The 72,089-nt window shown below is 33.1% G+C and overlaps 2 protein-coding genes across 3 annotated transcripts; both read right to left on the reverse strand.

The window, feature by feature from the left end:
* Positions 1–8,226: 8,226 nt before the first annotated feature.
* LOC105782435 (DEAD-box ATP-dependent RNA helicase 10) lies at positions 8,227–13,678 on the reverse strand. Of its 2 annotated transcripts, none has more exons than XM_012607174.2 (14): positions 13,573–13,678; positions 13,286–13,444; positions 13,047–13,194; positions 12,881–12,950; positions 12,613–12,675; positions 11,857–11,931; positions 11,317–11,436; positions 10,707–10,748; positions 10,540–10,614; positions 9,617–9,763; positions 9,312–9,449; positions 9,061–9,172; positions 8,878–8,966; positions 8,227–8,596 (listed from the first exon to the last, which is right to left on the reverse strand). In XM_012607174.2, the coding sequence occupies exons 2-14, from the start codon at positions 13,422–13,424 to the stop codon at positions 8,480–8,482; spliced, it is 1,335 nt and encodes a 444-aa protein (XP_012462628.1). In that variant the 5' UTR covers positions 13,425–13,444; positions 13,573–13,678; the 3' UTR covers positions 8,227–8,479. The 2 variants fall into 2 exon arrangements, with proteins under 2 accessions (XP_012462628.1, XP_052482757.1); XM_052626797.1 differs by lacking the exon at positions 13,573–13,678 and adding an exon at positions 13,542–13,558.
* Positions 13,679–14,576: 898 nt separating this feature from the next.
* LOC105782434 (putative pentatricopeptide repeat-containing protein At1g68930) lies at positions 14,577–24,841 on the reverse strand. Its single transcript, XM_052626472.1, is given in 7 exon segments — positions 14,577–15,017; positions 16,724–16,811; positions 18,428–21,654; positions 22,128–22,425; positions 23,377–23,432; positions 24,345–24,470; positions 24,679–24,841. Coding segments are annotated over 5 exon segments (3,633 nt in total). The 5' UTR covers positions 24,746–24,841; the 3' UTR covers positions 14,577–15,017; positions 16,724–16,811; positions 18,428–18,568.
* Between the last annotated feature and the right edge of the window lie 47,248 nt (positions 24,842–72,089).

Raw genomic sequence — 72,089 nt, forward strand, 5'->3', positions numbered from 1 at the left:
GACAAAAAAAAATATTTTAATTTATAAAAAATATTTTTAATTTAACTTAACCGAAAATAATGAAAATTAAATGCTTGTCATCAAAACGAATTAGAGATGTTGCCATTCATGAAAACTTAATCTGAACAAATCAAATACGAAATAATTAAAAAAAACTAATATTTTAACACAAGAATATAAAAAAATTGAACAAAAACTTGAAAATTTTGAGAGAGTTGAGAGAATTAGGATATTAGAAAGAATTGAGAGAATAAGATGTCAGTGAAAAAATAATAATTTTGGGGGTATTTATAGGTAAAAAAAATTTAACCGTTGGCCCTTTTAAAAATTTTCACCGTTGCAAGGGCAATGGTTGTATAAATGTTGAGGGAAAGTGCATCCAGTTGTGCACACCTTCTGTACAGGTGGCAGGAAAGCGCACTTAGCTGGACGAGCTTTTCTTCCACCTGTACAGAAAGCACGCCCAACTAGACGCGCTTTCTGTTCCTCTCTTCAAAACCGACATGTTCTCCTAAATTAAAAAATGGCTGAAAATCTAATTAAATAAAAAATCGAGTTTTAAGCCTAATTTAGTCAAAATCAAAGAGAGAATCAGTATTGGTCTATCTCTCCTCGCAAATTTTTTTTATATAATTTTATCTTATTCTTTGCTTTTCTACCCCTAGAATTCACACAATGTAGATTTGTAAGGCTCCTATATTTTATTTACATCAAGGAAAAGTTAATTAGGTCATCTAAATCCGCCAAATCTTGAACGTAATCTAATATATATTATAAGGTATAAGTTGATTGGGTAAATTCCTTTAAAAAATTGATTGGTTAAATGTTTTCTGGCATTGATGTAGAATAAGTCTAGGACTTCAAAGTTTAATTTCCATTATCATATATTTAAAAAAATTATATTATATATATATTCTAGATTATATATATTTGTGAATTTTGTATAAATATATTTCTATATTTATATTTTTAATGAGTATATACATTTAATAAAAAATATTTATTTTTTATATAAAGCCGCCATGTGGTGCTTTATGATTATCTATCAGATTTTTTTAATGTCTGTCAAAAATAAACTAAAAAATATAATGGAGGCATATTTTAGGTACCAAATTGAAAAGTGATTGATACTTTAGATATTAAATTAGAAAAAAATCAAAATGAGAAAATAAATATATTTTAAAGGTTAAATTGTAAATTAAACCAATTTATAATGGGAGTGATTAAGTTTTGGTATAACTCCCAACTCGCTATATAAATAGAGTTTATATTTTCACAACTCAGTAGTTCTTTTACCTGACCCAGTGCTTAGCAGTTTAAACAAAAAAAATTTAAATGAAGTTTTTAATATCGTTGAAATGTTGTTGTGTGCAGTCTTTTTCCTCCTACCACATTATTCAATAAATATAAATATAATTTAAATATAAGTAAGAATATAATTTGAAGTAATTAAAAATATAACCAAACCATTACATCATATAAATAAACAAAGAATTTGATATTGATTTGGACTAAAACCCACGCATAAGTAATTGTACATGAATATAAGACTAAAGATTCATATATGCATAATTGCACATAGTGACATCAATATTTTTTAAATCGGACCGATAATCGAACCAGTCAAGCCACCGAATTGTCGGTTTAACTTGTCCGATTAAAATTTTAAAAAATTAATTTTTTAAAGTTAGGTTCAACCACAGGTTCAACTAATTTTTTAGTCGATTTATGTCAGTTTGTGTCAGTATTTGGACCAAAACTCCAATTAATTTTTGGCCTGATTCAAACAACACTAAGTAAAACTCAAATATAGGTATTCGAAGTACATACCAACTTTTGCCAATAATGCCAAGGCTTTTATCTACAATTTTTTTTTTAAATAACAAATTAAAAGAAAATTTCATATCCATGATTAGAAGGTGCGAGTGGTTTCTATTTCAACTTATATTTTCTTTGAAGTGATGTCAAGAGCTTCACGTACTAAAAACAAATTAAAGTTGCAAATATAAAATATATTAGGGTATTTAGGGTTTTAAATTTTAATGATTATTATTTATTAAATATTTATTTTATAATTTCAATTTATTTTAAAATATAATAATTCTTTTAATAAGTTATTTTATCAACAAAGATGATTAAATTGAGTTCTTTAAAAAATTAAAAATTAAAATTAATATATAGGGTTGGATATCGAATTTTGCCCAAATACAAAAACTAACCCATATTTTAACCTTCTAGATATTCTCTTACCACTAAATTAAAATCTCATTGATGTTTAAATTTAAAATATTCTTTTTAAAAATCCTCTATATATCAATCATTCCAAAAAAAAAAACTCAAAATTTTATTGTTTGTTTCTTTTGAAATTAGAGATATGAACAAATCTTTGTTAAAGACTAAGAAGTGAAATTATTTTGAAAGGATATAATTAAAATATTTCTCAAAATATTTTATCAATCATTAATTCATTATTTTATATTGTTTTAATTGTCTTATGATAAATTCACCTTCCCAAGATAATTCAGGTATTCTCTTAAAATTGTAATTGCAAAATTCAAATAAGCTAATTTTAGGCAAAATTGAAGTAGTGCATGAAATATTTACTAGGAAACTGTTGCAAAGTGACCATTCTTGTAGTGGCGAACTCAACTTGCAGAGTCACGAGCTCACTTGAAGCTGCGAGTTCATCTAAGTCTACGAGCTCTACACTTGCGAGCTCATTGAAAGTTACGAGCTCACCCAAAAACACGAGCTCACCAAAGATGTGAGCTCAACCCAAGTTGTGAGCACATCAAAGTCTGAGCTACTAAATTTTTTGGTGAACCCCCAGTTGAAGCGCAAGCAGGGTTCACATATGTTGATATCAATATTTTGTTTAGCCTGCTTGTTTGAGATTACTTGTTAAAGCAAGCAGAGTTAGTATTGATTTAATGTTTTTAGGTACTGATTTACCTAATTAGTTTGTGTACAAGTTTTATCTTTGCATTTTTAAGGTGATTCAGCGGGATTTATTGATTATTCTGTAACCACTACACCTATATATTGTAATACGTGTGGAATGATGATGATGATGATGATTATAAGAATTTGATAGTAGTTCAAATCTATTAAATATTTCCTTTGGCTTTCTCTCTATTTTTCATTGTTACGTTATCTCAACTCACAAAACACCAACAATTGGTATCAAGAGCCTAAGTCTTTGAGGGTCTTGTGTGTGTTTTTCTTGTTGAAAAGAGTGTTGATTGTATCTTGTTTGTATTGCAATGTCATTTGGAAATTTTACATCACCTCCACCTCCTATCTTTGCTGGAGAGAACTACCAAATTTGGGTGGTGATGAAGACGTATCTTCAGGCATATGACTTGTGTGAAGTTGATCCAGACAGAGAACCACCACTTTTGCGAGCTAATCCAACTATAGCTCAAATTAGACAGCACAATGATGAGGCTACTAAGAAATACAAGGCTTTATCTTGCCTTCAAAATGGTGTGTTTGATGTTATTTTCACAAAAATCATGGCTTGTGAAACTCCCAAACAAGCCTAAGATAAGTTGAAGGAGGAGTTCCAAGGGACTGAGAAGACAAGGCAACAATAACTTTTGAATTTGATGAGAGACTTTGAAAACCTGAAGATGAAAGAGACTGAAATGATCAACCAGTATGTAGACAAGATCATGTCCATTGTCAACAACATAAGGCTGCTTGGCAATCAGTTTAATGACAGAAGAATTGTTGATAAAGTTATCAAAACATTACTAGAGAAGTACGCGTCCAATATCTCATCTTTGGAGGACTCGAGAGACTTGATAACAATCTCTCTGTCAAAGCTCATAAATGCTTTATATGCATAGGAGTAAAGAAGAGGGGCACACAGAAGGTGCTTACCAAGCAAGGAACAAGAAGAGTCCATGTTCTTTAAGCAACAAAAGCAATAAGAAATGGAATCAAAGAAAAGAAAGGCCAAAAAGAGATGATAGAAGAAAAAGTATCCATCATGCTCTAATTCCAAGAAGATGGGTCATTCAGAAAAGTTTTGTTAGACCATACCTGGTGTGCAGTGTAAAAACTGTAAGCAATTTGGCCATGATGTTAAAATTTGCAAAAACAAAGTGCAGCAGCAACAACATCAATCTAATCATGCTCAAGCTACTGATGAAAATCAAACTCAAGAGGAGCTCGCATTCACTACTTCATGTTTCACAATCAACAACCAAGACTAGAAAAATTGATTTGATTGACAGTGGTTGCACAAGCCATATAGTTTCAGATGAAATCATGTTCAAGGAGATTGGCAGATCCTTCAGTTCGAGAACTAGAGTTGGAAATGGCCAGATCATTGAAGCCAATGGAAAGGGAGATGTTCAAGTTAGCACTCCTGCAGGTACAAAAGTTAATTTTGATTTTCTTTTTGTACCTGATATAGATCAGAACTTGCTCAGTGTTGGTTAGATTTTTAAGAAGAATTGTTCTATTATATTTTAAAAGAATAAATGTGTTGTATCTGATTCAACTAGTCATGAGCTTATGTCAGTTAAAATGAGTGATAGGAGCTTTATTCTAAACTAGAACTTAGTTACCTTTAAAGCCTACTCTATTTCAATTGATGGTACTGACTTGTAGCAAAAGAGACTGGGGCATGTCAATTACAGATCACTTGATATGTTGTATAAGCATGGTTTGGTTGAGAACATGTCTGAAGTTGCTAAATGAACTGCAGTGTGTGAAGTACGTCAGTTTGGAAAGTAAGCAAGACTTCCATTTCCTGTCAACAATGCATGGAGAGCTACTGAGAAGCTACATCTAGTTCACATTGATGTATGTGGATTGATGAAGATTGCTTCACTTAGCAATAGCAGGTACTTCATTTTGTTTATTGATGGCTACACTAGATACTGTTGGGTGTATTTTTTGAAGGTCATGTTTGAAGTTGTTGAGGTCTTTTGGAAGTATAAAGTTGTTGTTGAGAATCAAGCTTGCTGTAAGCTAAGAATACTCAGGTCAGATAATGGGACCGAATACACTTCTAAGAAGTTTCAAAAGTTTTATGAAAATTCTGGGATCGAGCATCAGTTGACAAACATATACACTCCTTAACAAAATGGTGTATGTGAAAGAAAGAATAGAACATTATAGATATGTCAAGATGTTTGTTGTTTGAGAAGAAGCTACCAAACAAGCTACGGGCTGAAGCTGCGAACACCTCTATTTATTTGCTCAACAGATGCCAACAAAATCTGTGAAGGATATGACACCTTTTAAAGGATGATTCAGATTCAAGCCATCAGGGTCACACTTGAAGATCTTTGGTTACTTGTGCTATGCACTTATTCTTGCTATTAAGTTCAGTGAGGAAGCTTTGTGGAATTGGGAAGCTACAAAAGCAGAAATGGTTGAACAGAGTCATATTGAATTGAATGTGCGAACTGATGAAGTTCAAAACCAACATGCTGATTGTTTTGATGACATACCATTCAGAGGCACTAGGCTTATATCTAAAGTATATGAGAGATGTAATGTTTTCGTGCTAGAGCCTACGAGATATGAAGAGGCAACAAAAGAAAATGGCTAGATAGAAACTATGGAAGCTAAGATAGCCATGATCAAGAAGAATGAGACTTAAAAGTTGGTTAATAGACCAGTTCGCAAGAAGGTCATTAGTGTGAAATGGGTCTACAGAACCAAGTTAAATGTTGATGGTTTAGTAAATAGGCTCAAAGCCAGACTAGTTGCAAAAAGATTTAGTCAACAATATGGTGTTAAAAATGCTGAAACCTTTACACCAGTAGCCAAACTAGACACCATCAGGCTGTTACTGACTATGACAGCTCAGAAGGGGTGGAAAATACATTAGCTTGATGTAAATTCTGCATTCCTCAATGGTATTTTGAAGGAAGAAGTTTATGTTGAATAACCATAAGGATTTGTAGCTGGTGGTGAAAAGCATATGGTATGCAAGCTGAAGAAAGTTTTGTATGGCTTGAAACAAGCTCCGGAAGCTTGGCATGAGAGAGTTGACGAGCATCTAGCGAGCTTAGGATTTGAAAGGAACATCAGTGAACCCACTTTGTATGTGAAGAAAGAAGGGAATGAGACTTTGCTAATAGTGTCATTGTATGTTGATGATATGCTGATAACTGGAAATGGTGGAAATCTGTCAGAGTTCAAGAAACAGATGCGAGTTGAATTTGAAATATCTAATCTTAAATACATGACTTATTTTCTTAGTCTAGAAGTGTTTCAGTCAGATCAAGGTATCTTAATTAGTCAAAAAAGCTTTGCCTTGAATATCTTGAACAAATTTTGTATGGAAAATTGAAAGCTAGCAGGACACCCATTGCTCAAGGTGAAAAACTCTCAAGCCATGATGAATTTGAAAGAGTTGATAAAAGCAGTTACAGGAGCCTTATAAGATATTTGCTTTATTTGACAACATCGAGGCCAAATATTATGTTTTATGTTAGTCTACTTTCGATGTTTATGCACTTTGGCAATGTGGTTCATTTTAAAGCCGCGACGAGAGTTCTCAAGTATGTTAAAGGAACCCTGAGTTACAGAGTTGAATATGTGAAGGAAAAAGAGCTGAGTTGACTGGTTTCACAGACAATAATTGGGCTGGTTCTGTTGAAGATATGAAGAGCACTTCAAGGTACCTCTTCAATTTGATTTATTTCATTTTTAGATTCTGTATAGTTTCTGAGTCTTTTTTAGACCAAATAGAATGATTATCATTTTTTAATTTTTCATATAACTTACGTATTTTTTTAGATAAGTTAGGAAAGAAGTTTCTTCCGTAATTAATAATTTCTAAAAATTGTTGAAGTCGCTTTTTATCTTCAATGTTTTCAGGAAATTCTTTTATTTTTACTATAATATGATCTTGTAGTTTAAGACCATCAAGATAATTTTAATCCTAAGAATTCTATTTCTGTTTTTTCTAGTTCTATTTTCTTAGGACTTAGAATAATTCCATGTTTTATGGATTCTTGAGAAATGATATTTAAATGTTTTCTATGTTTTTCTCTCAACGAAGCAAGAAACTGTTGCACAATCAACCACTAAAGCTGAGTACATCATAGCAGCTGCAGCTGTAAGCCAAGCACTTAGGCTAAAAAAGTTTATGTTTGATTTAAATCTTAAGCAAGTGATAGCAACAAAGATATATCGTGACAATCAATCTACTGTTGCAATTGTAAAGAATCCTGTCTTCCATGGCTAAACAAAACACTTCAAGATCAAATATCATATTGTTAGAGAGGTTAAGCAATCAAATGAAGTAAAGCCGGTTTATTATAGTTTAGATGTTCAACTTGCTAAAATTCTCATAAAACCTCTTGAAAAGTTGAGGTTCGAGAGGCTAAGACATGATATTGGAGTTCGCAGCATTATAGCCAAAGAAGATTATTGCGAAGTGGCCATTCCTACAATGACGAACTTAACTTGCAGAGCCACGAGCTCACTTGAAGCTGCGAGCTCATATAAGTCTGAGCTCTACACTTGCGAGCTCATTCAAAAGATATGAGCTCAACCAAAGACACGAGCTCATCAAAGATGCGAACTCAACCCAAGTTGCGAGCACATCAAAGTGTGAGCTATTAAGTTTTTTAGTGAACCCCAAGTTGAAGTGCAAGTGGGGTTTATATATGCTGATATCGATGTTTTGGGGTTTATATATGCTGATATCGATGTTTTGTTTAGCCTGCTTGTTTGAAATTACTTGTTAAAGCAAGCAAAGTTGATATTGATTTGATGTATGTTTTTAGTCACTAATTTACCTAATCAATGTGTACAAATTTTATTTTTGCATTTTCAATGTGATTCAGTGGGATTTATTGATTATTTTGCAAGCACTACACATATATATTGTAATAGGTGTGGAATGAGGATGATGATAACAATTTGATAGCAGGTCAAATCTGCTAAGTATTTCCTTTGCTTTTCTCTCTATTTTTTATTGTTCTGTTCCCTCAACTCACAAAACACCAACAGAAACTGCAACTTCAAATTGCTCATCAGGCTTGATCGAAATACAAACAAAATAAGATATAAGCTCAGGCAACCAAATGAAGGACAATTCCAAACCAGCCTTACATTATTACAATTCCAAACAAGACTAATGCCCGTGCCCACATCATCATGCATCTCATTTTGATATCCCTCTATGTTAGAGATGTTATATATTGCAAGTAAAACAGGTTTCTTTTTTTATTATTAACTGAGGATAGGGAATGAGACGGCTAAAAATTAAATTTTATAACAATAACAAATACAAATGTATTTCTTTTCCTTCATCCGAGTTTTGTACAATCACTTCCCCATAAGAAGACTTCTTCCCTCATTCTCTTTCCAGTTTTCATTTTCCTTAATAAAGCTAAATTACTCAGATCAAAATTTAAGCTACCCTGAACCTAACAAATTAGTTAGAAAATGTGGAACAAGTAGGTAGATGGAGACAAAAAGATAACATAACAAGCAGGTAATCTCATTTTCTCTTAACTTTCTTGGAGGACTTGCCTTTGACGCCTAGATATCTCTCTATATCCTCATCATCATCATCTCCGCCCCTCCTCTTTTTTGTGCCTCCAATTTCTTTAAGTTTCTGCAGTGTTGGAAAAAAAGAAAATTGTCAACCAAGAAAGAGTTCACAAAAATGCTCTGAAATTTCAAATAAACAGCAAAATGAAAATACTATAGAACAAGAAATACAAGCGATTAGATGAATCCATTACAAGGAAGACATTCTACATGCAATTTAAGTAACTCTTCGGGATGAAATAAAATTAAGTATGGAACATTATCAAACATGGAATATAATATAAATCACATTTTACTTTCAAATCAAATATGAAAATATAGACAGCTAAAAGAAACTTGGGTTACCATCTGTGATAGCCTCTTGGCTTCTGTGACACTTTCTAAGTATTGCAAGACTTCCTCTTCTTGAGCAGGATACTCGGGTAACTTTTTGCCTGGAATAGAGAGAAAAAAACAAAAAGGCTACTCTGTTGGACAAGCTACTCATCAACTAACATCCTAGCAACAAGTTTAGCAACTGTGGCATACCAATAAGCTTTTCTATCTGAAGATACCACTCCAGCTCATACTGGTTGACTAGTGAGATAGCAACACCAGATCTTCCAGCACGAGCTGTTCTACCCACACGATGGATGTAATCCTGTACCCACAAAAAATGAGCCAAAAAAGGCAGCAAAGAATACCACAATTGTTGTGCACTTTATCCTTTTAAAACCCAGATCATTTGTAGGATAACAGAATGCATGCTTTTTCAAGGTCTAGAATATGCAAAAACTGACCTTAGAGTTTGTAGGGATATCATAATTAATAACCATATCGACAGATGGAATGTCAAGTCCTCTACTAGCAACGTCAGTGCAGACAAGAACATTACACTCCCCAGACTTGAACTTATTCAAGGCTCCTAGCCTCTTTGCCTGTAAATACAATATGTTGGCAAAGTCCACAAGTTATGATTAAAAAAACAAAACTGTTATTTTTTTTTTTTTGGGTGGGGGGGTTGTGGGTGGGATGGGTTGCAATCTGCAATTGTAGAGCAAAAGCATAAATTATGAACTAGTATATCATTGAAATAAAAAGATACCTGAGTCATTTGACCGCTAATGGGAATGGCCCTTATATTAAGATTCCGAAGAATAAAAGCCAAAAGGCGAGTTGCATCACAAGTTCGAGTGAAAACCATAGATGTACATCCAGACATCTCAGTCAAAATATTAACAAGATAGCAATCCTACAAGCAAAGCAAAAATATATATATAAAAATAAATGCATTTAGATATCTAGGAACAAAAAAGCAACAATGTAGAGATCTTTCGTGCTTCATCCATTTATAGAACTAACAGAAAAGAATTATCACGAATAGATTACTATCTAGTTCCAACTACAAAAAGAATAAATTCCTTATTCAACCTCAAAGCATGCGGAACGGAACACTCATAACTACTAGCACTATTTGAGACTTCATCCTTTTAAGTCTGCCAAAGATTCTCAGGCCGAGCTTATATGATGACCTATGTTTGCTCAAACTGGGGTCTGGTGCTAATATTAATATTTAACATGTCAGTTTCCAGGAACTGATGACAGCTGAATACAGCTATCAAGAGTCCAAAAAGGAAAAGGATGTGAAATTTAGTTCAAGCTATGGCACTAAGATGTAAAAGTTTTAAGATACGAGAATTGAATCACACAAATCATGGGTCCTTTAGCTGCAGGATAAGTTTAGAAGGTTCCAGAAAGATTTCTTGCACACCACTCTGGGGTGACAAGGTGTGCTAGACCTATGACACATTCACTACCAACTCAAGTTATTATATATTATTTTCATATTACTTAAACAAACTCAACGAAATTTATGACTAAAATCAAGTGCATCTAGTATAACATGGACTAAAAAGTTCACTCAATCTTTTTCAGTAAGTTTATCTCTCTCAAAGATAGAATTTCAGCACAAAACCATTATAGTTCTTATCTTTGAAGAAGAATTTTAATCTAAGAAGATTAAGCAACCTTGTACTTCGCAGGTATAAACCGGTATTGCTGCTTCAATGTGTCAACAGTAGAATATTTTGAGGCAGCTTCAATCTAAAAAGGAAAAGAACAAACTGAAAGTCTTGAGAAAATTAAAATTAGATAGGGAGATCGCAGAAAATTTTTGCTTGAATAGCATTACCAACCTTCACAGGATTTCTCAGACATGCCCTTTGCAGCTTCTTCACCTATAAAATCAACATTGTAGTATAAAATCAACATTGTAGTCAAACTTCCATTAATAAATAAAGAATATCCATAATGTAAAGATCAGATCAAATTGTGAAAATACTGTTCCCTAATGGCAGACTAAATAAGGCAACACGAGGAGAGAAAAACAAAAACATCCATAGCCACATGGTATAATATATTAGATAATTTTTAGGTCCTAATAAGAAATCATATGCATACAAGTACTGCAGCAGTAAAGAGCAGCCAATGCACTAATTCCTTCCTTTTGCAAAGGTATTAACTAACAATAACCGAGATCAAACTAAGCCATTGATTACAAGATTCAGCTACAAAGATCTTAAAATTCTCTTTTTTTGTAGTTTTAATCCACTTCCAATGTGAAACAGAAAATAGCATATGGACATGTTTCTTACAGAATACATAAAATATTTGTTTCCCAGTTATACCTTTTCTGGTCATGGTCACAGAAAACAAACATGTGCCTACCACGAGGAACAACGTTCAAGATAGTATATGGACATATTTCTTATATAATATGTAAAATGTTTGTTTTCCCCCACATACCTTTTTGGTCATGGTTGCTGAAAACAAATACGTGTGCCTATCCCGAGGAATAACATTCAAAATATCGTCAAGTGCTTTCTCAAAATCCTCATTCAGCAACCTATCTGCCTCGTCTAGGACCTATCAAATACATGCAGATATTATTTCAACAATATATACATAACAATCGGTCAACAAGAAATGCAAGTTACAAGGTAGGTGGTTAAATACTCATTCACTCCAATTATATCAAGCAACAACTCTAACATGGATGTCAAGAGACATTGGCATTCATATCATGAAGGCAAAATTTAACAAGTAAAATTTGGCAGTTCAACAATGGAAAATTTATTTAACAGAACGAGCAAGACACATAATACAATAGATTTATTTAAGCTAAAAGACAAAAGACAAAGGGATGCCTCAAGAAAAAGGGTGGAAAAAGAATAACAAAACTTTCATAAAATAAGAATGAGTCATTTTAAAAACAAAATCCTCTTTCAAACTAAAATGTGACCATGAATATTAAATAAAAAAGGCAGAGATAGAAGAATTTCTTACCAAATATTTTAGCATACGAAGAGAAAAACCTTTAGTATTGGTTAGGTGATCCACAAGGCGTCCAGGTGTTCCAACCTACAGTGCAAATTTCAATCATTTATAAAAAAGAGATTCAGATGTATTCTGTGTTCTTAGATACCTATTTCCACATCAATTGTCTGTGTGTGTCCTAAAAATTGATAGCAACTTAAAAACCAGCTGCATACTGACACTTTTCTCTTAATGTTTTACCTTTAAGGAAGGTTACTATCATTAAAAAATATCTTATTATCTCTAAACAGGTTCTTTCCATCAAAGTAAACACCAAGACACATGTGGTCTAAATAAATTCAGAGAAATACCAAAACCTAAGGTACATAGCCCTTGCCCTAATTCTTTAGAAGTGTATCATAAAGAAACTAGGCATCCTTGCTAACCTAGATGACATCAGTATCATACAAGGGAAATTCATTCATATAGTGCAGTCAACCAATATATCACGATTAAAGAAGAGGACTATGATGGCCATAGATCAAGCATAAGTATACTAGATACAATGTAGTGTAATCTCTGTTACTGCATCTTAGAAAATAAACAACTTAGAGAAGGCATCAACAACTCAACACTCATATATTGCAATCAATTTATCTAACTGTTATCTGCTGCTTTCTAATAGCAATCAAGTTTTATACCACAGGTCAACCAACCTAGATCCTTTACCCAAAAGTTACTTAAAAGTTCTAGATAATATGTCAGGGGAAGAACAAATGAACTTACAATAATGTGTGGCCGCTTCCCAAGGGCAATTTGTTGTTGCATTATGTCCACCCCTCCAACAAGCTTTCAAAATTAAGAAAGTTCATTTATGATGAGAAAAAATTAAGACAAAATTTTTGAAGCCAGCAAACAACCGCCATACTTTAGAATGTAAAGCATAAACTAAAAACCAGTCAAATGAAATCTCAATCCTATTAGACAGCAAACAAAAATCATTTAAAAGTAACCATCTTGTTAACAATCGGATATAGTTTAACGGGAAACCTACCACAGCACATTTTAAACTAATCCCAGATCCTAAAGCTTCAAACTGTTCAGCAATTTGGATTGCAAGCTCCCTGCAACAAAATAATAATAATGATTAAACCAAACAATATTCAACAAGACAAAAATACTTTTAAGAACGATATTAAGTAACTTGTTTAATATCAGACCGTGTTGGGGAAAGCACCAAAGCAAAAAACACAGGCGCGGATTTATATCCTTGTTTCGAATGGCTTTCCAAAAGCGCATGAAGTATGGGAAGAGCAAACGCCCCCGTTTTACCGGAACCCGTTTGGGCAAGCCCAATCAAATCCTTCCCTTCAATACGAAAATACACACGAATTCTATTTAGAAAAAGAACAAAAAGAATTTAATCAAACAAAAAAATTAAAAGAAAAGGCGGCGAAACCTTCGAGAGCATGTGGAATGGCTTCTACTTGGATTTTGGTAGGATTTTTCCAACCTAAACTGTCGCAGGCTTCCACTAATTCCTCGCATAAACCTAAATCTTTGAACGACTTCATCTCTTCCTTCTCTTCCTCAGCCATGTTTGTTTCAAACAGCAGTGCTGTAATTTAAAAAAAAATCTTCTCAATAAAGAAAACAGAGAGGGAGAGGGAGTATGAATATGACAAAGTAAGAAGCAGTAGGATAGAAAGCACAACAAAATCAAAAAAAGCCGACAACGATGCTTACTGCGGAGGCAGAGCGAGCAACATAAGTTTAGGGTTTCAGAAAAATTAAAATAGGAGTAAATATGCCAGAGCTCCCTGTATTTTAACAAAATTTAAAATTTAAAATTTAATCCTATACTTTTAAGTTACATGTCCATGTTAAAATTATAAAACTATTATTTTATACTTGATTATTTTCTATAACTTAACTTTAATTAAATTACTTCAAAGATTTAAAATTTTTAATACATAAATAAACATATTTTTATCTTTTATAATTTTCAAATTAATTTTTTTAATTTAATCATCTTTTATTTTTAAGTAACTAATTTTTTTATAGTTTCTAGGCAACCAATTTTTTAAGCTTAATATATTTAAGAATATTATAAGCTTAAATTTAGAGCACCAAGTTTTTAATCGTCTTTAATTTGATATTTTAGTATTTGTACTTTTTATTTAATAAACATATTTTTATGTAATCATTATCCAAGGCACCAACTAGAGGTGCTCATGGGCCGGGCCAGGCCAGGTTCAGGCCGGGCCCATAAAAAAATTTCGGCCCAACCCGGCTCATTTTTATTTTAAAAATTTTAAAAAATTAAAAAATATATTTTGAAAATATTTTAAAAATATTTTAAAATTAAAAAAAATTAAAAAAGTATGTAAAAAATATTTTAAAATTAAAAAAATAAATATATTTATTATATCAGGCCGGGCCGGGTCGGGCCCAGGTCAAAAAAGTGGTGTCCGAGGCCCGGCCCATTTTCTAAACGGGCCTCGTTTTTTTGCCCAAGCCCATATCTCGGGCCTATATTGTTACCCAAACCCTCTCATATTTCGGGCAAACCGTCGGGCCGGGCCATGAGCACCTCTAGCACCAACCGTGGCTCGTTGTTATCATGTCTTGCTCGTTGTAACAGTGGCCAATGCCCATAGCGATCTTGGGTTATGGTGCATGCGTCTAATTCGTTGCTAACTCATGAATATTAACATTAACATCGATAAATTTACCTCAATGCCATGAGATAAGCAGATTATCTTCTTTTTATCAGCTAGATTTCCAACCAAAGAAGAATTTCCTATAAAGAAGACGTATTTAACGGAGATGGTATTGATAGAATTATTTTGGTTCAACACCATGTAAAAGGAGAGAAAAAAAGGTACTAAGACTTGTTTTTGCCTAGAGTGCAAGCTAAAAACAGGGTCTAACCATTTACTTCTACACTCATCTAAGGGGAAGAACATTCCTTTCTGCTACAACTTTTGATATTCCAAACATCTCTTGGATAGTCTTCTTAAAGCAAAAGTTTTGTGTTCATCCGTCGATGCGTTAATGAACCCATCAATGTCATCCTTCAAGTCTTCGAGGAAAGTGGCTTTCCTAGATGAAGAAGCCACTACATGGGCTGGAACAGAACAGCAGCTGATGCTTGTTTCTCAGCTTCACTCTTCTGTGTATCTTGTAGTCTAGGAACATAACACCAATCACTAAGCATCCATCCAATAAAAAAAAATGTTTTAAAGTACAAGCGAAGAAGAAAGAAAGTCTTCACAACTCATGATTTGACAATTTTTCATACAAACAATTCATAAAGCACCATATAAAAAGTGACCCACAGAAAATCAGAAATTGTTCCAACCGTCCATGAACATACAAAGAGAGGATGACAGAATCACATGAAGTAAAGCTTAGTCATTGTGTTCAATCATGGACTATTTTCATACTACGAACAAAAATTATTTCCTACCAGATGCCAACCCTAAATCTCATATCCTACACTAAAACCCATTCATCTAAATTTTGATTTCTAAAAAACACTAAATTCACCTAAAAACCTACCATAGAAAACAAAGTCCACCAGAACCCTAAGCATATGGATCCCGCAAGCCTTCTAACTCTTTTTTCTCATTACGTTCATGTTTCTAAAAGAATACAAATGATAAAAATCTAAAAGTCATCTGTTTCTCCTAAAGCAGAAAATTTTACAGTTACCAAAAAAATCTGAAGACAAGGAATTAAAATCAGTTAAAAAATCAACATCAAGTAAACCAAATCAAGTTTCTGCTATGAGAAAAAGATTACGGGAACCTTGAGAGAGCTGATAAAAAAAATATATGATCGTTTATGATTGGTTGGGAGAAGTAGGTAGACGAAAAGAGCACAAGATTCAGAACGATGATGCAATGGTGAAGAGAGGGCAATAAGAAGGAAAAAAGAAAGAAGCAGAGAGAGAGCTGGTGGTATGAAATTAATATTTGAATACTTTAAGCTTATAATGTTCTTAAATATGGTGCTCTAAATTTAAATCATGATAGCATGGCTGATCGATTATTAGCTCATGGAGGTTGGTACCATTGCTATTACAACTTGAAGGTAGTAAAGTTTGAACACATTTAAAAGGCATAATATCCTTCAATTTAATTAGTTTGGGAGGTGTATGAATAGTTTAGGAAATATATGAGAAAATTACTATTTGAATTAATAATAGTTAACTGGTAGCTTAGCTGGTATTATTGTTATTACTTCAACTTAAAGCTTGTTGGCTCAAACCGAAGATTTATTTAGATTTTTACAAAATATATCAAATCTCACTGTTTAATGTATATTATTTTATATATATATATATAAGAGGTAAAAATAATTAAAATATTTGTTAGTATTTTATTTGCAGTGAAATGATTTTCTCATAAATTCATTTTTCAAAATAATAAAAGAAATTCTAGTCTTCAACTAAGTCTAGAATAATTCTTGTTTGGACCCGAAGAAACATAAGAGAGAAACTCTTCTGTCAGCCAGGTCTCGGAATACATGCTTTTAAGGAAATGAAATAAAAAACATCAAGCTTCTTTTTAAAAACATCAAGCTTCACTTTCATGCAAAAAGTCGAAAACAAGTAGGCAAGCAATTGATTCACAGGTGCAATGACTGAGTAGTCTGTTGGTAGAGCGTCTACCACTGGTGCATGCAAAATGGTCTACAGCCATACTACGCATTTGAGTATTCATAATATTTGTGTTATTCAGATTCTCAAGAATGAAATATGATCCTAAGTCCAGATGTTCATCAGAATCCTTACTTTACCAAAAAACAAAACAAAAAATCTGGGCAGTAATATGACTTAGAACTAAAATTTGATATACACAAAGGTTTAATTCTGTAATGCTGTACTCACCAAGATGATCACCTTTCTGATGTTTGCCTTTTGTGCTTCTGATTTGACTTCTTATCTGAGTCAACCAAAGGGCATCAATGTGATATATCTATTTTGCAAAACGCAGGAGAGAAGCAATTCAGACCAACTGCAATTCTCAAGCATTTAGAAAAGAACATTGCTAAAGTTTACCAAATATTCAATGCATATCCTCCAATTATTGGTGCATGATAAAGTAAATAAGGCATTCAACAAACAGAATATACTGAGTCATGGACCAAATGCAATGCAAAGCCAGGTTGGATAATCATAACAGTTCTCCCACAAAATAATTCTATCATAAACATTTAACCATACAATTCACAGGAATAAATCAACAAAATAATCCTTCATATGGAAGATAATGTGCTGCTGTGAGTGTCTCACCATAGACTTACATTTGAATTCCTAAACCAACAAATATTTAAAATTGATAAATAGCTTATTTATATTTTAGTTTCAACTGATCAATTCATAATCTCAACTGATAACTTGAAATAATCATATATTCTCCATTTTTCAAATAGAGAAAGAATCTGAGTGTATTCAAACCCCAAAATCACCAATACCAATTAATACGTAGTACAGTTAAATTAATACATCAACATTTCCGGAAGCCAAGATTCAATGAAACAAATTTGTGAGGGAACTTATTGTAGTATATGTGTGTATAACTATCTAAACTGAATAGAATCTTCTATAAATACTAAAAAGGAAGTAACTACCAGGCAGATGCTTCCCCCTCCCCACCTTTGAAATTGAAAATTGCAGTCAGTGCCGCATAAGATCCAAAAAATAATTTATTACTTTCAGCCTACTCACTATTCTAATTTATATATATATATATATAACCTGCAGAGAAAAAATATTTTGAGGACGAGATGCTTTTCAAATGCATAATTGGATTGACTACAATTCTCAAATAATTAATCAAACAATGGCCAAAATGAATTCATCATAATTCAATTTGTAATAGCTTCACCCACAGGATTGCAAGTATTCTAATCCCTCAATTATTTGTAGCATATTCCTATACTGATCTCCCATGACAGACTTAATATTGAAGTCAAGATCTTTTCTTGTTTTTCGGGGGGTAAAATTTATGGACAATGTACTTCTTTAATTTCAATAATTCTACAATGCTCTCTTAACTGGTGTCTTCCTTCCAACACGCATGTGTTCTCCAACTTTAAACAGAGTAATGAACCAAATGAATTACATAAACACCTTCCTAGACCAGTTCTCTTCTGACTGTACCTACTAAATGCGAGAGTGTGTGCATGCACTTGCCTACAAGTGCAGATACATATATCATTTATGTACATGATGATCTAAATCATGTAGGGTGAGATAGTGATCATGCATAGAAAGAGTAGCTTAACACCCTAACCATCAACCTCTCTTTTCTTTGGCTTCAAAATCCCACCTTTACAAAATGGCAATGTACTTAAAACTACATGATATATTAGGAAACCACAATCACTTGAATCTCATAAAATGACCAACAGAAGCTTACAATTCAATATTGAAAATTTATTGTTCTTTTATTAATAATATCCTTTCAACCAAGTAACAAAAAAAAAAAAAAATTCAACATCAAGAAATAGAAACTCATTAAACAAGAAAGCATGAAGAAGCTTCACATCAAGATCTCATTGCACTGAATAATTGAGATTTTATCAGTACCTTCAAGTTGGATAGATTAGGTTGTTAGGCTTTCGGTTGTCCAAAATCAATGACAGATCTATACCTATATCCTATACACCAACAGCGCCTTACTTGCTATTCCTGTCGTAAGATCCTGCTTCAGCTCACAAATATCCATTTTCACCAGTAGTCACAACAAGAACATTGGCCACCACTAAAATGGTGGAACCGGTACGGATCCCTTAAAATAATTTTTCTCCTTATTATTCCACTGACAAACTTGTAAACAGAATGGCAATCACCACAAACACGAAGGTTCTTGAAAACTTTAATAGTTGAACCATTTGGAGTATTAATTAATCCAAATGCAAGGGCAAGTCTCTCACTGTGGTTCCAAAGATTATGCTCCTTTTGTTCTTCATCCGTATCTTGCAAAGCAAAGCTAGTGTCAGGAACATAACCTGCTTCTTTAATCAACTTTCTAAGCTCTCCCAACTTTGCATATATTTCACTGGTCTGAGGATGCGTTTGGTCCCCCATTCCAAACAAAACCACCTGGTCCCTCAACTTCACCCAACTGCACGCAGGTTTCTTCTTTATGTTATATGACCCCATTTGTCTCCTTACATCCTCTACGGCACCCCATTTTCCAGTAGAGGCACAAATATTAGAATATAGAACATAAGCTGATTCATCTGATGGATCTAATTTAAAAAGATGTTCTGCAGCTTTCTTCCCAAGTTCCAAATTGCCATGGATTTTACATGAAGCCAACAAGGTTCGCCAGACAAGGGCATCGGGTGGGACAGGCATTTCATTGATAAAAGTTTCAGCCTCAATAAGCCTTCCTGATCGTCCAAGAAGATCAATTATACATACACAATGCTTTATTCCTGGTGGGACATTAAACTCTTTGCTCATTGCAGCATAATACGTAAGACCTTCATCCACCAGGCCCCGGTGACTGCAAGCAGAAAGAAGAGAGACAAAGGTAACATGGTCAGGCTTCAGCCCCATTTCTAGCATTTCATTGAAAGTTTCTCTCGCCTTCTGGAAATAGCCATGTCTGGCAAAAGCTGATATCAGTATGTTCCATGATAATCGTGATCTATTGAGTGGTTGGGGAAGTATTCTTAGCATGTCATCCATTTCTGCACATTTTCCGTACATATCCATTGCAGCATTCGTAACAAAAGGATCCAAGTCCAGTCCATGTTTGACTGCCAAACAGTGGAGTTGTTGGCCCTCCTCCAAAACAGCCAACTTAGCTGCAGCAGCAAGACCTTCAGAGAAGCTAAATTGATCTAAATCTATACCAGCATTTTTCATCTTTCCAATACATTTTAGGACCTCTTCCTCAAGACCATGATGAGCATTTGCAGCAATAATTGCATTCCATGAGATTGTGTTCTTATTGAGCAATCCATCAAAGATGCATTCGCTTGATTGGAGATCACCACACTTGGCATACATTGTGATAAGAGAATTCTGCACATAACTATTTGATTCAAATCCTGTTAAGACAATATGTGCATGAATGGGCAACCCATGTTTCAATAAGTCATCAGGGGTCAAGCAAGCACCCAGAACATTTGACAATGTAATGTAGTCTGCTTTTATACCTTCTTCTCTCATCAACTGAAAGGCTTTTACTGCTTCATCAGGTTCTTCATTCTCTGCAAGGCCACCAATGAGAGCATTCCAAGTTACTTGATTTCGCTTTGGCATCATCTGGAAAACCTTTTTTGCTTCAACCATTGGACCAGACTTTGCATACATTGTAATAGATGCATTTCCAACAGCCAAGTTCTCATGCAGACCTGAAAGAATTACAAGAGCATGCACAATCTTTCCTTCAGCAATAAACTCAGAGTTTGAGCAAGCTGCCAATGCACTCATAAAAGTCACATAGTTAATTGCTTTTTTCATTTGAAGCATTTCGTTCAATAATTTTAAGACATCCAGGTTCCTCCCACCTCTAACATAGCAGGTCATCATGGAATTCCAAGAAATTAAATCCCTCTCTGGCATTTCTTTAAAGACAAATTCTGCATCATCCAACCTTCCACCCTCAGAATACATACCTAACAGTGAATTGCATGTACAAACATTTGAATCCAGTCCCAACTTAATGACTAGACTGTGAATTCCTTTTCCCCATTTTAAATTATCCACAGAGCTGCAGACCGAAAGCAGAGTTGCAAGAGTAGTAGAATTTATTTTCTTATGAACATGACGCATAAAATGAAAGAACCTCATTGATTCTCCAAAAAGTCCATTCTGAACATGTGCAGAAATTATTGAGTTCCAAGAGATTGTGTCACGTTCATCCATGTGACTAAAAACATAATAGGCCTCTTTTAGACTCCCTAAACTACCAAGCATATTTATAAGAGAGTTAGCAACAGATACTTTAGTTTCAAAACCAGATTTTACAACATGAGCAAGAACTTTAAGACCCAATAATTCATCTTCAAGCGAAGAACAAGCAGCTATCACAGTCGCAAATGTGTTCTCATTACAACTAATCTCCTCTTTCCTCATTTCCTGATATAAATACATAACATTCTCGAAATCTCCATTATCTAAATATCCAAACATCAATGAAGTCCAAGAAACTACATTCCTCTCAGGCATCTCCTCAAAGATCCTTTGAGCATCAAAAACTCTCTTGTAAGCTCCATAAAAATGCAATAAACAGCTTCCCACAAACACATCATATAACAAACCAACTTTAATAGCAAAACCATGAACTTGAATTCCTTCACCGAACATACAACCCGACCTATCACAAGCAGCTATCAAGCTCGAAACAAGAAACCCAGAAGGCCTAACACTAAAATTCTGCGTTTCACGAAACAAAAGCATTACGTCCCCATATAAACCAACGCGAACAAGCCCCGACATCATAGTGTTCCAAGAAGCAGCATTTCTAACAGACAATTGATCGAACAGGTAACGAGCGCAATCAACAAGAGCAAACCTTGAGTACATGTAAATCAAAGTATTTGTCAGAAATAAGCTTAAAGGGATTAAGCCCTTGATGCAAAGTGCATGTAAGGCTTTGCCAGTGGTTTCATGGGTGATTTGAGAGAAACCCTTTCGGTAGAAACAAGAGATATCGGGGTTAGGGTGGTTTGAGAGGGAAATGGTGGAATAGTTTCCCGGTTTTTCGTCGTCGTCTTCTTTTTCTGGGCATCGAATAGAGGAGATAGAATGAAATTGGTTCAGGGTTCGGGAAGGAGGGTTATGTAAAGCAGTGTGGAGTAATGGGAGTTTAGATTTGAGAAGGTTTCTGCGGTAAATAGCCAGCTCTGGTTATTGGTATTCGTTATGGAACAAAAGCGGAGAAACAAAGGTCAAGTTCGCTGGATTGGACTTGGAGGCTAAAGGTTTTGAACTTCAGTTTATTAATACATTTGACTAAATGGGAATATTATTATAGTAAGTATTTAGGAATGTAATATTGATTTAATTTCATTGAAGTTGAGCTCAGTCCAATCCAAGAACTGGGTTTGAAATTGCAGCAAGTCAATTTGAACATCGCCCAAGTATATTTTAGAGCAAAGCCCGAAGATTGATAAAAGAGCTAAGCAATGTGGCTTAAAATAATTTCTTTGCCATACTCAGTTTCCATGGAAGAACAATGAGCAAAACAACAAATATATTTCTATTGCTGCAAATGCACACCGCAAGTTACAACATTTATCCCATACTAATACTGCAAATCAGTACATATAAAAGGAGTGCAAACAAGAAAAAAGAAAGTAGGGATCAAGCTGCAGAAGGTTCTCTCTCCCTTCCTACAGTTTGATTTTCCAGTTATGTGCAGTCCGTGGTCCACTTGCAATGCCTTCATAGTATTGAGATCCGAGTTTCTGGTTATTCCAGTCTTTAACAAAGTCTGCAAATAAATCCCGAGCAGACTCGGATGAAAGATCAGAGAAAAACACACGTTTCTCTTCTTTCAGCCATGTAGCAAACTCATTATTCTTTGAAAAATAGTCATCATTGGATAGCTCTTGGAACCCATGTTTCTGCGGAATAGAGATAAGAACATCAGAAAATTATAAATTTCATGGAAAACCTCATTTTAAATGTTATTCCCACACAACTACCACCAACTTCGTAGGCAGGCAAATGATATATAAGCAAAAGTGTGTCCGGTTGTCATTCTAAGATTTCGGAAAGTTGAACTTAACACTGTATGGTTTCATATTTAATAGCCTTTCCCCATGCATTCAATTTATAAGAGTGGAAAAGTTAGATGAAAATCTTAACCACAAGTTGATAATTTATTGCTTTTGTGAATAATTAAAGGTATGTGTTGGATAATTATACCATTCTTGTACAACAAGTTAAACTATATAAACACTTAAGACCAATGTAATGAAGATGCAAAGTGTGTTAAATGAAACATAACAAAGCAAAATACAGACTGCATTACAGAGCTATCTCAATAAATAAAATACTGTAGACAGGACTGCAATTCATCTCTGCCTCCCTTAGGAAAATATGCTTTTCTATTTACTGGGGAAAGTATGAACTTAAAACATACATGACAAAACAGTAGTAATAAGACATCTAGTGTCTGAGCTGATTTTGAAGTATCCACCATTCCAACACAAAAGAAGGTATACGTATTAAGTCATATAGCAGCCCAACCTGAATTCCTTCTACTTACAGTTCCTAGAAACTGTGTTTTTAGTATTCCTCAAGAGTGGTTCATCAGAGTTCTCAATGCTTTAAAAGAGAATTATAGCCCTTGTTTCGGAAAACCGAACAAAAGAATGGCCCCCTCCCCCAAATTAACTATGAACTATTACACCAATATGGCCAAATTATACAGATTGCATTCTGCTTCCAATTTCACATCATGTGCCTTAAGAAGTAACTTAATTCTTTGGTGCAACAGTTAAAGGAAACTATGACTTACAATCTTATAAATATCAAGGTTGACTTCTACAAAGCAGAACAAGAGGACTCACCGAGTGGCGGTCACCTTTATGATGTTTACTTTTGTGCTTTTCCTTTGACTTTTTCTCTGAGTCAAGCAAATAAATCAACGTGTCATAACTAATTTGCAAAATGCAGAACACAAGCAATGCTGAAATTGAAGTTTTTAGTATGATCCCAAAAAATTGGTATTAAGAAATTCAACAAACAGAACATATCAGCCTTTAGATGTTAATAAAGAGATGTAGTTGGATATTCAATACAATTCTCAGACAATAAATTTATCAGAATTTTATAACTTAATATGCAACTATAATATTTATTCAAGTAAAACTCTCCTTCAAATTCAGTCACTGGAATAATATTACCATGGTGGTCTCTCATAGTCAACTTACACTTCAAGTCATGAATCTAACAAAAAATTAACATCTAGTTCACTAATCATATGTTATTCAACATTTAGCATGAGCATAGACCAAAAAGCATGTAAAGATCAGGTGAGAAGATCAACCTAAGCCATATAAAGTGTTAATATAGTTATTACATTAACGACTTCCAGAATGAAGTTTTAAGAAGCGATTTTGGTGACCGACTGTAGCGTGTACTTGCAAGTGTATCACTATTTCAATCGGATTAGAAATTTTACAAATGCCATAGGATAACTACCACTCTCATTACAAATAGTCCCCATAAATCCTACGATCATAAAGGCATAAAATTGAACCAAACGACATATCAAATAAAAACAGCTGCTAGAGCTAATTAAAACAGACATATAAACATCTCCATTCACAATTGAATACATATTGTCCGTTCAACTTCCCCCTCCTAAGGAGGCCTTCACTGTTCTTAAAATTGTAAAATTTTAAGTTAACAAATGCATATAACCCAATTCTTCCAACTTTTGACTCCTAAACACAATGCCCAACAAAGATTCAATAAATTAAAAACAAAATAGAAAGGAGAAATAATATTTAACTTATAAACTTAAAATTAAAACCTTTATGAGAAGAGTGCTTGTGAGATTTCTTGTCTTTCCTTTTCTCTTTCTTATCATTCTTCTTCCTGATTTTCCTCTCCTCTTCCTCTTCTTCGCCTCTCCTTTGCCTTTTATCCCTTCCTTCATCTGTATTTTTACAGCAAACCAAGTATAACCAGACTAAAAAGTTTAAAAAAAAAAAGAAAACTTTCATCAAGCTAATTTAATTTTGAATCAATCTTACTTGAAACTCTAAGCAGTTCTAATTAGGGTTCTAACGTTTTTGTCCAATTTTTTAAATCAAAAATAGAAAAAAAAATGAATTATTGTTGAGAATTAGAAAATTGAAGGCGACCTTCAGAACCAGAAGAAGAATAATTTGATCGTTTCTTGCTTCTCTTTTCCTTCCTATCGCTTCCCATTTCTCTTCAGATTTTTTTCCCCTTCTTTCTTTCTGTTCTACACAAGCCAGTAGAAAATTTAAAATTTTCATAATGACTAAAATACCCTTATGCTATAATGGTATTTTCATAATAAATCTTTGTACCACCAAATCATATATCTCTCCTAATAGACTTTTGATTGGGATGTGCCACACGTCAATTAGTTCTCGACTCAATTGAAAATTATTAAAAATTTATTTTTATAAATCAATAAAAATCTACATATAAGAGATTTGAACCAAAAAAAAAAAATTAACAACATCTAACCATCAATTTTAACATTTTAATCAAAATTAATATATGTATAAACATTTTAATAAGTATTTGTCATTATTTGTCACATAGACCTTTTTTGCACATCATTTGAACTTGAGACCATGATGTTAGATTGCGCTAATTAAAGACTATGATTGTGTGATTGATTATAATCAAGAGAAGGCTAACAATGTTGTCAATGCTTTTAGTAGGAAGTATTTGATTGATTTGAGCGTTATGTTTGCACGTTTGGAGTTGGGTAATAATGATAGTATTTTAGCTAAACTCCAAGTGAAGCTGACTTGGATTGAGATGTTTCGAGATAAGCAATTGATTAATAAAAAGATGTTAGTGTTATACTTGATGTTGATAATGGCAATAAGAATGATCGCAAAGCAATAAGAAATAAAAATAAGAACACATAGATTTTACATGGATAACCCTTATTGGGAAAAACCATGGGCAGAGGAGGATAAATTCACTAATGTTGAAAAATCAATAATACAAGAGGAGTTCGACTACTCCTATTTTAAGGGTTAAAAAAAACCATGTTATAATTAATGTCTAATAGAAGAAGTATAGTCCTATACGGATTCAATTTGTGCGGCATGGTTTGGCCTTTGGTTTTTCTCCCCTACAGATCCCCCTATTTTGTCTCTCTATTTTTTTTCTTTAACAAGTAACGAGATTCAGGTCACATAACTCTAACAGTTAGCAAGAAATAAACAGATTGAGCAAGATGGTCCAAGTGATATTGATATTGATATTGAAAAATGTTTGCATTTCCATGGTAGGATTTGTGTCTGAAAGATGAGAAGTTGAAGCATATGATTATCCGTGAAGCTCATAGTGGTTTCTTTCCGCTACATATGATTGATAACAAGATGTGACAAGATTTTAGGAGTTTGTATTGGTAGCCCAGTATGAAGAAGGATGTTATTGAGTTTGTTGTCAAATGTTTGACTTGTTAACAAGTCGAAGCAAAACATCTGGTTTTAATCTAGTCTACTTAGTTGATTTATATTCTTAAATGGAAGTGGGAGCATGTTACTATGGATCTTGTTGTCAAATTATCACTTTCTCCGAGGAAGAGAGATGTTATATGGGTAATCATGGATCGTTTGATGAAATATACTCATTTCTTGATATGTTGTTGATATCGTTACATTGCATGGTGTGCCTATTTTGATGATTTTTTATCTAGATCCCCGCTTTACTTCATGATTTTGAAAGAAGCTACATGAAACGTTCGGGACACGATTGAATTTCACTACAGTTTTTTATCCTCAATTGGATAGCCAATGCGAGAGAGTTATTCAAGTGTTGAAGGACATGTTGTGAGCTTACTTTACGAATTTCGAGGATAGTTGGGAGAAGGATTTTTCATTTGTGGAGTTTGTGTGTAAAGACAGTTTCAAGTCGAGAATTTAGATGGCTTCTTATGAAGCTCTATATGGATGGTAAATGTTGTACGTCTTTGTGTTGGTTTGAGCTTAATGAGAAGATAATGAGATTTGATTAGAGAATTTGAAAAGGTGTGTTTGGTTCATTAGAGATTGAAGGTAGTGTTGGATAATAAAAGGTGTATGTAGAATTTAAGCAGAAGGATATCAAGTATTAAATGTGTGACAAAGTGTTTTTGAAGATTTCACCATGAAAGGTGTTGTAATTCAGTTGTAAAGGGAAGTTGAGTTTGAGGTCTATTAGTCTATATGAAGTTTTGAAGAGAGTTGGTCCTTTTGCATACTCGATTGGCTTTACCACCGGAGTTAGACCGTATTCAAAATGTGTTGCTTGGGGAAAAATTAGGCCCATTATAGGTTGAGCTTAGGGTTCTGGGCGCAACCCAACCAATTGGGTCATTATTTAATATTAAATTTAATTAATATTTATCTTGAATTAATATTAAAGTGATTAAGTTTTAATCATAGTTGAACTCTCTAAACTCTACCTATATAAAGAGAGTATTAGATCATTATTTACACAAACTTGAATTTAAGAGAAAGTCATAAAGAGAAAATTATTTGAAGAAATTATTTCAAAAATTTCTAAATATATTATTCTTATTTACAAATTGACCCAAAAATTTAGAAAAATTGCGAAATTACACCACTGGTAATTTTTGTGAAAAATTTCTAATTCGAAGCGAGCCAACACTCGACAGACGTAAGCTTGAAGATAGCGGAGAAGACTACTTGGTCGAAGTGTTCATCCTAGACGAATCAAAATGTACAATTTTGAGTAAGTGTTTATTACTTTAAATATCACAACCAAGTTCTTATTTTGGAATTTTTTTTAAAACTATGGTTTTTCCCTAAATTTATTTTCCATTGAGTTTTCCAAACTCAATTTTCCAACAAGGTTACGAGTTGACAATAAACACAAATGTGACCATCTTGTAGATACATCTATTAATACCACAAAATATCTAAATGGTCGACATGGTGGATGAATGGGCTGGCATATATCACCTTGAATACGTTCCAAAAATGTAAGGGATTCTATCCCAATCTTAGATGGTGATTCTCTCATAATAATTTTCCTTGAGAACAAGCAGCACATTAGAATTCCTTAAATTGAAGAAACTTCTGGTTTTTCAATAGATGACAATGTGAACTTTCAATTATTTTTCATATTGTAGATGACCTAAGATGGCCTAACTAATTATGCCAAATAATAAATGCATTTGAATCTGTAAACTTCTGGTTTACTACAACATGTGTTTCAATTATACTAATCGTTGTATATTACAAGCCTAAAGATAAGACATGTAAATTCTCAAAACACATTTCTTTCCATATATTAATGTTATAATTTTCAAATACTGATATTTTTTTTCATTTTAGTCTCAATATAATATCTATTTCGTGGATGTCTTTGCAACTTAACAAATTTCTCTAAGACTTTGATGCAAATAGTGCATCATTTATAATAAACATTATCTCTTGGGGGTAATAATATCATAATTCTTCCACCTTTGATTAAATTTGCACTCTTGGATATAGTGTTGACCTTTTCATTACTTTCAATTAAATGTGAAAAATATTTTATATCTTTTAGTATGTGTTGTAGCACTTTCTACAAGACATGTGTCTTCATTCTTGATACTTGGTTTCAACCAAAAGATCCATATTTTTTTATTAAAACAAAGCATATCATAAGAGATAATATAACACACAAAATTATAACAAAACATACTAAAGTCAAACAAACATGATCAATAAGATAATAAAATAAATATATAATAAAATTATATAATATAATTTTTTATTTCTAGCCTTAAAGAAATCCTTTACATTAAGATAGGTCATATCAACAAAGTTTTTAAAACCATCGTCCTTGTGAGCAAAATTAGTCTCTACATTATCATTTTGATAAGCCAAATTTGTTTCAATATTCTTTCTTTTGGTTTGGATGGAGGTTTGGTAAAGCTTTACAAGATGTTTAGGCATACAACAGGTATGCGACCAATGCCCATTCATACTACATCAATGGAGCAAATTTTCAGTTCCTTTCGAAGGATTGCTTGGACCATCATCTTTCTCTTTTATTTTTATTTTAGTGGTCATAATAATTGTTAGCACCTTGATAATGATGATTATAGCATTCTCGGCATCGTCTATGGCCACAGCCACAATCACGACTATAACCATGACCACAATTTTTTTTTATAATTATTGTGTATTGTTGCATTCACTTGTGGGAATGGAGTAGAACCAGTAGAACGACTTTCATGATTTTTCATTAATAGCTTGCTATTTTGCTTAGCCACCAAAATGCATGTGATTAACTCAGAGTATTTCTTAAAATCCTTTTCGCAGTATTGCTGCTGCAAGAGCACATTAGATGCGTGAAAAGTTGATAAAATTTTCTCTAATAAGTCCTCATCAATTGTTTTCTCTCCACATTATTTTAATTGATAACATATCTTAAATATTGCATAATTATACTCACTCACTATTTTATAATATTGCAACCTCAAAGTGCATCCAATCATAACAAGCTTTTGGTAAAATTACTATTTTTTTATAGTCATATCTTTCTTTTAAACTATTCCACAATTCGAATGAATCTTTTTATAGTAAAATATTTATGAATTATGGCCAATACCAGCTATATAAGCAGTGATTTCAAACCCAAAAGTTAATCGTATTGGCAACTTTATGCCAGACAGTTTGGTTTTATCTTAAATATTGCAGAATTATACTCACTTACTATTTTATAGTCTTGCAACCTCAAATGCATCCAATTATAACAAGCTTTTGATAAAATTATTATTTTCAAATAGTCATATCTTTCTTTTAAATTATTCCACAATTCAAATGGATCTGTTATAGTCAAATATTCTATTGTCAATCCTTCATGAAGATGATGGCAGAGGAAAATCATAGCTTGAACTTTATCCTGTTAGATGCCTCAGTACCTTGGATAATTTATTCTCAAGACCTTTAGCATCTAAGTGAATTTCAACATTTAACACCCATGACAAATAATTCTTGCATGATATATCAAGAGCCACAAATTCGAGTTTTTCAAGATTTGACATCAGTCAAGCTAGTATAAAATAATGATAATTAGAATGTAAAATATCAATAAACAGAGAACATTAATTAAATGATTGGTTTGATAATATTAGTTGCATGCAAGTTTAAAGAATTATGCCTTATTAAAGTAAATAGATTTTTAGTTAGTGAATTTATAATTCACAATAAAAGATGTATATAAAATTTCATGAATAATCACATATAAGAGGAATTAAAAGAGATGATATATAGTTTTTATAAAAATTGACATTTAAAACATAATCCTAATAGTCATAATTATCAAGATGATCAAATATAATATTGCAATTTAATGATAAAGAAAAACCAAAAGTATAAGAGATTGGAGTGAGAAGGGATATCAAGAAATTTTGTCGCTTTTTTTTTCTATCATTTAGTACTTAAAACCCAATGGTGGCTTTTAAGTGCTAAAAGTTGAAAGGATAGATTCTAAATTTGTAGGTAATTATCGTGAGGATAAAGCTTTACTTTCTATAAAATACCAATCAAAGAAGATAATCATGTTGATAACTTGTTGTAGAAAAATAAAGAGAACAATAGTAACAAGTAAAATATAGATGAAAAATACAAGGAAATTTTCTCGTATTCAAATTTCACCTACAAAGAGCTTTATTTATAAGCTCTTTTACATTCAATGAAGTTTAAGTAAATAAGTCTTCTTAATTGCTTCATTGAAACATCTAAGGTACTCTCATGCTTATAAATAAACTAGAGAGTTTTATCTTAAAACTTTAATGAGAGTTTAATGGGATTATAGGCATCCATATTTAATGAGGGTTCAATGGGATTGAGTTAAATTTGACTTTTCTAATTTTCTAATAGAATCAAATGTTTAAATCATTATTTCAAATTAACTTTTCACATCTCACACCCTATAAATAAAATTGTAAACTCAAGCTATTGTTAGTGTTTTAAATAACCAATCCTTGTTAGAACTGTAAAAAAAGAAGATCTAATATAAACTTAAAACTATAAACCGGGATCTATAATGTTAAATCATTAAGAATAAATCAAGAACAACATTAGATGCAGAAGCGTACCTAAATCTATGGATTTCTTGCAATCTTCTGATCTTATGGTTTTGATATTCCAAATTAGCACACAAGTATTTAAATTTGAGAAGGTGATTCTCTCTTTTCTAAAGATGTGATATTAGAAAAGTTACCTTATGTGTAATTTAGGGACCATAACCCTAATATATAACTTTTGCACATTAACCCTAATTTCTAATCAGCCCATCATCAATCAGAAATTAGTTACTAGAGTATCTACACATATTTGACCCATACTTTATTAATAACTAAATCCTAATACAGCTTCACCAAATTAGATCACTTTTAATTTGGGCTAACCTTTATAATAATAAATAATAACATGTATTTACTCTTATTATATATGTGATGTCCATATTTCCCAACAAACCTTACTATATTCATAGCGTGTCGTTTATAGCGGTGATAAGAACTATTCTTCTTTAAAAAACCTTTCGTACTACCTTATGATACCATAATATTGTAGTTTTCAAATATAATTGACATGTTTTAATTCTTTTCTCGCAAGTTCTCGATTCAAAACTAGAATGGAAAAGAATAGCCAATCAAATAGGATAAATCTAAAATTACACATGAACTTAGATTCAATGTGCAATTAGATACATGAACTTTGATTTGGTACAATTATACACATAAAACTTTGATTTGGTACAATTATACACATAAAACTTTGATTTTAATTTAAAGAAATAAATGTATCACTTTCTTTTCATATGTAATATTATACATTTAATTGAAGTTTATGTATAATTTTGAAATTTATCCCTAAAAATACTAACCTTCTTGTTTTGAAATTCTTTTTCGTTTCCTACTTTTATTTTACATTTATCTTTTTTAAATTCCATTTAAGATAGTGGTTTTATGACAAAATCAAAGTGAACATATTTATTTAGATAAAGAAATTAATATTTTTAAACTAATATGAATGTTATTAAGTGGATGTTCATTATGATCAACCTTTCACCTTTCATCTTCCTCAAATTTTACCTTTCATTTTCTTGTAACCCTTTCTTATTCTTGTATTAGAAAATGAGAAGTCTAATCGCCCTATATATATAGGAGTATACTACTTGTAATGATGATGAAAAGAAGAGAAATGCAATAGAAATCTTCATTTATTCTCATATATTATTATTGTGTTCTTTACATTATTATTTTATAACACATTATCAACACGAGATTGCCCGGTAGTATTCAATATTCTATTAGAAAATAAGTAATTTAGATGTACAATGTCCTTGTTGAAGCAACAATCCTAAGGTATGTGATTTTCTATGCGTGCTTGAAAGATTTTGAGATTTCAATATTCTTAATGAAAAAAAAGTTAAAAAATGTATGCTTGTTTATGATCTAAGACTTTGAATAAGATTGAAGTATCAACAACTTCAATATTTTTGCTTAAATATGTATATATTTCATAACATATGTCATTGATATGATAACTACGTTGCCTATTAGATTATTTCTAATAAAGCCACACATGATTTGTGAATATAAACGAATTTGAATTTTTATATAGACAATGTAACACCCCAAAATTGGGGTTAGAAGTTTTTAAGTTTGTAGGGTGAGTCATGTGGATTTGGTTAGACATTTATGTTTTTTTTCCTGAGTTTGAAAGACAAGAATGGGTTTACTAGTCTAGTGGTAAGGAGTCAATTTACCTTTGGTCATGTGTTTGAATCCTTATGTATGCAAAATGAGGATTTTTTGTTTTAATTTTTAGATCCAATTTTTAAAAAAATCTGAATGAGTCAAATTTGTCACATTTATTTTAATTAGATTTTATTTGCTTTAACGTAGAATTTTGAAAAACAAAAGGGGAAAATAATCCCAAAATTGTTTCCACGTTTTCCCCCCACTCACTTTCTTTCTTTCACATTTCCATCTCTCTCACGTTTGTCCTATTCTCCAAAATTTTCATTTTGATTTTTTTAAGTGGTTTTCCTTCTTTCTTAGTTCTATTTTGGATCGTCAATCATTTTTCTTGAGATTTTTATATTTTGGTTGATTGTTGTTGTCGAAACTATTTTTTTGAAAAATAAAAATTTATGGCTCGACGTTAAAAACAAAAATTGGAGTCGCCACCGATCCTTGATTGAGGTGTGATCGGCCCACCTTAAAAAACAAATTTGGCCTGCGAAATTTGAGAAAACGGGTTCGGGAGTCAGTTACGCACGAGGAAGGATTAGCACCCTCGTAACGCCCAAAAATCGGTACCAAATTGATTGTTTAATGTCTTGGTGTCAAAAATTAAAAAGATTTTGTTAAACTCAAATTTTGAAATCTGAAAAGGATAATCAATTATTCAAGTCATGTGAAGAAATTGAGACCCAATACGTTAGGGTACAATTTCTCAAAATCCTCGAATTTTGAATATCGCTTTTTAATTATTTTTTTAAAAGAAAAATTTTTATTTCGAAAAAAATAATATGTCATACCCAATGCGCTAGGACATAACATATCGAATTCCCGAAAATGATTTTTGTTTATATTTTAAATAACGAATATTCTCGGTTATTTGGAATTAACAAAGAAAATAGGAACCCAATACGTTAGGCTCAATTTTCCTTGAAAATCCCTAACTTTGAATATCGTTTTATTTTGAAAACCTTTGAATCATAAAATGATTTTAGTATTTTGACAAAATTAAAATGTTATTTTTGAGAGTATGAAATGCATATATACATGTATACGAAAAAAAGAAAAAATAATCAAAATAACATAATCAAAAATATATATAAACAAAAGACTTATATAAAAAGATAAAATATAAAAATATAAGCATAATATATTACTAATTATATAAAAAAATGGACACATATGTATATATAAAAGAGATTTGAAAGATATATTGATAAAGGTGTCAAATAATATAGGTATATATTTATACATATTATAATAAAAAATATTTGGATTATAAGATATTGAAAATATATAAATGTTATAAAATACGAATATATAAATGCATATATATGTATATAAAGCTAAGAAAAATAAAGGAAGAATAAAACATAGGATACGTATATAATATATGTAAACTATAAAAATAAAATAATATGATAATAAAATATATACGTACTACATATATATTTAAAACATTTATAATATATATATTAACTTATATATATATACACGCACATATACACATACAATAATAATAACATAGTAATAATTATACTAATAAATAATAGTAACAATATATATAAAAAAAACTAAAAAAACCAATTAAGGACTAAATTTAAAAACCAAACAGAATTTATGAGCCAAATTTGAAAATAAAAACCAGAAAGGGAGTAATTTAAAACACGCGTAGCAGGGGAAGGATCGGAGGAGTAAATTTACCCAAACCTCCTACAATATTGCGCAACATAGGACTAATTTGAAACAATTTAAAAAAATGTGGTAAAATTTAAAAGAAATAAACAAACTAATTTAAAAGCACTGTAAAAATAAAAGGGATCAATTGCGCAAATTATCCATTTTTAAGAATGCCCTATAAAAGCCCCCACAAATGTGCCGCAGCTCTCCATCGACTCCACCATTCCAGTCCTCTCCTATTTCCGACCATGAAACGACGAAGCGAGGTTGCCTTTCGACGAATCTCACGATGGTAAGCCTTCCTTCCTTCTTCTCTTTATTTTTTGTTTTAAGAAATAAAAAGAAAAACAAAAATGAAATAGAAACAGTAAAAAACAATAGAAAAAGACAACTAAAATCTGTCACCTTAAAAAAAATGCTTTTCTGTTTTTCTCTTTTATTTTCTTTAACTTTTCATACCAAATTTTTGCTCCCCTGTTACATATTTCTATTTGGCTTTAATAGCCGAAATAAGGGAATCAAAAACTCCCAAAAAAAAACTCTCTTTTTTCCCTTTTTTCCTTTGTATTTTTCTGCTATTATCTCTGTTCGTGGTCGTGATTTGTTGCAGGTGTGGGCGTTGGAGAACGTGGGTTGTGCGAGGCAACATGTTATAATAGGCGATAATCATTGGAGGAAGAACGTGCAAAGACCGGGAGGGTACTTGCTGTTTGTAGAATGATGAAGAGGGTTCCTTGATGGGTTTATTGGGCCAGGTTAAATTTGGTTTTAGGCTAATGTAATTGGGTTACAATTTGGGCTTTAGGCTTAGTTGGGCCCGGGTCAAAAATTGGGTATTACAGTTGTCTTTTAGGAGGTTTGTGATACGGCCACGCCTCAAGTCCTACCTAGCTCGAACAAGGAGCCGTTGGAGTTGCCCCAAGGTCCCATCACCCGATCACGAGCTAAACAATTCAAGGAGGCTGTTTTGGCTTTAGTTGACAAAGTTTGGGGCGAGATCTTGGTTGGTCACATCGAGGAAGCTTGGACCAACTCGAAAAACAATCCGTGCACTTTAATACGAGCTGAATTAACTTCCATTTCAGCTCAATGAGCTCGAATTAGCTCAACTTCACTCAAACCTTTTCAATTCACAATATCAACTAGACATTAATTTAATAGTGAATATTTATTTAAGTCGATTTAATTAGTTTATTACTGACTTATTAATATGTTTGTTGCATGTTTTAATATGTCAAGTTTTATTACATGATTTTAAGTTGCTTTAAAGTCTGCCGAATTTAATGAGTGATTTTAGTGATATAGTTGACCGAATTAATGTTTCATGGTTTTAATATTAATTTTGTTCACTAAATATCATATTAATTTTAGTTCTTCTTATTTATATAGGTTGGCGAATGTGGGATCATTTAACAAGGTTAGCGAATTTGAAGATTCATTTTAGCAAGGTGCATGCATGTTAGATACATTGCACCGGAGATACATGCATCAAATTGGTGAGTGAATTCAACATTCCGGTGACTATTCGCCAAGGGAGCTAATGTTTCCAACTCCAAAGTCGCCTATTAATTCCTTTCACATTCTTTGGATGCATCTTGGCTTTTCGGTTCCATGTGTTCACACTCCATGACTCTTCAACGTTGAGCTTTCACACTTGAATTGGTGCTCATTATCCTCTTAATTGCTGGTCACCTTTCACCAAAAGTTACAACATAAATGAGCTAATTTATGCCCATTGGCGAACCTAGCTATCCATGCATCATCCAAGTTTTTCTAAGTCCAATGCTTCATCTAGAAGGTGTCTAATGGAGCTCCATGTTCAAAGAATCTAGCTAGTTCATTTAAGTGATTCATTTGCTTAATTTTAAGGAATGTAAGTGACCATTCGGCTAGCTTAGGTGTTGCTTATAAATAGCTGAAATTTTACTTTGTAAAGGACTTTTGACATTTTAATTAGCGAATTGTCGCCAAAATTGTGAGGCATTTTCTCTCAAATTTCGTTCGAGACCCGTAAGACTTATCTAAGCTTTTAGTGGCGTCTTTCCGAGTCTTTTCCGAACTTATCACTCCTTAAACCCGAGTGTGGCGTTCACCTTTGATACCTTTGGTTCATACTTTCCTAAGTATCGGGTCAAGGTCCTTTTCAACCATTTCCAATTTATTTAGGTCCTATAAGTTTCGGGTCGACACTTTTCTTTAGTGTTGGTTCATTCTTGACCTCTTTGAACCATTACCAATTCGTACCAAATACCATACCATTTCATACCAATTCCATACCATTTCGTACCAATTCCCAAATACCAAAACGTACCAAAACGTACCAAAACCAAATACCATTTCTTAATTATCTTAAACCGAACTCTTCCATTCTATTCATACCATTTCGACTTAAACCAAATCCACATCCAACTTTGCACAAACTTATCTTACTTCTTTGTACACAAATATATTCTAACTCCTTCTTGTCTAATCTACTTCTTCGTTTACGATCGGGAACCAAACGACTCAGACTCAACTACTAAACCGAGATCGTATCAGTTTGATTGCCTTGCATTTTTCGTTCAATTAGGTGTTGAATCAGGTAAGTTTGGTTGTTTGAGTTTTGATCATTTGCCTTCGAAGATTTCCACGCTATTGCGATCATAAACTTTTTTAGTTTTTGGTGTATTTGTGTAATTGAGTTTCAGATCAGCATAACAGTGGGTATTGATTGTTTGTGGGTTCTTGGAATCACGTAATCAGGTGTGTTTCTGAAACTAATGTAGTTAAGGATCGAATTGTTGATGAATTTCACGAACTTCAGTCGATTTTGGTGTGGTTTCGGGGCCACACGGGCGGTCACATGGGTGTGTGCCACACATGGGTGATCCACACAGCCATTTGCCACTATAGAAACTAGGTTATTCTTGAGTCACACTATCAGGGGTGAGCTACACAGCCGTGTGACCCTTGTTTGGGGATTTTTTTGATTACACACTGGCGTGTGTTTCAGCGACACGATTGTGTATCTCCATCAAACTGGCGTGTGTTTTAGCCACACGAGTGTGTATCTCAGCTACACGAGCGTATGTTTTGGTAACACAGTCGTGTCTTTCTTGCTTCCTGAATGTGTTAATTTTGTCACATGACATAGTGAGTTACACGGTCTGGCCATATGGCCATGTAACTCAACCACACGGTCGCTATAGAAACTAGGTTATTCTCGAGCCACTGTCTGGGGTAAGCCACATGGCTGTGTGACCCCTGTTTGGGGATTTTTTCGATCGCATACGGGTGTGTGTTTTATTCACTTGGTCGTGTATCTCCGTTACATGGGCGTGTGTTTTAGCCACATAGTCGTGTATCTCAGCCACACGACCGTGTCTTCCCTGCTTCCCAAATGTGTTAATTTTGTCACATAGCACGGTGAGTTACACGACCATATAACTTAGTCACACAAGCGTCTGTTTCAATCACATGACCGTGTATCCCTGTCACATGGTCTGGGCCTTTCCACACAGTCGTGTGACCCTATTTTTGCAGTTTTTATTCTTTGTTCGTAACTAACTTGTTTTGGTTTCTATGTAATCCAACGCTTGTTTAAGCCTTTGTAAATGTGTTTGAGACACCGTTACTGTTTGAGGGAGGTCTAGTAAGAGAGTATTACTATATGATTTTAGTTTTGTATGTGAGTTTGTTTGATTTAATTATGTTAATTACATAAATGCTTAAATGTGGTGTTTGTTAATTAGATCTGTAGAATGTGGTTCAAGATGTTGTAACTATTTACAAACATGTTTGATTTGATTCAGTTAGTTTGAGCTGTTTGTCATTAAGGATGATGGTTAAGGAAATTAGCAAATAAGCTTACACGTTTCTGTAAATTGTTTGCGTCTACATTTGGGTTTGGGATATGTTTTAAGATAAGGAAGTCTAATTCGGCAGTTTAACTGCAATATTTTATTATACCGGTATTACCACAATATATTTATATATGTCAGCTTAGTTGCATATTCCTATTATTTGAGTGGCTTAGATCCACTATCGTAGTGTGTAGTGTGGATGGGCCTACTATAGCCTTTGTGGTGTGCAGGGTGGATGGGCCTACCATAGCCCAATTGTAGTGTGCAGGGTGGTCGGAGTGGTCTTTTTGTTGGTTAGGTGGGAATATTTTTACTTATTGCATTCATTTCGCATTTAAGTATATATTTCTTTGTACGAACGTTGGAACATATGTGAAATAATTTGAATAATTTAATGTGTTAAGTAACATGTGTGTTTGGTTTATTGTGTTTGTGTTTTGTATGTTAATAAAAATTCTTCATATATTCGGCTGTCAGTTCAAGATTCTTATGTGTTGTCTATAAATACATTTTTGTATTTTCTTTTAAGTAGTTTTTCGTCATTTACCATTGGCTTTTGTTTCGGACTCACACTGAGCTTATGTAGCTCACCCCTTTAGTTTGCCTTTTCAGGTAGTTCGTGTAGCTCAGTCTCGGACACGACACATCAGAGGTCTCAGAATGTTTCACGTTGGCTTGATATAAATAAGTTTTTCATAAGTTCAGTATGGTGATTTTAATCAATTTGTAAGGCGATTATATAAACTGTGGTATGGGTTATGGTTATTTGGTTTTGGTTTAAAAATTTTGGATACCATGCATGGGTTTAATTTCACCAAATCATAATTATTCATTTTATAAGCATAAGATTTTTAAGGTAATAATCTATGGGTTTTCCGACTAAAAGAAGACATCAAACTTTCTGCTGTAATTTTGTTTTGGGGTTTCAGTTTTTTTCTCAAATTATAACTCTGATTTGATTACAAAATTTAATAAATAATTAGTAACTTTATTTTAAACTAGTTTTATGTGATAAAAAGGTTTAATGTTTGTAAATTGCTAAGGAAAAAGATTTTTGAAAAAAATTTTCATAAGTAGATTGTCGTTCTGCTTTGGGCCATTTCGGTGGCCAATGAGACCTTCGGAATCCGATCAAAAATTCTAATATGAGTTTTGGGGTGTTACAGACAAAGTAAAAATAAATACCATTTTGGGGTGTTACAGACACATTTAACCATGAGAAATCATTAATTTGCTATTTATAGAACCATGCATGGCTAGCCGAATGGGCAACTTAATGGCTAAGAATTCAGCCATGAGAAATCATTAATTTGCTGTAGCTAAATTCAGCTGAATGGGCATGAATGAAGCATTAAAAATTTGATTCATGCTTGGAGAGGATGCATGGATTGGCCGAATCATCATGTTGCTTCACTTGATGCATTCATGCATCTTTAACCTTCAAGAAAGCTTAATTCCATGGATGTGCAGCCCCTTAATTGTTCCAACATCTTCCTTGGCTGAATGGAGCTTTAAAGTGCCTTAAAAACTTGAATGGCCATCTTGAAAATACATGGAACATGCCTGAAACTTCCCAAGGTATGTTTTTCCATAAATTCAGTCCATGAATGTGCAAATGCATGAACATTCAGCAGCCCCCTCTTGCATGAACGTCCCAAGTACTTATGCTTCCTTAAATGCCTTCCATTGCACCTCAATTGTGTATGCACACTCCCACACGTTGCACCAAGCCGTTCATGAACCTTGAATTAAACACATCTTCACATTCGGCTCACCTACATAAACACATGAGCAACATTAAATCACACAAAATTCAGCTGAACATGCATTAATATAATTTAGACACACTAATTAACATAATAATTAACTTATGACAAATTTAATATTATCTTAACAAGACAAATTAAATTCGACATTGACTAAGACAAAATAAAAACTTGTAATAGCTAAGAAAATATTAATGACCTGTAATAATACTTTCTAAATTATTTTAGATAATTAGTTTATTCCAGCAAGTCGATTTAGTGAGCTAAAAGAGCTAATAAGGAGCTCAATGAGCTGAATTGAGCTCGAGTGAGCTGAAATAACTAATTAAACTAACTTAATTAATCAACTAACTTTATTCCAGCAAAATAAAATGCCATCTAAAGTAAGCTAAAAATGATCTTGTGAGCTAGGAACGAGCTCATTGAGCTAGAATTGAGCTAAATTGAGCTCGATTGAGCTGGATCGAGCTTGCAAGGATGGCGAGCCTCGCAATGTGAGCTGAACCATGGGCATTCCTGGCCGGGTTCGCATCATTCCCCCTTCTTCAGAACGACTTGTCCTCAAGTCGAGCCCTTGGTTCACTCGAATGTAGCTCTTCTTACTCGACTTACCTCGATTGAACGGGGCGAATGGAAATTGAGTCAACTGAAAAGAATAGCCATGAGTTAGCAAATAGCAATGCAAACAAACTTGTAGTCCAATCATAAGCATAACAAAACAAGTATAACACATACGAATGGATAGGTTCAAAACGACATGTTGAGAATCATGCAAAAAAATTAATTTACTCGCCAATGCCTCGTCAAATATTCGAAACAAAAATGGACATGTTTTAAGGCATTCAAATGTCTCAAATTGTTTCCATAAGTCATGATTAAATCATGAGTAGTAAATCAAATGGTAGACGTAATCGTCACAAGCAGGTATTTGAATGGATTCACACGGTTCACGGAGTTGCAAAATCATACCGTGCATTAGATGATTGACTATAGATTCACTCACACATGCATCATAAAAATGATCAGAAATAAGAATCTTTTTATCAACAACCAAAGTAGATAGTTCATCAATGAACAAGATAGAACAGTCAAGCAAGTCGCAATCTAAGTGATTTATAAGAACTAAAGCAATAACATGATTTTTGTCACCACCCAAAGAGAACAAGGATGTTTCAAAAAGTTCAGGGGTCTTACCTTTTAAAGTAGGAAAACAAAGATCAATTTTACCTTGTTCGGTCAATACAAACCTTCGCTCGTCGGGAGTGTAGTGTAGTCGAAGCTTCGTGGTTGAGTTAACCTTTGTCAAATTGAACGCAAACTTCATGTACAACCACAAAAATTGTTTAAGGCAGGAATATAAATTGAAAAAAAATTTGGCAAAATTCGTTACCTTATCTAAAAACCAAGTAGCAAAATAATAGAAATTATTCGCACAAAATTTAAGATGCTCGATTTTTTCACAAATCGAACCCAAACAAATTCCCGGTTTAAACATGTGAGTTTGATTACTTATGCCAAAATGTAGCAAAGGTTTCATTAAAGTCAAACACACTAAACCAATAGGATTCTTGCGTCCACAGAAACAAACATTCAAAACTCTTTACTTCCATCAAATTAGATTTGCAAAAACTCGAGGATTTCAAACAAGGTAGTAAATAGTTCACATAATCACCACAATTAATTAAATTGAAATGTTTGTATGAAAATTAATTGTTACGCAGAATCAAGTTTCGCATTTGCCGATTAAACACGAATTCACCGTTAAACTTTTCAATGCAAGGATTTATTTTGGAAAAGCTCGCCACACCACCATTTTTAGATTTCAACAATAATCGATGAAGGAAAATCAACCATTTTGTGGCACGGAGCTTTTACAGGAATGAAGTCATCAACATTATGTTTACTTACATTCAAAGAAGATAGTGGAAGTTCAAGTGCTAGGTGTTCCTTACCTTTCTTACCTTCGGGCTCGTGTGGTTCGACAACCTTACCTTTTTCGGTCATGAAAAAACATCGCTCGTCAAGTAAGTATTGAAGTCAAATTTTCTTTCGGTCTTTCAGAAACCTGAAACGAAGGAACAGAACAAAAGCAAACATCATGGGGGTTTGTAAAAATTTCTTTCTTTTTTTCTGGTTCTCGCTCACTATCTTCATTATCTTTCGTTTCTTTTTCAACATCTTTTTCTCTTTCAATTTTTTCTCAATCTCAATTTCTTTTTCAATTTTGTTTTCTTTGTTTTCTTTTTCTCTCACTTTTTCGATTTCTTTTTCTTTTGCAATTTCTTTTTTACTTTCTTTTTCTTTTTCTCTCATTTCTTTTTTTCTTTTCTCATTTTCATTCCATATTCGCTCATTTTCCATCAGTATCATTTCTTGTCTCTCTTTTCTTTTTATTTCCTTTTGTCTAAATTTTTCATTACAAGAAGACAATAACTTATAAGAATCGTAACGACAAGCTTCTCATTGGAAAGAAGTGGTAGAATCTTCATGCAAGTCACGATAAACTCTTTGAGAATAAACCTCCGTGGGCAAATATCTTGATGCATATGTAACTTGTTCATCTCTTCGTGTTTGATCCTTTGTGAATGACTACTTTGACGCAATTGAAGGAAAAATTCCACATTCTCGTTTGTTACCTCGAAAGATTTCAGACTCAAAGCTTCCTCCTCTATGTCTCGAATTCCATTATGAGTAGGAATCCCGATAAGAATCTCTTCTCAAATGGTCATTGAAAATATGTCTTCGTGATGTTCGTGACTTTGATTCTCGACTTGGTGGATTTTTTTCCTTCGGGCCGTTTCCACCACTCAGTCCAACTGTCTTTGTAATAGACTTACACCCATCTCGTTCACCAAGTATTGAAATTCATCGGTAGAGAATTCTTCTCAAGACATGATTATTAACTGAAAGAAGAAAGGTTAAAAGAATAATAACATAAAATTAGATACCTCACCATAAAATCTCGCAAGTCACTCGGAAAGAAAATTTCACTCCACTAGTGTTTTCACTCAATTTGGCTTTTTCTTCTCTCGAATGATCTCACTCTCTCTTGCCTTTTACCGCTCTTCTCACTCTCGTGATATTGTATTTCATCTCAAGTAAACTTTTTTGCGGCTTAGAGGGTCGGCTTCAAAAATGGTTAGCAAGGGATAAAATGAAGGGGTAGGGAAGGCTGGACAAAGAAAATTAAAATCAGGATATGTGTGGCGTTTTGGGGTGGTAGAAGAGATGGTAGAATGAATGGGTGATCGGGATTAGTAGAAGAGAATGAAAATAATAATAATAATAATAATAATAATAATAATAATATAATAATAATAAAGAACTTGCAAGACTTTCTAAACTTCACTTCTTTTTTTTTTGAATTTTTTTGAATTTTTTTATAATTTCAAATTTTTTTATACTTCAATACAATAATAAGCTAAATAAAAAAGAAAAATAAATTACAACTTGATTTTTTTGCCTTTTTTACGTTACGAACCTACTTTTGAGCTTGATACGAATGTCGATGCTCTTCGTTTTAGTAGCTCTAATACCAAATGATGCGAACCGACTCGGGTTAATCGAGTCGTTTTACGAAGTTGCCCGATCATCGACGAGGAGAAGTTCTAGAAATCCAAAAGGTGTATATTTGATTAATGAATGTGGAAGCTTACAAGGTAATTAAATGGATGGAAAGTTTAGAAAAATGTAGGTTCGATTTTAATAAAAGAAATAAAGGATAGAAAACTTTGGGATAAGTGGTGAAGATGGAAAATAGAACTTAAAAGTTAAGAAGATTCGATACTATAATGAGTATTGCCTCAAATCTTATATGGTTTAAGGTGACAGTTGGGAATAGGTTGATGGACCTCGACCCATTACTTAGCAAAGTAAGAACTGAAAGTATATTGAGATGGGTGAACATCACACCAGGGATTGCTGATAAGTTCGAAAACAAGTTTGGGATGATGCCACTAGCTCGCTAGATAAGTCAGTCGAGACTCGTACGAAAGATGAGAAAGAGAACCTCACAAGAACAATAGTTCATTAATAAATTTGGCAAAAAATTCAAAAAGTCCTTTACAATGAAAATAAACAACTATTTATAGAACCATGCATGGCTAGTCGAATGGGCAACTTAATGGCTATGAATTTAGCCATGAGAAATCATTAATTTGCTGTAGCTAAATTCAACTGAATGGGCATGAATGGAGCATTAAAAATTTGATTCATGCTTGGAGAGGATGCATGGATTGGCCGAATCATCATGTTGCTTCACTTGATGCATTCATGCATCCTTAACCTTGAAGAAAGCTTAATTCCATGTATGTGCAGCCCCTTAATTGTTCCAACATCTTCCTTGGCTGAATAGAGCTTTAAAGTGCCTTGAAAACTTGAATTGCCAGCTTGAAAATACATGAAACATGTCTGATACGAACCTGGCCAAGAACGCCCGTGGTTTAGCTCACATTGTGAGGCTCGCCATCCTTGCAAGCTCGATCCAGCTCAATCGAGCTCAATGAGCTCGTTCCTAGCTCAGAAGCTCATTTTTAGCTTACTTTAGATTGCATTTTATTTTGTTGGAATAAACTTAGTTAATTAATTAGGTTAGTTTAATTAGTTATTTCTGCTCACTAGAGCTCAATTTAGCTCATTGAGCTCGTTATTAGCTCTTTTAGCTCATTAAATCTACTTGCTGGAATAAACTAATTATCTAAAATAATTTAGAAAGTATTATTACAACTCATTAATATTTTCTTAGCTATTACAAGTTTTTATTATGTCTTAGTCAATGCCGAATTTAATTTGTCTTGTTAAGATAATATTAAATTTGTCATAAGTTAATTATTATGTTAATTAGTGTGTCTAAATTATATTAATGCATGTTCAGCTGAATTTTGTGTGATGTAATGTTGCTCATGTGTTTATGTAGGTGACCCGAATGTGCAGATGTGTTTAATGCAAGGTTCATGAACGGCTTGGTACAACGCATGGGAGTGTGCATGCACAATTGAGGTTCAATGGAAGGCATTTAAGGAAGCACAAGTGCTTGAGACGTTCATGCAAGAGGGGGCTGCTGAATATTCATGCATTTGCACATTCATGGACCGAATTTATGGAAGAACATACCTTAGGAAGTTTCAGGCATGTTCCATGTATTTTCAAGATGGCCATTCAAGTTTTCAAGGCACTTTAAAGCTCCATTCAGCCAAGGAAGATGCTGGAACAATTAAGGGGCTGCACATCCATGGAATTAAGCTTCCTTCAAGGTTAAGGATGCATGAATGCATCAAGTGAAGCAACATGATGATTCGACCAATCCATGCATCCTCTCCAAGCATGAATCAAATTTTTAATGCTTCATTCATGCCCATTCAGCCGAATTTAGCTATAGCAAATTAATGATTTCTCATGGCTGAATTCTTAGCCATTAAGTTGCCCATTCGACTAGCCATGCATGGTTCTATAAATAGTTGTTTATTTTCATTGTAAAGGAATTTTTGACTTTTTTGCCAAATTTATTAATGAACTATTGTTCTTGTGAGGTTCTCTTTCTCATATTTTGTACGAGTCTCAAGCGACTTATCTAGCGAGCTAGTGGCGTCATCCCTAACTTGTTTTCGAACTTATCACTAATCCCTGGTGTGGCATTCACCCATCTCAATATACTTTTGGTTCTTACTTTGCAAAGTACCGGATCGAGGTCCATCAACCTATTCCCAACTGTCACCTTAAACCATATAAGATTTGGGGCGATACTCCTTATAGTATCGAATCTTTCTTAACATTTAAGTTCTATTCTCCATCTTCACCACTTATCCCACTGTTATCTATCCTACATTTTTCTTTTATTAAAATCGAACCTACATTTTTCTAAACATTCCATCCATTTAATTACATTGTAAGCTTCCGTATTCATTAATCAAATATACACCTTTTGGACTGCTAGAACTTCTCCTCGTGGATGATCGGGCAACTTCGTGAAATGACTCGATTAACCCGAGCCGATTCGCAACATTTGGTATCAGAGCCCCCAGAAACGCCCTTGGTCCATCTCCCTAAGCGTTGTTTGCAATACTTTGAACGTTGAATTAGTTCGATTGCAGCTCGTTGAGCTCAATTCAGTTCGTTTCAAGCTTAATGAGCCCGTTTGCTCATTTTGAGTTTATTTTGATTTCATGCATTTTAGTTGCTGGAATAGAACTTAGCTGCTTAAATAAATTTTAGTTACTTTAGTTTAAGTATTTAATTAATTTAGTTAAGTGTTAAATGTGTTTTTAAGCCATTTAATTTGTCTAAGTAGTTTCAGCATTAATAGGTCTAAGTCATTTAATTTGTCTAAATTACTACAACAATTTTAGTTGTCTTTAGCTCATTTAATTTGTTTTAGTCTTAACAGCTATTTAAAGTGTCCTAAGCTAAGACAACTTAATTAAGCTCATTAAAGGTGTCTTGACCGAATTTTAATGGCTGTTTGTAGGTGTCCATTCAGCTGGAATCAGCTTGGTGCATAGACGACACTAAAGGGAGCATAATACACCAATTAATTTGGCAGCTCATTGCTCTTCCCAAAGGGGTTGTTCGTGCATAGCAAAGGACAAAGGAGTGATTCAACTCACATATCCTTTTCACATTTGGTGGCTGTTCAAAATCACCCTTTCACACTTGTAACCAATTGCATCCACAAGTTCACACCCAAGGGCTATTTGTGTGCCCAAGATGCCACTAAATGCTGCTACTGTTCATTAGGCTTCTGAAGGCTGATTTGATGAAGAGAATTGAAGTCATTGGATATTCAAAACGTTGAACTCTTCCAGCCTAAGAAATCAGCTCATTTATTCAGCTGAATTGGGACTTTAAGCTGCTTCCCATTACCGTACCCAAGGCCTAGAACATTTCAAAAGGATTGAGCTTAGTTATTAAGATATTTCAGCTTATTAATTAGTTCATTTAAACTGGTTATTAGTGAACATTCATCTAGGCTTCTCTTTTACTATAAATATGTTGTAATCTGCATGTTGGAGGGACTTTTTCCCATTTGTTGAATGAACTTTGTTCAAAGAGTGAGTTTTCTCTTCTCTAAATTCGTACGAGTTTCAATTTGACTTATCTAGCATGCTAGTGGCGTCAATCGTTCTCTTTTTGAACTTATCACCTTATATTGGTTTGGCGTTCAACCCTTCTACAATTTTGCAAACTCACCTTAAACCGAATAGAAACTGGGGTGACACTCCTTAGTGTTGAATCGTTTCTGGTGTTTAAGCTCACTTATCCATCCCCACCGAATATCTTATATTTTATCTATCTTTATTATCTTCTACGAAACCAAGCCAAACAATTATCCATCTTCCTCATTCTTCTCTTAGCCAAACCTACATCTTTCTAAACCTTCTATCCTTTCCAAAAATCCCTTTGTAAAATTCCGCATACTTAACCAAAATTTTCCTTTTTCCCGAAGACTCCACTACTCCTCGTCGACGGTCGGGCAACTACGTGAAACGGCTCAATTACCCCGGACTGGTTCGCATTATTTGGTATCAAAGCTACTAAAACGAAGAGCGCCGACATTTGTATCAAGCCGGAAATGAGGTTCGTAACGTAAAAAAAGAAAAAATAAAATTCAAGTTGTAATTTATTTTTCTTTTATATTTAGCTTATTATTTTATTGAAATATACAAAAAATTGAAATTAAAAAATATTAGAAAAAAATAAATTTGAAAAAAAAGGTGAAGTTTAGAAAGTTTTGCAAGTTCTTGATTTTTTTCTCTTCTACTAATCCCGATCATCGAGATCATTCTACCATTTCTTCTGCCCTAAAATGCCACACTTAAGCCAATTTAATTCCTTATTTCAGCCTACCCTATACACCCTAACGTTATCCTTTGCACCCATTTGAAGTCAAACCTCTAAGCTGCAATAAGTCTACTGGAAATGGAATGCCAATTAACGAGAGTGAGACGAGCGGAAAAAGGCACGAGTGGTGAGTGTATTAGAGCGAGCAAAAGCCTAAAAGAGAGTTCAAACATGAGAGTGAGTGAATTCTTCTTTGTGAGCGATCTTGTGAGTTTTTGTAGTGAGGTTTCAAACTTGACATTTCCCGTAGGCCCGAAAGGAATATGGCGGAAAGGTAACCTGTTTGGAATGTACCAGATTTAAATCTACAAGCTCTGCTACAAGAAGTCGAGCGACTGTTGGACCGACGATTAGAACCAATGCAAGAACAACTTGATCGTGTGGAAGGACGAGCCCAATGAAGAAGAACTTTCCTAAGCCCTCCGAGAAATTGAGGACAGCAACCTGATCAAGATGACAAATCTTCCGAGCCGAGTGATCACGAAAGTGATCAAGGGTCAAATACGAGTGTCCAAGGAGAAGCCCACACAACCGAGGCCAACGAGACCGAGAGAGATTCGATGATGACTTGAAAAGCATTAAGTTGTCAATTCCTCCATTCCAAGGTCGAACGGATCCCGAGGCTTATCTTGAGTGGGAGGAAGAAATGAAACGAATTGTGCAGTCAGAATTTCAGCAAATACAAGAAATCGAACTCCATGTATCCTCTGACAAAGATAAAGTAGATTTGCCACATGCTATCGTTGACATCAAAATGAGTTCAATCCTTCAAAATTTGGAGAACGAACCACAACGTGAAAATCTCTTTCACACCCGTTGCCGTGTCCACGATAAAGTCTGTTGCCTCATTATTGATGGTGAAAGTAGCTCGAACGTGGTCAGTATTCGAATGGTGGAAAAACTTGGCTTGACCACTACCAAGCATCCACGACCTTATTAACTGCAAGGGCTTGGCGTTGAAGGCAAATTTAAGGTCACTCAACAAGTGCGTATCGCCTTTTCTATCGGTAAGTATCAAGACGAAGTTATTTGCGACGTGGTACCTATTCATACCTACCATTTGTTGCTAGGAGGACCATGGCAATTGGATCGAAAGGTCACTCACGATGGTCATACCGATAGGTATTCTTTCAAGCATCAAGGAAGGAAAGTCACCTTAGTGTTGCTCCCTCAGGAACAAGTCCATGAGGACCAAATCAAATTGAAAAATTCAGTTGTAAAAATATGTGAGATAAAAGAAAGATGGGAAGAGAAAAATGAAAGTGAAAAAGAAATTGAAAAAGAAAAAAAAGAAAAAGAAGAAAAAGAGAAAGAAATTGAAAAAGAGAGTGAGACTGAAGAAAGAAAAGAAAGTATGCAAGAGACGAGTGTTGTTGAAAAAGAAACGAGAGTAGTTGAGTTTTCTATGGAAAAAGAAAGAGAGCTTGAAAAAATGAGTGAGAAAGATGTAAGTGGACAAAATAAAGTAAGGAGTGTTTTTGCTAACCTATATGCAAGTTGCCCTCGTATTACTTCTTCTTCTCAGGTTTTTGAAGGTCCCATTGACAAATTTCAGCTTCAATACCTTCCCGATGAGAGACGATTTCAATTGATCGAGAAAGGTAAGGTTGAAGGTGAAATTATGTGTCCGTTGCTTAAAGATAAACAAGGTAAGGGTTCTTTGTTATGTGAGTCTCAACAATCCCACTTGAATGATATTGATGAGATTGTCAAAAACTTAGTTTTTGAAAAAACTCCTTACCATGTTTTGGCTGATTGGCATATTTTGAATGATGATGATTTTATTTTACATAGTGATACGAAAAATTTTTCTACTAAGGAGCATGATATTGGCAAGATTGTTTATAAAGTAGGATTAGATCAGCCCAAACGAAATTTGGTCTTTTGTGATAAAACGTTGACATGTGAAATGCCTAGTCTGCTTGGTGATAATTTGAATTTTCTAATTTGTTGCATAAATTCCCCATGTCTGAGCAAGTTTGATCGAATGAGATTTACGAAGTATGATTGTTTGAATATGTGCATGCTCAAATTCTCTTTGTTTCATTTGTGTGAGTTGTTGGTGATTAAGAAATTCGCGCTGCATTTTGGAACGAGTGAACAATATCGTGTGTTCAACCCTGGAGTTCGCTATTCTAGTTCATTGTTGAGAGAAAACAAGCATCGTAAATTTTGTTTGAATGAACATGTAAACAATCTTTGCTTGTATGATGCTTTGTCATTAAGTCTAAAAATGAGACATGTGAATCTATTTGGCTTGTCAAGACAAAATCAAATCTTTGATTTCGGAGGATGTTGTATATTGTTGTTTAATAGATTCAAGACATATGAATGTTTGAAGGCATGCTTGTTTAATTTTCTTTTGATCCGAATGTGTGACAAGACAATGGCATGTAATATGGTTAGTGCATTTGAATTTGAAGATGGTGTCTCAAATCTGCCTTGTTATACAAATTCTGCATGTTTGAGTAAGATTGATCAAGTGAAACTTAGATTACATGATCATTTGGAGGACTCCTTGATACATTTTGATTATAATTTTGATTTGATTCTTATGCATTCTCTATTACCGAGTATGGAGAATCATTTTGAAAAGGTAAGATCCACTTCTACTTTTGATCCCGGCATTAGATTAAGTTTTCAATTTCTAAATCATTATGAAAAGGTAATGTGATACGAGATCAAAGGCCCGACAAATGCGTTCCAAACTAAATTGGACCATCCAGGAGTTTGTTAGCAAGGCCTTAGATGCGTACACAAAAGAAAGGGAAAATCAATATTTCAAATATTGGGAATCTTGGTCCAAGAAACCAAATCTTGCAGCCAAAACGCATTGGATCTCCGTTACGAGCATCAACGATTCAATTTCCGTAGAAGATGGATCACAAGCCCAAATTCTTGAGGGCAAGGCCCAATAAGAAGATTCCAAGCCCAATCAAGAAATCCACCCATACTTAGTTGGAAATCAGGCCAAATTGTCAAAGTGGCCCAAGTTGTAAAGTTTTATTTTTATTTATTTATTTTACTTAGTTTAAATTTTTATATTCAGTCCAAGAGTCCCAAATAAAAGACCCTTGGCCGAATTTCCATATTAAAATAATTAGGAGTTTTTTTTTAGTTTTAGTTTTAGTTTTCTAATTAGATTAGGAAAACATTTGAAAGGCCTATTTATATGGCTTGGCCAGCCACCCTACATTACATTACAATTACATTGAAAATTTCAGATTTGATTTGAGTGAAAATTCTCTTTAAGTTCTCCAAGAGTTTTCTCTTGAGTTTTCTTTAGAAGTTGTTTTAACAATCTTTTTGATTGTGGGAGCCATCTTCAACCTTCTTCTTGCCATTGATATTCTTTGGAGGGGAGATTAGAGCCGTTTGAAGGGAGTTGTGAGATCTTTCGGGATTTCAAGGCTTCTTAGGACTTATCTTTTAATTTCTTGCTGTCAATTCTTTCTTTATTTCTGCTTGTGTTGAATCTTTATCTAATTTATTTTCTGTTTTTATTGTGTTTTCAGCCTTTTTTCTATCTTAAGGAATTAGCCCAAAAAAATCCCCAATTTCTAGGGTTCTTCCATACTCTTTTGGGTGAAATCAGTTGTCGAAATTTGGGAAAACTATCTTGGTGTTCAATTAGGCGAATCGCAATCTCCTCTAGGGTTTCAAGATTCCTTATTAACACTTATTTCTATTCTCAATTTGATTCTTTCTTGTTTTGGGATTTTATTTGGATCTGGAAATTCAAAATTCTAATCTTTTAATTTTCTGTTTCGTTTCAGATCTGATTGTTTAGGGTTTTCGTAGGAGTTTCCGTGACTTGGCAACTTGATCTTGGTCCGTCGCAAACCCGTATCATTTGGTATCAGATTTTGGGCGTTTTGGGTGTTCTTGGTTGATTTCTAAACTGATCTCAATTTTTAAAGCAAAACAGCAGTTTTACCGGAAAAATCTTTCAAAAAATTCATTTGAGTGGGTAAACGTTGTCCAATTGATCTGAAATTTTACATACATATTTGTGGCACTGTGATTGAATATAAAAAATTATTCCGCAAAAATTCAGTCAAAAAGTCAAAAATTGAAAAATACGAAATCAATAAAATTTTAAAAAATATTCAGCGGGTTGAGTTTAGTGCCCAAACTTTCCAGATCAAAAATTCAATATTTAAGGACATTCCATATTTATTTTCATGATTTTTTGAGATCGGGAACACCTCGAACGAAGATGTCAAGTTACTCCGCAGTTTTTCGGGTTTTCTGTTTTCAGCAATTTTTATTGATTCTTAGCTGTAGGTTTTCATTTGTTTGCTTTTATTCTTCCGTTACATTATCTAACACCTTCTTGTTTCTTGTGTTAGTAGGATTTACACGTGTGCACAACTTCTTCCTCGGTGCAACACGAATCAATTGGTGTCTCGTTAGTTTTTGGCATCCTAGTGCAAATTAGGATTCTTTGGTAGATCGGTTCAGCCACTATCTAATTGATTGAGATAAACTCTCCTAAAGGACTCACAAGATTGAATTCTAGCTCATTGAAAATTTAAATTTTCCTTTTGAGTGATTAACGATGAGGTTTGATAACTTTTATTTTTGAGTGTTGAGTGTTTTGCAGGTTTTTAAAAAAAAATGTCTACAGGTGATAATAATGGTGACATATTTAAAAAATTCCAACAACAGTTGGATGAACAGGCTGCTGCTCTTCGAGCTTTGACTGCTACCATCAATGAGGTACGATTGAATCAAGAACCTCAATATCGAGATCCAATCAAAGAAGATAGGGATAACCAACCCCAGAGGCACGGCCCTCGACGTGTCACTAGAATGGATGATGATTTTCATGATCGTGGGCAACCTTTTCTGGCAAAACCGAAATTCACAATTCCCCAATTTCGTGGTAAGAATGATCCTGACGCTTATTGTGAATGGGAATCTAAGATTGAACTTATGTTTCGGTATTATAAATGTCCGGATGATGAAAAAGTAGCGTTAGCAACACTGGAATTTTCTGATTATGCATTAAGTTGGTGGACTCAACTTGGGGTAAACCGCCATCGGAATTATGAATGTGAGATTTCGACATGGGATGAGTTGAAACAAATTATACGTAAAAGGTTTATTCCACCTCACTACTATAGAGAAATTAAAACAAAGCTGAGAAGACTTATCCAAGGTAGTAGGACGGTGGATGAATATTTTAAAGAGATGGAGATGCTCATTCAGAGAGCTAATATAGAGGAGGATGAAGAAACAACTATGGTTCGATTCATTGATGGTTTGAACAGGCCGATAGCTAATACATTGAGGCTACAAACTTATATTGATTTGGAAGAAGCAGTTCACAAAGCCATTGAGATCGAGCAACAATTAAAGGAACAAAGGTTTGGGTCATTCTCTACTTCACAATATTACCGAGGTAACAATTCCAACTCTGATTTTAAGAGTTCAAAACCACCTTTTGTTACTAATAAGTCTTCTTTGAGTAACAAGCAGTCAGATTGGAAAAAAGGGGCTCCTGCTAAAACGCAAACACCTTCTAAGTAGCCCAATTTAGGTGATTCGAGTGTGAAGAGGACTCGTGAGGTTGAATGTTTTAAGTGCAAAGGGCGTGATCATTATAGTAGGGAATGCCCTAACACGAGATTCCTTCTTCTAAAAGATAATGGTGAGTATACTTCCGACTACGATAAAAGCAGATCCGGATATGCGAACTTGTTGATGCGGTGATAATGGCGAAGAGTTGGTTGAACCACCCGAGAAGGGACTTTCTGATTTTCAATGCCTTGTAGTTCGTCGAACCCTTAACATTCGGATGAAAGATGATGATAGCCAAAGGGCCAATATTTTCCATTCTCGGTGTTTTATTAAAGGTAACTTATGTTCACTCATTATTGATAGTGGTAGTTGCTCAAATGTGGTGAGTAGCTATTTGGTTGATTTTTAAAGTTGCCTTGCACCAAACACCTAAGCCATATCACCTTGGTGGCTTAATGAATATTCGAAGTTAAAGTTATAAACAGGTCCTTGGTCACTTTTAAACTCGGCAATTATGAGGATGAAGTATGGTGTGATGTAGTCCCAATGCATGCGGCACATTTGCTTCTTGGACGACCTTGGCAATTTGATCGCGATGTTACACACCAAGGTAAACTTAATCGATACTCCCTTGTATTTAAAGGTAAGAAATTCACTTTTGCTCCTTTAAATCCTACTGATGTATATAAAGATCAATTGAGGATGATAAAATTTTGTGAGGGGGTAAGGGAGAAAGAGCAAGTACAAAAGACAGAGAGAAAAGAGGCTAATAGTAGTGGAAAAAGTCAAAATTTAAAAAGCCCAAAGGTGAGTGAATCCTCTAGTGGTAAAATGAGCGGAAAAAATCTTTTGGCAACAAAAAAAGATGTGAAAAGAGCCCTAATTAATAAACAGCCTTGTATCCTTGTGAGGTTTAGGCAAAATTATTTATCTTTAGCTAACATTAACAAAAATTTGCCTAGTGTGTTTCAATCTCTTTTGCAGGATTATGAGGATGTTTTTTGTGAGGCCCCTAAAGGTTTACCACCTTTACGAGGGATAGAACATCAAATTAACTTAGTACCCGGAGCTTCAATCCCAAATCAACCAGCCTATAGATGCAATCCTGAGGAGACAAAGGAATTGCAAAGGCAAGTTGAGGAATTACTAGACAAAGGGTACATTCGTGAGAGCCTAAGTCCTTGTGCTGTTCCTGTCTTATTAGTGCCAAAGAAAGATGGTGCGTTTAGTATGTGTGTTGATTGTCGCCCAATCAACAAGATAATGATAAAATATCGACACCCAATCCCTAGACTTGATGATATGCTTGATGAATTACATGGTTCAATAATATTTACAAAATTGATTTAAAAGCGGTTATCATCAAATTCGAATGAGGGAAGTGGATGAATGGAAAACAACTTTTAAAACAAAATTTGGATTGTATGAATGGTTAGTTATGCCTTTCGGCCTTACTAATGCACCTAGTACATTTATGAGATTAATGAATCATGTTTTAAGGCTTCACTTGGGTAAATTTGTAGTAGTTTACTTTGATGATATTTTAATTTACTCCAAGTCATTAGATGATCATGTTTTCCATGTTAGGACCGTTTTGGATATTCTGTGAACTGAAAAATTATTTGCCAACCTTGATAAATGCACATTACATTGTGATAAACTAATATTCTTAGGTTTCATAGTTAGTGCTCAAGGTATTCATGTCGACGAGGACAAAGTCAAGGCAATTAAGGAGTGGCCGACTCTAAATCGATGGCGAGGTGAGATCTTTCCATGGTTTAGCTAGTTTTATAGATGATTTGTGAAAGATTTCTCTACTATTGCTACCCCATTGACAGAGGTTATAAAGAAGTCAGTGGGTTTCAAATGGGGTGAAACCCAAGAAAAGGCCTTTCAAACTCTAAAAGCTAAGTTATGTTACGCTCCTTTGCTTAAATTACGATTTTGCTAAAACTTACGAACTTGAATGTGATGCTTGAGAATTGGAATTGGTATTGTTTTAATGCAAGATAAGCAACCTATTGCTTATTTTAGTGAGAAATTGAATGGTGTGCAGTTAAACTACTCGACTTATGACAAAGAACTATTAGCATTAGTTCGTGCACTTCAAGTATGGCAACATTATTTCTTTGCCTAATGAGTTTGTCATACACACAGATCACGAATCTCTTAAATGGTTAAAGGGACAAGGTAAGTTAAGTAAAAGACATGTTCGATGGGTAGAATTCATTGAAACATTCCCTTATGTGATACAATATAAAACATGTAAAGATATTGTAGTTGCAGATGCTTTGTCTAGACGATATACTTTAATAACTACATTGAATGCTAAAGTCTTAGGGTTCGAACATATTAAAGAACTATATGATGATGATGCTGATTTCGGCCATATCTATAAGAATTGTGGACATACTGCTTTCGATAAATTTTATCTTGTAGATGGCTTTCTTTTTCGTATGAACAGGTTATGCATACCAAAGTGTTCCATGAGAGACTTATTAATTCATGAGGCCCATAGTGGGGGTTTAATGGGACATTTTGGAGTGGCCAAAACACTAGATATCTTGCAAGAACACTTCCATTGGCCACATATGAAAAAGGATGTCGAAAAGGTATGTTCCAAGTGCATTACATGCAAACAAGCAAAATCTAAGGTAATGCCTCATGGCCTTTACACTCCTTTACCGATTCCTACTTCACCTTGGGTAGATTTATCCATGGACTTTATTCTAGGTTTGCCTCGAAATAAGAAAGGAAGAGATAGTATATTTGTTGTTGTTGACAGGTTCTCAAAGATGGCACATTTTATTTCTTGTCACAAAACAGATGATGCTACACATGTGGCAGACTTATTCTTTAAAGAGGTGGTAAGACTTCATGGCATCCCTAAAACAATTGTTTCTGACAGAGATGTCAAATTTCTTAGCCACTTTTGGAAGGTATTGTGGGGTAAGCTTGGTACTAAATTACTTTATTCCACTACATGTCACCCCCAAACTGATGGCCAAACCGAAGTAGTTAATCGGATCTTAGGGACTTTATTACGATCTGTTGTGGGAAAGAACATTAGAAATTTGGAAGAATGCCTACCATTTGTTGAATTTGCATATAATAGATCTATTCATTCTACAACTGGTTATTCTCCATTTGAACTTGTTTATGGTTTTAACCCACTAACAGCACTTGATCTTGAGCCATTACCACTTGAACACATTGTTAATTTAGATGGTGAACAGAAAGCTGAGTTGATGAAATCCTTACATGAGCAGGTTAGGCAACGAATAGCCAAAACAAATGATGCCAACACCAACAAAGCAAACAAGGGGCGCAAACAGGTTGTCCTAGAACCCGGAGATTGGGTTTGGGTCCATATGAGGAAAGAACAATTTCCTGCAAGAAGAAAGACCAAGTTGGACCCAAGGGGCGATGGGCCTTTCCAAGTACTTGAGAGGACCAACGATAATGCCTATAAAATTGATCTACCTGGTGAGTACAATGTAAGTTCTACTTTTAATGTGGCTGACTTGTCCCCATTTGATTTTTGATTCGAGGTCGAATCTTTTTGAGGAAGGGGAATGATACGAGATCAAAGGCCGACAAATGCGTTCCAAACTAAATGGGACCATCCGGAGTTTGTTAGCAAGGCCTTAGATGCGTACACAAAAGAAAGGAAAATTAAGATTTCAAATATTGGGAATCTTGGTCCAAGAAACCAAATCTTGCACCAAAACGCATTGGATCTCCGTTCTGAGCATAAACGATTCAATTTCGGTGGAGATGGATCACAAGCCCAAATTCTTGAGGCAAGGCCCAATAAGAAGATTCAAGCCCAATCAAGAAATCCACCCATACTTAGTTGAAAATCGGGCCAAATTGTCAAAGTGGCCCAAGTTGTAAAGTTTTATTTTATTTATTTATTTTACTTAGTTTAAATTTTATATTAGGTCCAAGAGTCCCAAATAAAAGACCCTTGGCGAATTTCCATATTAAAATAATTAGGAGTTTTTTTAGTTTTAGTTTTAGTTTTCTAATTAGATTAGGAAAACATTTGAAAGGCCTATTTATATGGCTTGGCCACCACCTACATTACATTACAATTACATTGAAAATTTGATTTGATTTGAGTGAAAATTCTCTTTGAGTTTCTCCAAGAGTTTTCTCTTGAGTTTTCTTTAAGTTGTTTTAACAATCTTTTTGATTGTGGAGCCATCTTCAACCTTCTTCTTGCCATTGATATTCTTTGGAGGGAGATTAGAGCCGTTTGAAGGAAGTTGTAAGATATTTGAGGATTTCAAGGCTTCTTAGGACTTATCTTTTAATTTCTTCTTTGTCAATTCTTTCTTTATTTACGCTTGTCTTTGAATCTTTATCTAATTTATTTTCTGTTTTTATTGTGTTTTCACCTTTTTTCTATCTTAAGGAATCATTAAAAAATCCCCAATTTCTAGGGTTCTTCCATACTCTTTTGGGTGAAATCAGTTGTCGAAATTTGGGAAAACTATCTTGGTGTTCAATTGGGCGAATCGCAATCTCCTCTAGGGTTTCAAGATTCCTTATTAACACTTATTTCTATTCTCAATTTGATTCTTTCTTGTTTTGGGATTTTATTTGAGATCTGGAAATTCAAAATTCTAATCTTTTAATTTTCATTTCGTTTGGATCCGATTGTTTAGGGTTTTTTGTAGGAGTTTCCCGTGACTTGGAAACTCGATCTTGGTCTGCATGCAAACCCCGTATCATAATGCCAACTCAAGTTTTTGATTCGGACATTGGATTATGCATTCTAATTTTGAATAAGACTCCAAAAAGATCATTTGCGTTTATAAATTTTAGTGTCACTAATTCGTTCCATTCTCGTGTATGTGACACTTTGGAATGGTTTCCTCCTAAAGAGGGAGGGCATGGGAAATAACTTGTTTTCTTTTCAAACCATTTGTGGTTCCCAGAGTTTTAAAAATGATACTATCTGGATCATGAACAAAAGGGCTTGTGATCTCAAAATTTTTTTCTCAAGCAAGTGGCCCAATTTGAGGACAAATCGCTTTAAAGAGGGAGAGAATGATACGATCACGCCCCAGAAACGCCTTTGGTCCAGCTCCCTAAGCATTGTTTGCAATCCTTTGAACGTTGAATTAGTTCGATTCCAGCTCGTTGAGCTCAATTTAGCCGTTTCCAGCTTAATGAGCCTGTTTCCTCATTTTGAGTTTATTTTAATTTCATTCATTTTAGTTGTTGGAATAAAACTTAGCTGCTTAAATAAATTTTAGTTAATTTAGTTTAAGTATTTAGTTAATTTTGTTAAGTGTTAAATGTGTTTTTAAGCCATTTAATTTGTCTAAGTAGTTTCGGCATTAATATGTCTAAGTCATTTAATTTGTCTAAATTACAGTAATTTTAGTTGTCTTTAGCTCATTTAATTTGTTTTAGTCTTAACAGCTATTTAAAGTGTTCTAAGCTAAGACAACTTAATTAAGCTCATTAAAGGTTTCTTGACTGAATTTTAAAGGCTATTTGTAGGTGTCCATTTAGCTGGAATTAGCTTGGTGCATGGACGACATTAAAGTGAGCATAATACACCAATTAATTTGGCAGCTCATTCCTCTTCCCAAAGGGGTTGTTCGTGCATAGCAAGGGACAAAGGAGTGATTTAGCTCACAAATCCTTTTCACACTTGGTGGCTATTCAAAATCACCCTTTCACACTTATGACCGATTGCATCCACAAGTTCACACCCAAGGGCTGTTTGTGTGCCCAAGATGCCACTAAATGCTGCTACTGTTCATTAGGCTTCTGATGGCCGATTTAATGAGGAGAATTGAAGTCATTGGCTGTTCAAAACGTTGAACTCTTCCAGCCTAAGAAATCAACTCATTTATTCAGCTAAATTGGGACTTTAAGCTGTTGCCCATTATCGTTCCCAGGGCCTAGAACATTTCAAAAGGATTGAGCTTAGTTACTAAGATATTTCAGCTTATTAATTAGTTCATTTAAACTGGTTATTAGTGAACATTCGGCTAGGCTTCTCTTTTACTATAAATATGTTGTAATCAGCATTGTCGAGGGACTTTTTCCCATTTGTTGAATGAACTTTGTTCAAAGAGTGAGTTTTCTCCTCTCTAAATTCGTATGAGTTTCGATTTGACTTATCTAGCATGCTAGTGGCGTCAATCATTCTCTTTTTGAACTTATCACCTTATATTGGTGTGGAGTTCAACCCTTCTACAATTCTGCAAACTCACCTTAAACCGAATAGAAACAGGGGTGACACTCCTTAGTGTTGAATCATTTCTGGTGTTTAAGCTCACTTATCCATCCCCACTGAATATCTTATATTTTATCTATCTTTATTATCTTCTACGAAATCGAGCCAAACAATTATCCATCTTCCTCATTCTTCTCTTAGCCGAACCTACATCTTTCTAAGCCTTCCATCCCTTCCAAAAATCCCTTTGTAAAATTCCGCATACTTAACCAAAATTTTCCTTTTTCCCGAAGACTCTACTACTCCTCGTCGACGGTCGGGCAACTACGTGAAACGACTCCATTACCCCAGCCCGATTCCCATCAAATGAGTCCTCTGGAATCTGATAAAAAATTCTAATCTGAGTTTTGTGGTGTTACGGACAAAGCAAAAATAATTGTTTTTGTCGAACATCATGTACATGAAAGATTAAAAGTGGAATATCTAATTGCGAAAGATCCTCTTGACTCTTGAATATCGTAATAATTTGAAAGAATGAGTTGACCATTAGAAAATGATAATACTCTTTAAAACTTGTTATGATTGAAACATTTTATGTGCTTGTATAGCAACAATATTATGAAAAAGGCTTTAAAAAGTATTTTAAAACGATCTAATGCATTCTAGTTAAAAAGACTCCATTCCCTGAAGTGAATGTAATAATACATAACAATTATGAAAAATCAAAATATAGAGATCGTGATTCTCGTTGTAATTGAGGATGTGGCTGGAGACATATTAATTATTGTTATCATGGTAGTTATAATAAGGAAAAAACAAGAAAATGGTGGTCAAAATATTCCAAGGTTATTGAAAATTCATGCTACCAATGTGGTATGAAAATGCATTGGTCACGTACTTGTCATATGTTTAAGCATCTAGTAAAACTTTATCAAAGTATCCATTAAAAAAAAGAAATAATATTGAGATAAGTTTTGTTATCCCAAAATGATGAAATGGAGGATTTTTTCGGCAAAAGAAGAAAATTTTACTATGATGCTAAAGCTGACCATGCATACAAGGATGATTAATATGCTCTTAGTTTGTGTCAAAATTTTATTGGGATCCAAGAATTAAAATTTAATTGTTTGGTTTAAGAATCAACGGCTACTTGATATTTGCTTGGGGATGATCTCTTTCTCTTCATTACAAAGGATGCTTATAATCATTGCTTCTCATTCATGCTAACCTAAGTCAATCTAATCAACTTCTTTTGAAATTTGATTTGATTTCTATTAAGAAGTTTAATTTATATAATTAACTATCCATAGTTCTATGAAATTTTAGATCTCTTCACGTATTTAGTTATTGAGATTCTTATGAAAAGATAAATATTTTATTTTTATTGGTTCATTTTAATGGAATTGATTGTTTTAATTCTAATTTTGGTTAAGTTATATGATTATTGTGGAATGAGAGTAAAAGTACTTACTTGTCATGAACTTTGAGATATTCACCCTATCTGGACAATTTAAGTAATTGAGGTGGAGATTAGAAAATTTTTATGTTTAAACCTTTATAATTGTAAAGTTACTTTAATCTAACCTTATAATATTTTGCCTTTTGTTGTGTTATGGTATATATAAAATTATATATATTATCTAACCATATTGACTTATTAGTAACATGAATTTATTATTTATTATGTTTAATATATGTTTTATTTATACCTATCCATTTTATTTTTATATGAATAAATAAAGTTTTTGAAGATCGAAAATTTTTATCATTCATGTTGAAAAGAAGTGCAAAAGTGTATATTGTTTAAAATAAATTACACATTCACTAATGTTATATGATAAAGTAATATTTTATTACATGCTCTTGATGAGCTAATTAATATTGCATCAAGCGTAAAAAGCTCTTTAAGAGCTAACACTTTAAGAAGATATATGTTAAAGGAAATCTTTATGTGTTATACATTAAAACTATAGATTGAAATAACATGAGATACTCATGCATTTGTATTATATATATTCCCCAAAGGAATACATTACACTTATATGATTGATATATGAGATAGTGAAAAGAAGTTCATTGTGTTTGTATAACCGGTTAGACCATCTCGAATCAATGATGATGCAAAATAATTTGATGAAAATTTATATGATTTTATTGAAGAATTATAAGTTATATTTTAATAATTATCATCAACACTAGTTCTTTGGAGAAAATATTGAACTAGAACCAGCTAAAGTTAGAAGCAGCTTGCATTTTTAGATGATAACCAAATAATATATGAGCTAATGTATCACATGTGTGCAACCTGAAGTTTGTAATATTATTTCTTAAAATAATTTGATTGTGCATAATCTCTATAGTATGTAATTTGTGCTAAAAACGCAGGTGCATTATATCCCAAGCTTGATTTTCGTAATTATAGTTAGGATAATATTAAGTTGTTTATTGCCTATATATGCTATATTTAATGGTTAGCAAAACTATGCCTTCATTTATTTGCTTAACCGTTAATATAAGAATAGTTTTACAATAAGTATGTAATTTTAGTTGCATCAAGCCAACATGTAAGAAAATTTGTCTTGTGAGAATTGACTTTCATTTATAAGTCAATAGATTTCATCTAAGAATATTTGGATGTGCAATATTTATTTTATGTTCCACCATAATGCACTAAGATGAACCATAAGTATAAAGTTGAAAAAAATTAGAATTTTTATTAGATGTTAAAAGTTGAAAGGAGATATATTTATAATTTTGAAAAGTATTGTCATGATGCAAATTTTCTTAGTATTAAGGGGAGACAAGTTGGTTAAATAATTATGTCATCACTTTTTGTGATTCTCACTAATATTATATGCACAAAGTTTGAAGAATAAAATTATTTGCTAGACATGTTTAGTGATGACTTTTAGAGATTGCATATACTAACTTATACATATACCAACTAAAATGCTCCAAATAAGTATATGTCCTAGAAGGACAATGTGATAAAAATAAGTCTTGCGGTGCTCCATAAAATGAAAAATTCTTGAAAGAAAGGAGAAAGAAATGAAGATGGTCACATGCTAAAGGAGGCAGGTACTCATGAAGAGACCTAAGGCATAACTTTTGATAAAACCCCAGAAGAAGTTCAAGTACTTGAAATTATGAATATAATGGGATATCCCAATCAGTTATGTCATAAATAAATATGATGGAGCTGGCAAAAGGATATTGTTGTCGACAACGATAATCTACGTAAAACACTTTAATATTATGGAAAAATGAGGATATTGAATGAAAATATATTTGATAGCATTGATATGGGAACAACTCATCAAAATAAAGAGACACTTTTATTATAACTAATGAAATGTATCTCGGACTTAAAGTTCAAACACCCAGAATGTGTAAAACCAAGGGGAGTACATGTTAGCATAATAACAAAAAAAAAATACAAGTCATAATATATAGAATTGACTTGTAACAAGAACATTCACAAGACACTTGGTTTTGGTTATGAAAAATTATTAATTTATGGGGGTGGAAACACGAAATAAAGTTATTTACTTACGTCTAGTGAATTTATATTTAGTGATATAAATTATTTGATAATATTGATCGTGAAGCATAAAACTCGAGTTTCATAAAAAACTCATTAAATGTGAATATGATTTTGTTCTAGAGTTTTATTAATTAATGTATTTATACATATAGGTTATTATCATCATGGTTGATAATAATGTATCAAATATGATTGGAGTTTCTAAAGAATTTCCAAGAGAAATAATTATTTGATAAATAAACTTTATAATGAAAGTATATCTAAAATGAAATTTTTCTCGGCGTGAAGATCGAGTATTCGATAATGTCAAATTATTACACAATGATATTTGATAGAATTGCTATTGAGTATCCATTAGTGTTTATATAATTAAAATTAATCAAGGCTAATTTATGTAGATTGGAGATATTGAAAAGGAATATAAATGGTCAAACAATGATGTTATAAAGCGATGGTCTGAAGTACCATTTCTTTATGTGCTCAATGCACTCATTGTATTGATAATAGTGAATGATACAATACATCATGCTTTATAAAGTTATTGGTGACATCTAAAGCATGAGAATGCAATTGAATTTTATTGCTATATTGAAATGCATCAACAAAATTTGTTGTATATGTTGATAATTTATTACTGAAAAATAATATTGAATGACTCAATATTCAGTTATAAAATGATGTTCAAATAAGGGGAGCAAAATGTGCACTGTTGTAACATCCCTCACCCAATGCAAAAAATAATCGAGAATGCAATTAGGCACCCTCTACTACTACATTTGAGAAGTTAATTTTTAGTATTGGATTACGTTGTTTCAAAGATCTTAAGTGATGCTTACATGAGGGGGAGTAAATTAGCACTACTTTTTTCTTTTAAAGTTGTGACATACTGAGTATCAAAGGATTATGTATTATTTTTTCCTTCACTAGGTTTTTGTCCCACAGGGTTTTTCTTATTAAGGTTTTTAATGAGGCATATCCTTTTACAATGAACACCCAAAGGGGATTTTTATGAATGCTATTAAGTGGATGTTCATTATAATCAACCTTTCACCTTATATCTTCCTCAACATTTCGCCTTTCATCTTTTTGTAACCCCTTTCCTATTTATGTACTAGTGTCACACCCTAAAATTGGGCCTAGTAGTTTTAAGGGTATTTTAGGAATTTTAGCTCTAGTGTTCTCAAAAATTTTGTAGCATGGTAAACCGTAAATGTCTTCATCTATGGCTTTTATAAATTAAATCAATTTGTGAAAATAATGCTAATAAGACTTTCAATTTTAAAATAAGGAATGGTTTGTAAAAGGGTTCAATTTAGGAGTAGTTATAAATAAATTATACCAAAGTTTTAAAAATGCCTTATTGCCCCCTTCCATCTTCATAAAACACAATACAATTCTTCTCCCCTCACCCTTGATGTCATCCATTACAATCCTAAAGTCATATTTATCAAATTTTGATTCCCAAACATCGTTCCTTTGATTTCTATAATCACCCAATCAATAAATCTCTATAGATTTCAAGAAAAACTCTTAAAACATCAATCTCTATAGATTTCAAGAAAAACTCTTAAAACATCATTAATTTTGTTATCTCTCAAGCTTGTGGGTTTTCCAGATTTTCAATCGAAGGTCCGTTTTTCTTCTGAAAAAGGTAAATATTTGTCTTCTTATTAGTTTTTGAGGTTATCTGGTCTTTTGAATAGAGTTTTTACTCATTGAATTGAACATTTTGAATAAAAGTCGAAAATTGGGTCGTTAATGGTGGATTTTGATATTTTGAATAAAAACGAGGTTTCAAAGTGTTTTTCCATTATTTTTTATGTGATTAGAAGATTTCTTAGCATTCCTTAAATTTTCGTTAAAGAATTCCAACGTTTTATTGAATTTTCGTGTAAATTGCCATAGTGTGTCGAAAATTTCAGAATCATGAATCTGAATACTTTTGGGTAGTTTAAAGGTTGAGAATTAGTCTTCGATAAATAAGTAGATGAATGGAATCAGATTTAGGCAAAAATAATAAGTAGAGATCGAGATAATTGAGTTTCAAGTTTACTATGTCGAAAGTTTCAGTTTCAAGAGAATCTAGCTTAGGCTTGTATTTTTGGTTGATTGAGGTCAGCCTTTGGCTGAATGTTGATTGTGTTGTTGTTTGATTTACTTTTTTGAAGCTGCAAATTCGTTACAACCTTCTACGAGTAAAGAGAAAGGCAAGGAAAAGCTAGTTTAAGCTTTCGGCGCCTAGGCGAAAGTGCAAAAGGCACTGAAAGCTCAAACAGTGAGTGTTTGGAATTGCTACTTATAGACACGGTTCATTGCATTAATTTGGGACTTAAGAGTGGCCAAAACCCCTCTCTGATTGTAAGTTTCCTTATACCTCATGACTAGTTTGCGAAATATGTGATTATGTGTTGTGTAAGTGAGAATTATAATGTGACATCGTGACATATGAAATATGCTTGAGCTTGCTATTGTGAAAGTGTTAATTGTGGACATGTTGAATATGTAGATTGACAGTGATAGTGTTGTGTTGATGATGTGAATATGCAGTGAAAAAGTACATAAAACGATAAGTAAAATGTGTGTCTAATTATGAATATTTTGGCCTTGTGATCTCTGAGACCATTGGATATAGTTGGCATGCCATAGAATTGTAAGTACTAACCTTTGTGTTGTAACTTTGGGGCGTTGAGGCCCGGGACAGTTTTGGAGAGATAAGGGAATGTGAGCTAAGCTCTATTCATCGGGATATGTTGGTGTGTTGGAGAGTGTTAGCTATATGCTACGCTTTTGGGATATGTTCAACTCTACGGGCCATTTAGTTTGTTAGAGATACGTGTATCTGATGTGTGGTGATAGAGCCCACTTATATGTTTCATAGCCTCAAGTGTCAAATTATCATTTAATTGTAACTTTATAAATGTAATTATATAATATGTAATGTATGCATGAACATGTGGAATAATAAGCTAAATGAGTTGATTAATGTTACATGAATATGTTGGTATGATCTCTTTATAATATGCGTGTGTAGTTGAGCTTTGATCGTTTTTTGTTAACGTGTGAATGCATGTCTATTTGGTGGATATTCTATCCATTCACTGAACTTGTTTAAGCTCACCTACTCCTTTTTAAACCTTTGCTGACTGTTAGCATAGAAATGTGAGCCGTGCGAAAAAATTCAAAGGGACTGATCCAATTAGTTTTTAGCTTTTGCGTAGGTGATTTATAGTTGTTATTTTGAATTATGAGAATAAGACAATGTGGTAGAATTTTAGTTGATTATTGCCATGATGTTTTGGATGTTTACATGATTTTATTGCTCTTATGATTTATCAATATCGAGCTCGGTACATTGATCACTTGTTCGGACCTATTTACGATGTTTTGAACTGCCATTATAGTTGTTTTGACGATTGTTTGATAAAGTAATAGATGCATCTTGATTTGATACAAGTTTGAATGGACTAAATGCCTTAATATGTTGTGTTTTTGTTGACTGTAGTAGAGGTATCGATATTCGGGTTTTAAAATCGATACCTCCTTGATATTTTGAATGTGCAGGAAGTCAGAATGCTAATTTAGTATCAATACCATGTCAATAATATCGATACTCGAGTAATAAAAATTGATACTTTTTGAAATGTGCCAATAATTTCTTGGGTTTTGATTTTAGGCGAGAAACAAAATGCTAATTTGGTTCTGATTTTCTAGGTGGTATCGATACCATCTACAGGAATTATCGATACCTTTGATTCAATATTGATACCTACGTGATTTATTAAGAATTTTTGTTAAATGGTCTAAAAGCATATTTTAATCTTGTAATAAGCTCGTTTGATGTATGTTTAACATTATTTAATGTTTCTTAGGGCATTCATGACTAAGAATCTCTATACATGATCAAATGAATTTTATGATAATTGAATGGCAATGAGATGGTTTATACTTTGTTATTGATGAGATGATGGTGTAGCGTCTTGTTACTCAAGCTTGGAGATCAGGCCGGGTATAGGGTGTTACAATTAGAAAATGAGAAGTCAATCTCCTTATATATATATTACTTGTAATGCTGATGAAAAAGAAGAGAAATACAATAGAAATCTCCATTTATTCTCATTTATTCTTTGCATTATTATTATTATTATTTTATAACATATACACTAATTTTTTCTCGTTTATGTTTACCAAATTTTCACACCATACTTATCAGTTTTTCTTTTTATTAGGAAAGTAACATACAATAAAAGTTAGTATGATGTAAAGTGTGTTGAAAATATAAAACACTGGATCGAGCTATAAGAAACAATAAAGAAATTAACAAAAAATTGTCTGACCAAGTAGATGGAATCCAAGTCATTATTGCTAAATTGAAGAAAGACACAAGGCTTTTTTACCTAAATAATACAAAAAATAAAATTAATAATTGAAATGACATGCCCATTAGATTATTTACCAAAATGGTGTGGTTTTAATGGTGCCGCCTGTCAAATTTGTGGAACTGGACTGAAATGTAATGATCTTAAGTATTCAGGGACCTGATATGCAAAAGGTGAAACGGTGCCGCCAGACAGTGTGGCGACACCAAGCCTTAAATGTGGCTAATTGCCTTGTAAGCCCTTATTATTTATTATTTTCTTTTATTCCCCTTCAACTCACTATATTGTGTTTAAACAAGCCCTTAACCTATTTTTGTAGTTAAATAAGCCCTTAACTTATGATTTTTACTCATAAAATCCCTTAATTTTAATGTTAAAGTAAATATATATATTTTACTTTGGGTAAAATATATTTACTTTAACATCAACATAAAATCTGAAAAGTAATCAAAAATTTCAAAAGAGTAGTTAAGAATATCATGTATATAAGCACTCTTAAGAAATTTTAAAATTTTATTTTTATTTAATAAACTATTCTCATCAAATTCACATCAACATAAAATGTGAATTAGTTTATATTTTTAAATAGTTTTACTTTGGGTAAAATATATTTACTTTAATATTAACATAAAGGGTTTTTATGAGTAAAAATCATAAGTTACGGGTTTATTTAACTACAAAAATAGGTTAAGGACTTTTTTAAACACAATATAGTGAGTTGAAGGGGAATAAAAGAAAATAATAAATAAGGAGGGCTTACAAGCCAATCAGTCACATTTAAGGTTTGGTGCCGCCACACTGTTAGGCAGCACCCTTTCACTTTTTTTTCCAGCAGCCACTCAAAATGGGAAAATTGCATATCATGTCCCTAAATACTTTAGATCATTACATTTCAGTCCGGTGCCACAAATTTGACAAGCGGCACCAGTAAAACCATACCATTTTTGGTAAATAATCTTATGGGCATATCATTTAAATTATTAATTTTATTTTTTGTATTATTTAGGTGAAAAAGCCAAGAAACGATGGATGCTATATTCCAATATTATCCACTAGCAATCTTCCTTTCATCAAATCGAATCAAATGAAAAAATTTTGAGTTAATCAAGTTGAAAAATCCTATGTTATCATCTTAACTCGATTTGAAATTTTCTCGAATCGAGTCGAGTGAGATGGAATTTGAATCGAATCAAATATATTTGTTCGAGTTAAATTAAAAAAAATGGCTTTAGGTCCTTGAAGCCGCTGTCACCCACCGTAATTAAATTTGTTATTCACTTGCATCCTCTCATAATTTATTTATTAATCTTTTATATACGAGTTAGTTTTTTTTCTTGCTTAGTTGCTTCAATTATCTTTTAATTCTTATCATCATGTATTTTGAAATTTTAAAAATATTAAATGTAAAAATGTGATTTTTAATAAAAGTTATTTGAAAGATAAAATGTGAAATTGATACCGTGAGAACAATTTAACACCAATATATTTTATGGCAAATCGATAATTGAATTTTAACGAGAAATTAATAAAGATTTAGCATGACTAAACAATTCAATAAAATAAATAGTACAAAATGTGAAATGTAATTCAATAATATAAATAAACATAAATATGAAAAAAAAATTGGGGTTTAGGGGAAGTAAATGTTTTGGGGAAAAGCAAAAGGAAAAATAATTTGGGGCTTTGGAGAGAAAGTAAAAGGGTTTGGTATTTGATTTATTCGAGTTATTCAAATTCAAAAACTCAACTAGATTCGAATTCGAAATTTGAAAAAAAAAATCTAGTTGATTCAAAATAACTCAATTAATTCAATTCGAATAATTTGAAAATCCAAAATTTTAAAAAATTTTCGAATTGAATCGAATTTTACTCACCCTATTATCCACATTACATCCCCACAAACAGATGTTCAGTTTCAGTTGTGAATTAAGTAGACTAATGTAATATAATAAAGTAATTTTATGTTATTTAAATTTTTAGATACAAACTAAATAATATTCCTTTTACTACGTTTGACATTATTATAAATATTATTCATTTGATTAAGATTACTTTTCTCATGTTTGTAAGACATTTTTTACATTCATATACTATTTTAACTATTTTCCGTTTCAAATAATTGTGTAGTTTATCTCAATATACGTCAAGCTTTGTTTATGTTGTTTTCATTTATTAAATTTACGTAAATTCCAAAGTATTCTATGTTGTTTTCAATTTACACCTTTTTACCCTTTGTATTGACAAGTTAACTTTGCTACATTTATATTTATTACTAGCAATTGTTTGTTTCCACTTCACATACTTTTTCATTTCTAATGAGGAAAATGTACATTTATTTATGCTAAAACTACATTATCTTTCTCTATTTTTTAAATTTATAGTACAACTTCACGGTGCAAATCTAATTAATAAATATAACTTTACATATTATATACATAGCTACATAACATTTTCTAAACGTATGCATCACTATGGAAACTAATTAATATAGATATACATTCTAAAATAAATACAGCCCCTGAAGCAGGGAAGAAATTCTTTTCTTCACAAAAGAAAAAAAATCACCGAATGAGATAGAGAAGAAATTTTTGTCAAAGTCTTGTTTATGAGAAGGCCAAGCAATGGCAGTGGAGTCGAGGACTTTCTAGGCAAAAGCTTGGGAGATATAATTTGGTTTTGTTAACCAATGTGTCTTCATTCTGTGATAAACATCCTAACCGGTCCAAGAAAATTAACATAAAAACCATGCTTCTTGGAGTTTAACGTTTGTTTTACTTATGAATTGTTGATGCCCAAACATTTTTCTTGTGTACGAATCCACCCATTTGTAGCTCGGTAGGTGAAGAAGTGGACATGCATGACATACCGATATTGATTAATTTAGATCTCTATACCAATTCTCAAAGAAGCAACACTAAAGATTTCAAAAGTTGAGGCATATGATTTCCTACATAAGAAGCATTCATATAATTTACACTTGTTCTTTGTCTCATAAATTTTGTGATATGTCTTCATTTTAAAAATAAAAAAGAAATAAATTTAAACTAAAACTAGAAGTACCATATGAACAACCAAAGCTCCCAGAAAACTTCCATTTTGGCCTTGCTCGCTATTGGACAACATTTTCTTCCTAAGCTTTGGTTAATGCATGTATTAAAACTTGATAGTCTGACATTGTATTGTTATTCCCTTCAATTGATGGTTCAATAAGCAATGGAGTGGAGTGAAGTTGTGTTCAACCCAAATATCTACAGAAATTGAAAGCAACATTACATACTGAAGAATCACAAGGCAATTTAAACATAATCAAATTGAATTTTAATCAATACCTGTTTTTGTAGTCTTCTAAAACAAACAAATTGATATCATGAAATGGAAGCACAACTACTAAAAATTAGATTATCTCACAACACACCATTCAGAAAGAGGACCAACAATAGAAAAACCTTACACATAGCTATATTTACATATTATTTCCTTAAGAAAATAAAGTAATAAAAGTAAGAAGATAAGAGTTGAAGTGCCTTACCATCCACCATTGTTTTGCTTGATTTGCAGCCAGGGGCGAAGTCAAAACAATTTTTTAGGGGGGCCAAATGAAATTTTAATTTTTATAGTCTATATCTTTATATTTTTTAAAGGATTAAATCGAATTTTTATAATTTTAAGGGGGCAAAGTGAAATTTTACCTTTATTAATTTAAAACTTTTAAAAAAGTTGAGGGCCTAAATAGTAATTTTCCATTTTAGGGGGCCGATGACCCTGCCATCCCCCCTAGATTCGCCTCTGTTTGCAGCAGAGGAGAGGACAACAACTAGAGTTTGAAAAGATTTTTGTAAAAAATAATAAAAAATTTCATGAATGGAAGAAATTAATTAGATATGGAAGGAATCTAGAAAGAGATTAAGTTTACATCTAAGGACTCCACTTTCTTTTCCATATCACAAAGATGTTGAAGCTTCCTGACTCTTAATTTTTTAGCAAAGAAATGATTTGAAATCACCTACACAACATCTTTGTGACATGGAAAAAGAAAAGGAAGCATTTAGGTAGATTAAAGAAAAGAAGAGAGAAAGAACTGGCCGTTTAAGCTTTTTGGGGTCTAGGTTTTATTCTCGGTGACAAACCCCATGGACACGAATGACATAGCCATTGGTAGCGACAAAATTTTAGGTTGTAGATAAACTGATGTCCTGGTAGTAGAAGGTGAAAGGGTAGAGAGAAAGGGAGGAGAAATGACTTTATAAGAAAATATTAGAAAGAGTTACAAACCCTAAATTAAAAGTGGGCTTTTTTCATAATTGACCCAAATAAATTGATTATATATGAAAATGATCCAAGTGCAAAATCTTGTATGAAAATGGCCTATTTTATACAATGTTTTTTGGTACTGGCCATCTCACCACTGGCACCACCCTCCATCATCTCTTCATAATTTCCTGATGGTTGTCTGGTTTATAAAAACTGATTTTTTGTGTCGACATTGTGTTCGACAACATCAGTAAGTATTTTTCAAATACACTTAAAAAATACGGGTATTTTGGGATTAAAAAAAAGAGAAAAAATATTTTTTAATAGGTGTAAGTGTTCTTGTTGTCGACACTAGTTCAAATTAAAAAAAATGATTTTTTTCTTTTTTGGTGTCGGCGTTTACGTTCCCGACATTGATTCAGTTTTTCTAAAATAATAAACTTTTGCTTTTTTGGTGTCGACACCAATGTGGTTTTTGAAAAAAAAATTATTGGCGTGCTCTGGTTGCCAGGATCGGTGAAAAGAAGAGAAGAAAAGAAGAAGGTAAAGGATTAAAGACAATGTCTTTTTTTTTGGTAAATAAAACAATAAATTACGTAGACTAGATCTTAGACAAATTATCGAAAGTACAATCTTCCTTTAATATCTCTTTAATCTCCAAAAGGGGTTCCTCAAACATGTGCAATGCTTCATCCCTCGTCAAAGCCATTTTTGCCAAAGCATCTGCTACCTGGTTAGACTTTCTTGGAGCATAATTCAAGGACCACTTCTCTTCAAAGGCTAGAATTTG

This window comes from Gossypium raimondii, chromosome 13 (assembly GCF_025698545.1).
Source record: "Gossypium raimondii isolate GPD5lz chromosome 13, ASM2569854v1, whole genome shotgun sequence".
In the NCBI taxonomy this organism is placed as follows: Eukaryota; Viridiplantae; Streptophyta; class Magnoliopsida; order Malvales; family Malvaceae; genus Gossypium; species Gossypium raimondii.

What these genes read in the sequence shown, in the direction of transcription:
- LOC105782435 (XM_012607174.2), bottom strand. Translation starts at nt 13,424, where the DNA reads ATGGCTGAGGAAGAGAAGGAAGAGATGAAGTCGTTCAAAGATTTAGGT. An exon ending in TTCGTATGCTAAAATATTTG is followed by an intron (nt 11,437 to 11,856) that starts GTAAGAAATTCT and finishes TGTATTTGATAG; the next exon opens with GTCCTAGACGAGGCAGATAG. An exon ending in CAGCAACCATGACCAAAAAG is followed by an intron (nt 10,749 to 11,316) that starts GTATGTGGGGGA and finishes TTGATTTTATAG; the next exon opens with GTGAAGAAGCTGCAAAGGGC.